The 71355-nt window shown below is 50.3% G+C and overlaps 3 protein-coding genes across 3 annotated transcripts in view; 2 read left to right on the top strand and 1 right to left on the bottom strand.

The window, feature by feature from the left end:
• Positions 1 to 12408: 12408 nt before the first annotated feature.
• FAT2 (FAT atypical cadherin 2) lies at positions 12409 to 57443 on the top strand (the record flags this gene model as incomplete). The annotated part of the gene is made up of 23 exons (XM_082490101.1): positions 12409 to 15673; positions 16116 to 16430; positions 23494 to 23555; positions 24413 to 24724; positions 25368 to 25578; positions 28069 to 28208; positions 29980 to 30255; positions 30676 to 30886; positions 31886 to 35938; positions 38182 to 38378; positions 39010 to 39163; positions 39929 to 40162; positions 40966 to 41355; positions 42717 to 42931; positions 43549 to 43686; positions 44334 to 44477; positions 45165 to 45362; positions 46469 to 47276; positions 47653 to 47798; positions 51223 to 51664; positions 54168 to 54321; positions 55518 to 56110; positions 56911 to 57443. The coding sequence occupies 23 exons, from the start codon at positions 12409 to 12411 to the stop codon at positions 57441 to 57443; spliced, it is 13191 nt and encodes a 4396-aa protein (XP_082346227.1).
• Positions 57444 to 59989: 2546 nt separating this feature from the next.
• Positions 59990 to 62335, top strand: LOC309677420 (melatonin receptor type 1A-like; the record flags this gene model as incomplete). Its single annotated transcript, XM_082490217.1, is given in 4 exon segments — positions 59990 to 60170; positions 61557 to 61826; positions 61829 to 62043; positions 62045 to 62335. Coding segments are annotated over 4 exon segments (957 nt in total).
• Positions 62336 to 69670: 7335 nt separating this feature from the next.
• The window catches only part of LOC309677421 (proton-coupled amino acid transporter 1-like), a gene marked incomplete at both ends in the record, with an annotated part of 17423 nt that continues 15738 nt past the window's right edge, over positions 69671 to 71355 (bottom strand). Inside the window, one exon of the mRNA XM_082490218.1 lies at positions 69671 to 69939. Within this exon, the coding sequence (XP_082346344.1) occupies positions 69671 to 69939 (269 nt within the window). The remainder of the gene's footprint in view (positions 69940 to 71355) is intronic.

Raw genomic sequence — 71355 nt, forward strand, 5'->3', positions numbered from 1 at the left:
CACGCCGGTGTGGGGAGTTGAAATGACTCAGGGAGCAGTCTGTACAGCACGGATGGAGGAAGGCATGGAGGATGCAGAGATTTAGTTATGAAACTGCTTTTGCATGCCAGTAACTTTTGTTGGAAACTACTTTATCCTAAAGATAGGGATTTTGGGATGCAAGGAGAGAGCCTTTCATCTTTTCCTCCCTTCTGGCAGCCCTAGCATGGGGGGTTATGGAAGGAGCCGGGAAAAGCTTCAGCCACCTTTGCACAGAGTTTGCATCTGGTCTCAGCTGGGAAAATTTATCACGCTGCAGCCAGTGCAAGCAGGTGGGCTGCGGGCAGCAAAGGCGAAAGCCACGCTGCTGAGCAAAGCGGGCGAGGAGGGACGGAAGGGAGAAGCGCTCCCCGTGTCTGCACGGGGCAGGATTCCTGCTGGGAGCATGCTTGTGCTGGAGTAAATGGATGTGCCGCTGCGGGAGCAGCCATGGCGCCCGGCTGTGGGCTCAGTTGTTGGCCATAGACAACCTCGCTAAGCGGGGCGAGGCGGCACCGCTCCAAGCTCTGTCTCCGTGTTCTCCATTAAGCCACTTCCACTGTCAGCTCGAACTCGGCTAAGCCTCGGGGATCCCTGCGTGTGGACACGACGCTGGCATTTCCCCAGCTCTTTCTCCCTGTACAGCCAGGCGAGAGCCCCGTGCCTGCCCTGGTCCCCCTCTGCCACGGGCAGAGCTGGGGACCTCAAGCGAGAGCCGTCGTCCATGCTTCTCATGGGAGCACGTATACCAGCGTGTGCGCACCGATGCAACTTTGTTCCCAATCAGGTGTCTGACAGCAAACTAAGGTGATATCCCAGAGCAAATCCAGACCCAGTCCAGGGTGTGCAGGAAATTTTTCCCCCACGTACATGCGCGGCACTGAAAAATGAAGTGAAAATACAGGGAGGGAGAACTGGGCACTTGGAGCAAACCGGGCCCTTCCAAACAGCAGTTATCAGCTAATCAGCCTCCCCGGGGGAATTAAAGGCAGACTTGGTGGAGCGCAGCTCTCCAGAGGGGCAAAGATCAGCTGTCACACGACAGGGGTTGCGTCGGACAAAACTCTTAAAAAAAAAAAAAAAATATATATATATATATATATATATAAAATGCTGGCACTCGCTTAGGTTTGCTGCTGCGAAGGGCTGAGAGTTCCCAGGACGCGTGGAAAACTTTGGGCTGCGTGGTGGCTGGAGCGGGGCAGGCAGGGCTGCGCCCGACAGGCTCCCGCTTCGCCCAGGCTGTCCTGGATGCGGGCACGGAACCTGCTGCATCCTCTGCCCCGGCCCTCAGGGCGGCAAAGAGCAGGCACGGGACGCATAGGGAGCTGCCCGGGTTCTCCAGGCTGTCCGCTTGAGAGACCTGGGAGATTATCGGAGCCTCAGGACGGAAAGCAAACAGCCTGTATCAGGCTCCTGAGGAAGGCTGGGCTGTCTCGGTATTCGGGGAGGCAAAAATCGCCGGGCTTGGTATTGTGCACCCTTATCGTCTCCTAATACGCAGCGCCCCTCACCTTATCGGGAACAGTTCAGGGACATCCGCCTCTCCGATGTGTGGTTGGGGTTCCCGAGGGACTGAGCAGGCAAGAGGTTTCTAACCCAGCCGGGGGCTTCAGTCTCTCTGCTTCTCCCCATCCGCTTGGGGGGCTCTAGTGTGCTCCGTAGCACTGCCAAAGTGTGCCCAACTGCCCTGCCCGCGGCGGGGAGAGCGCAGCGGGGTCTGCTCCTCGCCTGAGCCTTTCCCTCAGCTACAGCTCACACCACGAACGTATTCCAAATCCTAATGCTCTCAGAAAGCAGTGCGTCTCCCAGCCCTCCAAACAAACAAGCATCATTCGTGTACGAAGGGAGAGTTCAAAGGAGGCGTAACACCTGGAATCAAACATCTGTTAGAAACTAATGCCTTTTGCATCCTACGCTCCTGCCAACTGCTCCAAGGCAAGTCCTAGAGGATCGTTCCAGCTACCTCCGTGCTACAGAAATGCCATTCCCTGCTCCGCGCACCTCGCTTTGTTTTTTTGCCACGTGTGGAATATATGAGTGCAGCTGCATCTCGAGCAGCAGTGGGCTTTCTTCTGTACCATGCACAAGCAGGAGAGGATTAAATACCCTCAGCCCTTCTTTTTTTTTTTTTTTTTTTTTTTTTTTTTTTAAACTGGGTTGGTAACACTGATGCTCCATTGTCTATTAACAAGCTGATTTGCTGAGCAAGCAATTTTTCTCTCAGCCGCACTTTTTCCTTGGTAGCAGGGCAGGTACTGGTCTATTAGCAAAGAAACTTTCTTTCCTAATTCTTGGAAGAAGGAGCTCCAGGGAGGGGCAGGCTGCAAGGGCTGTTAGGAAGGTTTGTAGCTCAGAAATGAACAAGCAGCAGGTTTGAAACAAACCAAAGGAAGTTTTGTTGTTTTTTTTTTTTTTTTCCTCCACACAGAGGGCATAATTAAATTCTGGAACACATTGCCACAGGATATTGCAGAGGCCAAAAGTGTGCTTGGCTTACAAACAAGGTTTCGATCCGTTTGGGACGGATAGCTCCGGTGGAGGTTATTAAACGCAACAACCCAAGAACAACTGTGTATTTGCACTAATGCTGGAAAGCGGGAGAAGGAGCAGGTTACATGTGCCTTGTTTCTTATGCTCCTCCACCAAGCGATCAAAATTGGCCATTTTCAGAGAGACATCACAGAGAGATGGCCAAGCGTGGCTATCTTGACGCTCTTATGTTGTGGGACTATTTTGGACTGACCAGGTTGTACCTCGGGTAGGTGCTGTGACTCAGAGAGCCCGGGATAGGCTGGTTATGCCATGAATAGATACTCCATATGGCTCGGGTTGACAGGGACATTGTGTGCCCAGCCTGGTATCTGGTTGTCACAGGGGCCACAAGCAGCGTTGGCGCACAGCTGCCTGTCCCGCAGAGGCGTTGCCCTGGCCAGAGCTTTCACAAATGTTTTTCCAGCAGACAGACCCGAGCGGGAGGTAGCGGCTCGTACTGGGAGCGTAACCAGAGCCGACAAGGACACGCTGTGGCAATGAGACCAGCCCGGGCAAACATACCCGTCTCAGGGGTTAATCTTTTCTCCGGTGAAACCCTGAGCTCCCCAGGCCAGGGGCTGGCTTTGCATCAGCTTGCACGGCACCGGTGATACGGCAGAGGAGGTGGACTGCTGTAGGCAGGTTTCCCAAGGGCAGGCAGGTCTGGGAGCTGAAGGTTTGCTATCAGCTTGCAGGTATTGCTTTGCCTTCAATAAATGTCTGCTGCGGGGAACTTCTGTGCTACTGGCATCCCAGCTGGCCATCCTTTTACAAGGGAGGATCACGCCCCGATCATTTCATTCATTCTCTGTCTTCTGTGTCCTTACGCCGCCTCTGAACACGAGAGAGGGATGGGAAGGAGCCGCACAAGGCAGACAGATGGCAACAGAGTGAAAGAGGCTACAGGCAGAGCAGAAAGCTGCTCACAGTGCTCACCTTCAGGCACCAGAAGGCAAAGACCAGCAGGGTGCTGGCCAGAGGAATGAGGAGGTCTTCATATCAGTGCAGGGACAGGTCTGCGGATGAATGAGAATTGCCTGGTAGGACAGAAAAAGCTGAGGGAGGCAGCACGGTGGCCAGGGCTGTGCTGTGGGGCAGAGAGAAGTTGAGCGGTCCATGTCCTGCTGAGCACCAGGGCCCCTCACCTGCATCCAGCAGGGCACATGGTCCCTCACCCAGCTCGTCATGCCAAGATGCTCTTGGACTCCTTCCCAAGAAATTTTACTGATCATGGGATAACATGTGTGCTCCCCACAGGGAAGCACAGAAAGGCCATCAGAGGACTACCAGCCTCTCAGGTGATGTAGCCTGTGATCTCATTGCAGGTTGAATTAAGGTGTGGATGAGGACTCATAGGGTCAAACAGCTTAAGGTTAGAGCCTGTTAGAGCCCCCTCAAACACTGGGCAGAGTTCCTCCTCTCTCCAGACCGGGGTGGGAGCTGAGCCTACAGCTCTGGTAGGTCAGATGGGAGTTGTGTGCTGGGATCCCCGAAAGGATCTTACAGGCTTTGCAGCACCTAAATAAACAGCTGTTTTGCGAGCAGCAGAATTCATGAAGCTTGGTTGCCTGGGGCGCGCTCTCTTGTGTGGATTCTCTGATGTCTAATAATCGGGTTGGGCTCACATTAGAGCCTTTTCTTCCAGCTGGGAGTCCTAATTTGGCTTTCTCTACTCTCTCCTGTTGCTTTTCACAAGCTTGTGCAAACCTAACACCTTCCAAGTTTTTACCTATCTGATTAAATTTGGCTGAAACTGGCCAGTGGATCCAAAAGGTAGCAGGGAGGAGTGACAATGTCATCCCACACACCATCTTCCCTCAGTGGTCTGCAGACAGGGGGATGATTATCAGTGCAAGGTAATTTGCATCCCAAGCATGAGGATAGTGTGAAAGGCCCAGTATGAGTTTTGGTAGGAGAAAGCAATCAAGAGAGAGCCCAGGATCCCTTGTGGGCTGTCACAGCCTGTGCCGATGGTCACGACACGCCTGCTGGGCCAGCCAGTTTGCAGTGACCGAGGTATGTGGCCCTTGGCACAACCAGCCTCCATGGGAGCTGAATCCCAGAGAGAGAGAGAGAGAGAGAGAGAGAGAGAGAGATGCACGGTCCCAGCAGCAGCAGAGTTGGGGCACGCTCACACGAGTCCCTGGCACGCTGCAGCTGGCTCTTGTACCAACATGTTTGGGCTGCTGCACCATGGTGCCCAGCCCCTGGGCCCCTCGCACCCTGCCTGGTGAGCAGCTCCCACTGGGACCCCTTCCCACCAGCAGTGCCCGTCTCCAGCCCCCAGGACTCTCTCTTCACAGGTAACAGGTACCTCCTTCCCATCAGAGCCACCAGTGGAATCTGCTGTTTCCTCCCTGTCTCCTGGCTGTCCTAGCTGCCATCCTTGGCCAAGGAGATAGTCACCACCCCCTACCACCTCCCTGCTTATCTGTGCAATGGCAGGTTATGTTATGGACCATGTGTGGGATTATTGGGGGGGACAGGAAGCAATCAGTGAGGAGGGAAAAGCAGCTGATCTTTTCAGGGGAAAGCAAAGGAAGGGGATTAGGAATAATGCACAAGGATGCTTCGCCCTGCCCTTGGCACAAGCAAGTCAACCTCCCTGATGTCACGCTTTCCCTGGGACAGGAGCCAGCAGCAAGGCAGTTGGCACTGCAAAGTTTCCTCGACCCCCACCAAGGGCTCCACAGCTCTGGAGCTGCATGATTAACTCTTGCTGTAGAATGATGTTGCAATGCCAAGACAGATAAAGATCACTGACCCTTACAACTCTATGGGGAGTTCAAGCCTGTTCAAGTTCTCCTGTGCCTAACAGATGAGCTCCTAGAGGCTTACAACAATGACAGAGAAACCTCAGCTATGTGACATACCGGAGCCAGGCTTAGATGTTGGCAGCAGCACAAGATCAGGCTCTCCCTGGGTTCCTCACAGAGCAATGGACACAAATGTGCATCACAGGTGGAAGGATGACAAGAGAAAGCCTTTGGCTTCAACTGCAAGGTTTGGAGGCAAAGACACATAGCGCCTGCTTGTTCCCATGGAGGGGCAAACCAGGGCAGCAGGTAGAGCAGCAGGGCACAGTCAAAGCCACAACGAAGGGGCAATGGGCAAGATGTCTAGGGGGGAAGAGGGTGAGCTGCTGGCTGGAGGAAGCCACAGTAAGATGGCATAGAGGAAGGTGCCTTTAGAGCCAGTCTGGGTCTGAGCATCCAACTTCTGAAAAACGCACAGTGACAAAGATGGCAAAAGCATTCACCTGTATAGGGGGAGGAGATGGACAGAGTAACTAGGCACTTCCCAGCCACCCTTCCCATGTGGAAGACCATCCCACTCTCTCCTCTCCTGCACATCTAACGCATGTCTTGCACATCTGCCTTCACTGCTCCAGAGACAGCATCCCACCACACTCCTGCCGTCAGCCCTGAACAGTGATCCTAGCAGGACCCCTCACAGGTCCACTGGCTGTGGCAAACGAGACCCAGGGAAGGAAATGTCTCAGAATGAAGTATTTTTTACCAACCCCTGCATCAATGCAGTCTGACTAGAGAAAAAGGGTGTCCCAGCACCGTGCCAGGTCTACCAACCTGGGGTCCAGCTTGTCCCACACAAGTCAATGGCTCACAAGCTTCCTCCAAACTCCCTCAAGAGAGTCTATTCCTCCAACACCCGTTAGAGACTGCTGGTCCAGGCTCCCCAGGGTACCCAAACTGCCCACGGTTAAAGCACCTGCCTGACTCAGCTGGCTGATGATGGGAGGAGCATCTCCATGGTGTTCATAGGACCGTATCAGATCTGCTCAGGGACCTGTATGTGACCCCCTGGCACACTGAGCAGCCCAAGAGTCACTGCTCCATACATGACACTCATTAATCCCATGGCTTTCCATCGGTCTGCAGTTAAGAATCCCCTGGTACAGCCCACCCAGTCAGCACGCAACTGCTTTACCACCAGGAGCAGAGTTGAACCATGAAACCGTTACGGTGCAGGATGCGGGCACTGCCCAAGGGCCACTCACTGCGCAACAGGAGCAGCATTTTACAGGTCACTCTGAGCAAGGGCAGACCTCGGTTGTAAAAGGCACACGCACCAGGTTTTAAATGATCAGCCGCCTTGCTCCGGGCTGTCTAGCAATCTGGAAACTATTTCCAAAGGTCTGTCCAAGCCATTCAGAGATTGGAAAGTCGAGATGGGGAAGGAACAGCCCAACTGCGCCCTGGTGGAATCTGCAAGTCCAGCAAAAAGCTGTACCCACACTAACACAGCCCCCAAGCAGGGTGGTGCAAAACATAGTTCTGCAAACATCAGCCCTAAGAAAACCATCCACAGGCACTGGAAAACCCCGAGATACATTAAGGAAGGAAACACCGTAACTTCAGGCGCACTTTTCATTAGTTTTCTGGCTTTGTGTAGTACCTCCAGGACGTATTTCTTCTGCTTTGCCGAAAAAACAAGCAGAGACTGCACAACCGAATGCAGGAGCAGGATCTCCAAAGACAGCGCCAGCCGCTAGCCCGGATTCAGCATCCCATTCAGAAAAACGCTGACTAGGTCACAGGAATGGCTCCATGCCATGGCTTGGGAAGGGATGGGTTGGTTTGTTTTTCAAAGTCCAAGAAAAGTGTTCAAGAAATACTCGTCTCCCAGCAGAATTCAAACCGTGCAGGCCTGGCTTTGTGAGCGACCGGCAGGAAACTCGCCAAAACTGAGCAAGGCACCAAATGGAAAAGGATCTGATTCCCATCAGCATTGCTGTGGCAGAGGAGAGGGCAAACATTAACCCAGCAGCCCAGCCCCCGCGCAGGGTGTACACGGGTTATTTCAGCGCCGGGAATCAAAACACCTCACAGACATGGCTCAACACCTGTACAAGTAGCGTTCTTTTTAATCTGTGACTTTCCAATGTGAAAAACCCAGGAAGGACTGCTTTCCAGTTGACCCTATTTAGCAAGCGCCTGTAAGGATATTGCCCCAGCTGTAGCTGAACCCCTTCTGCTCAGCTACCACCCAAGCCAGGAGAAGACAGATTCCCAACTCCAATTCACTTTCCTAAAGCCTTGTACCCACCATCATATATGATTTTCCTCCTTTGCTCTCTGTCTCTATTCCCCAATGACCACTGAAATTCAGACCCACCATTAAACCACCCCATCATTGATTATTCATCTCCTTCTCTCCCCCTCCAGCTCCTAGTGCTTGTAGACTCCAACAAAGATGTTGAGGTGCTTGGGGATGGTTTTGATGGGTTCCTGTCCCAGGGGAGGGACTGTTTCTTGTAGTGAAGGGAGAAAAAAAAAAAAAAAAAAAAAAGAGGGAGAGGTGGGGAAGGTGTGAGAGAGAAAAGAGAGAAAGATGAAGAAAAAGAGTTTGGAATGCGTGCTGGCAAAAGAGCAATAAGGGAAGAATTGTCCTTATTTCCCCATGAAAATGATGATTTTTCTCTAGTCCTATGATCTCAAACCTCTGGGCCAAGCTCCCCCCACAGCTAGCAAGGGGAACGCTGCCCTTGCTGCACTCAGCACTCACTTCGTTTTTTGTTTGGGGTTTTTATTGCTTTTAAATACTCCTCTCGAAGGGAATCAAAAGGTGGGGCTGGGGCCACACCTGCTTCCTGGCAGGCTGCAACACTTTTCTGCAACATGGCTGAAAAACACAGCAGCCCCCATATCGCAGGAGACCCCCAGGAGGACCCTCCAGATGGCCTCCCCCGGGCCATGCCCCAGCCAGCCGGAGTAGCCGTGCCCTGCACCGATCCCCCCCAAATCACCCATCTCCACGGCCCCCCCCCCCACACGCTTTGAACCTCAGTGCTGTGTTTGTTCCTTCATTTCAAACCAACAGATTTGGGCATGTCTTTGACAGAGGATCACAATTTGGATGTTAAATTTAGACGCGCGCTTAGGCTCTGATTAGAGATACACCGAGTGTTTACTCGCTCTGCGGGGAGTTTGCATCTACAGGGCTGAGGGCACAGCCCCTTGAGGCTCTCTGATCCTCACCTGGTGATTAGGAGAGGAGGCTGAATCACCACATAATGATGCCCTGGTATTTCCCTCTGTCAGGAGCGTGCCTTACCTTCCTCACTCCATCCCACCGATGGGCTTTCTCCAACGTATCTGCCGCTCCATGTGCAACCAGCTCCAGGAGGGCATCTGTGCACAGGGAAGCCACGAGAGAGAGAAGCAGAGAGCTTTCAAGAGCAGAAATAACTGATCCCATGAGATGAGGAACCAGAGGCAGGTGAGGGTGTTTAAGTGCTTAATGCTTGCAGCTGATCCCTGAAGTAGATATGGCCCTTGCCACTGGTCCCATGTATCATGCGCTAATTACTGTCAGTACGAGGACATAGGGTAGCACAGCTCAGAAAAACAGGAAAAATATTTCTGCTAATCTACAGGAAAAATCTGTTGCAGGCGCAGTTGATTTCACCCAGTTGCAACATGGAGATCCTTCAACTCCATTGCAAGGACCCTTGAGCTTGGCAGCACTGCCCCTCCTTGACAGCCACCTACATCTGGGATTTTAAGGGCTAGCACGTCGATTTTATGCCGTTTTCACGTTATACACAGCTTTCCTACTCACAGTACAAAAGCCACAGAAACCCACCTCACTTCTGCTAGTTCGTTACTGGCACCTTCCAGGGACAGTTCCAACGGGGCTTTCCCTGGAGCTGAGCCAAGGCAGTAGTTGACCAGATTTTCTCTCTGTTCAGAGCGCTGTGCCCTGGTTTCTGTTGAGCTTCACCACGGCCCTTGGAAATGTCCCAGTCCCACTTGTGGATAGTTTCGCATTGTGAATGTGGTGTAAAGGATCCCAGAAGCAGGTGACAGAGCAGGGGCTGCACAGCCGTCTCCTGGGAGATCTATTACTCTTCAAATTACATTAAAACCATGCTGGAGAAAAAGAAACCAGACATCCAGTGCATCATTGTTCTGCTACTTAAGAGGAAACTCCAGGCTACAAATAGTAGGTGATGGTTTCCAGTGAAGTTGCGAGCTCTCCTGGGAGCCCCAGGACACTCAATTGGAATAGGCCAACTCTTGAAGGACACTAGTGTCACCAACCCTCTCTATCTCATTCTTTTACCAAAGGATAAAATAAGAGAGGACAAACGTGGGTTTGTGTGGAACTGCTCAAACAGTGGTAGGATTTCCCAGCAATATCGGTACGGAAATTGTCCAAGTAGGTGCACATGCAGTGATAAAGATGATGAAATAGCATGTCTCAAGAGCACAGGCAGTTGCTGTCTGGGGACACGATGGACTCTTTGTGCTAACATTGGGGCTCTGGGCATGAGTCCTGCCACAAAGAGTAACTATTAGACCTCAAAAGATGACAGTGGTGCCTCCTAGAAAGTTCTCCCTAAATTCTGGCTGTGCCTTTCAAAGTTTCAGATCATTTCCAGAGGAAATGAGGCTTCTGCCTCATGCCCCATGTGCGTAGTTACTCTCCATCCCTCATAATAACTGCTGAAGCCATTGATTGCTTTCAGCCCAGCTTGTAATTGAGAGAAAAGCTCTCAGAAATATGAGGTCATGACAGGTTTTACAAAATAATTAGCTGGACAGAGGTATACAACCCTGCTAATGCCCCCACAGAGGAAAAAACAGCAATGTTAGCAAAGACCTTCTTAGATGCCAGGAAATCTACAGGCAAGAATGAGGTTAAGGACATTCCAGGAAAGATTCAGAAGAAAGTTTGCATCTTGTTAAACGCCAGAAAACCCACTCCTTGCTCAAGGTTGTCCTCCCATGTTGAATTGCTGGTGCCCAAGAAGGCATGTGCTCTGGCTCCAGCTTTTCTTGTGGTTGTGGAGTTCATAACGTCTCTGCCTTGTGGGTTCTCTGATGTCTTATAAGAGACGAGTTCACATTGCCATTTCAGTACAATTCAATTAAAAAGTCAATTAGCCCAGATACAAAGCGATTGGCTTCATTAACTCTGCTGTTCATGGAACAGCACTGTTTTTTGTTGCTGTTTTATTCTGCTGTCTTATTCTACTCTGAATTATATGTGACTTTTCCTGCTCCACAGTCCTAGTAGACACGCGCACGCAGCATGCATACCTCTTCTTTCCAGGTTCAGCAGTTGAAAATGTTGGAAGGGAGCAGCTCTAGGCAAGTCCCTACATGCTGCAAAACTCCTGAGCGTTGTTAAGTAACAAGCAGAGCTTTTAAGAACATGGTTTTCAACTTCTCAGAAAGAACCACATGTCTTTCTGGATCACCTAACCCCGTCTTCCAAGATGTTCTTTCATTTGCTGTGCATTTGGGACTATGTTGCATTTCCTAGAAGTGAAACGATGTCATAAAAAAAGAGTCTGAATTTTGTCAAATGCAAATTGTGTTGACTTCTCTACAAATTCTGGTAGTTTCACTTCTGCTTCAGACCATTTGTTTCAAAAAGGAATGACCACAGCAGGGAGACTGCTGGATGGTTGGCATCTATTGACCATGGAAAAGGGGATTTGAATGACATTTACAGCTTTGTCTTTATCAGTAATTAGATATCTCAGTGAGAGACTATGACACATTGTTAGTCAGACTCTGATAATTTGTTCCTAACATTCGACTTGACTTATAAATTGAACTAGTTCTGGCTTTTAAAGAGATGAGTCTTGAAAAAGTGTCCGGAAAAACAAGTCTTCCCTGTTTAAATCAGGAATGTGCCAAATGACTGGCAGGTACTTGATATATAATTTAAATTTAAAAGAGGAAGAAACAGTTCTAGATAAAGATCTCCTGGGATATTTAGGGGAAATATATGCACCTATATTTAGCTTATCCCTGGTTTCAACCCTTAAATGCACACACAGCAGCACGCACTTAGCTTTTGAAAAGAACAGGCCTTGATCCTTTAACAAGCTCCGCAAAGCTCACTAATAAAGTTACATCCTTGTTAATCACGTATGTGCTCCCCAGTTCCTTCTTCGATACACCTTGTTCACGGAGACAAATCATGGAGCCTACAGATGTTTGGGAGTCATTAGAGAAGGAAGTTGATGGCGGGTGGTCATGGATGGCAGATCCTCCACAGGAATCCTGACCCTGGGGCTTTGCCTTGAGAAGGGAGGAACCAGAGAGATTACTCAGCAGCTGATGGTGCCATGGTCAAAGTGCCTTGCTAGAAATCTGCTCTGTAAAGGCACACAGAGGAGGCAGCCAGGGTCAGACCTGCGAATTGGAACTGTGCAGTAACTGAGATATAACTTGACTAGGACCTGAGCTAAAGCTATCGAAGAGGCCACACTGTAGAGCTGGCCATTCAGAAGGAATTTGCACAATTTAGCAGGGCATCTCCGCTGGGGAAGGAGAACAGGTTGCTGTAGCAGGGGGAGAGGAAAGGGAAGACAAGCCATGGGGAGAGACACCAAATCACAGTTTGTATATTGACTCTTGAAAATACTTTGCAAGAACTTGTGTGGAGAGAGAAGTTAAGATGGAGAAGGGAGCATGGAGAAACAAAACAGAAGTGAAGTTTGGATTGGGGTAGAGGCTTCAAATGTGCTGTTTGACTAGGGAGAAGGCAGAATGAAGGGAGGGAAAGAGAGTTTGCAGAATAGGAAGACAGCCTGATCAGAGCATTTTGCATGGCTTTTCACATTTTGCTCTCTATAAGGGCAAAAACTGAAGGAAAGTAAATGGATCCCCAGGACGGGGATGTGGGAGGAGAGGTTTCTCACTGGGACAGAGGAAAGAAGAGCTGAGCTAACAATTGCACCAGCAAAGTCGGGGTAGACAGAGCAGGGAGGTAAGGCTGAGCCCATGGGGACTTTTTCCTCTAACGCACTGGCCTTAATAAAAATTACCAGTGTTTTTCCTTTGATGCCTACAGGACCCAAGGAGACACCACACCATGGAAGTCACTATCAGGAGGCAGTTCCTGAGTTTTGCTGTTTTCCTGATGCACTGTGTGGTCCGCAAGGCGAGCTGCGAGAAAGGCAACACTTCCCCTCTGCACTTCACCCACTTCTTCTACAATGCCACCATCTATGAGAATTCAGCCCCTAAGACCTACGTAGAGAGCTATGTCAAAATGGGTATTTACAAGACAGACCCTGAGTGGGACATCAGATACAGAATAGCCTCTGGAGACAACAGTGGTCTCTTTAAAACAGAGGAACACGTGATTGGGGATTTCTGTTTCTTGAGAATAAGAACCAGGAGTAGCAACACTGCACTTTTAAACCGGGAGGTCAAAGACAGTTATATGTTAATAATCAAGGCCACAGAGAGCACCTTTGCCTACGAAGCCTGGGCCAAAGTCTTGATCCACATTCTGGACAGAAATGACTTGAAACCTCTCTTTTCACCCCCCTCCTACAAAGTGTCCATCAGAGAAGACACTCCTCTGAAAACGGTGGTCAGCACGCTCAGCGCCACTGACGCTGATGCTGGCCAGAACGCCGAGTTCTACTATGCCCTCAACACCAAGTCCAACCTATTCACCGTCCACCCCACCACAGGAGCAGTTATGACCACAGGCAGGCTGAACAGCACCCATCGAGGCAGGCACCACCTGCAGGTTTTGGCTGTGGACAGAATGAGAAAGATCACGGAGGGGAATGGCTTTGGGAACTTGGCTAGCCTCATGATCCAAGTGGAGCCATCTGCCAGGAAACCTCCCTCTATCTCCTCGGTCAAGGTGACATCACCTGACTCAGCTGAAGAATTTGTCTATGCAACTCTGTCTGTAGAAAGTGGTGACTCAGAAGCTGGGATAGATTCAGTTGACTTTGTGGATGGAGATCCGGGAAGACATTTCAAAGCCATCAAATCCTACTTTGGGAGCACTGAGTTCATGATTGTGTCAACCAAAGAGATCAACTGGCTACTTTACCCATTTGGTTTCAACCTCAGCCTGCAAGCCAAGGACAAAAGCAAGCCACCATTGTTCTCTCCTATTAAAGTTATCCATATTCCTCCCTCCAAGTACGTCTCTGCCAGGTTTGAGAAAGAAGTGTACCGGATCCAGCTCAGTGAATTTTCCCCAGCTGGAAGCCAAGTTGTTATGGTGAAGATCACACCAGCCTTCCCAAATCTTAAATATATTTTGAGACCTACTTCTGACAGCACAAGCTTTAAAATCAATCCTCACACTGGACTGATAACTACAGTCAGAGCAATGGACTTCCATGAGCAGTCTCGTTTTGAACTTGAAGTTGCAACCGTTAACAGTCACGCATCCACAACTGTTGTGATTGACATCACTGACTGCAACAATCACGCTCCAAGTTTTACTCAGTCTTCGTACCGCGGGGCCTTTGATGAAAATGTTCCTCCTGGTACCAGTGTCTTAACAGTAAGGGCTACAGATGAAGATGAAGGAGACAATGGCTTTGTCACCTACACCATAGCCAACCAGAAATCGGTTCCCTTTGTCATTGACCCCTATTCTGGCACCATTTCCACCTCCAAGTCAATGGACTATGAGTTGATGCAGAGATGGTATCATCTGCGAGTGTGGGCATCTGACTGGGGCTCACCCTTCCGCCATGAAACAGAGGTGTACGTCTCCCTTATGCTGAGCAATGTCAATGACAATGCTCCTGTGTTTGAGAAGGCAAGCTGCAGTGGCACCATCCCACGGGACTTTCCTGTTGGGAACCCTGTGGCCACGGTCTCTGCAATTGACAGTGATGAGCTGCAGCATATCAAATACGAAATCAAGTCTGGCAATGAGTTACGGCATTTTGAACTGAATCCCATCTCTGGAGTAATATCCCTTAGAATATCTCTGCGAGATCTTCCTTCTGAACCACCACTTTTCTACTCTTTGAAAATAACTGCAACTGATGGAGAGAACTATGCTTTGCCAACATCTGTAAATATCACTGTGGTCAGCCAAGGTCTCCCCGTCAAAATGCAGTGTGAGGAAACAGGAGTCTTGAAACAACTGACAGAAACTATCATACACTCCATTGAGTCTCAGTCTCAAGGCCATGGGCAGGATGATGAAACATCTCTGAACTTGCACCTTATAAACCATAACGCTCCAAAGTTTGATGACAGCTTTCCACGATCTATTGATATCATAGAGACTGTTCCCGTCAACTCAACTATTGCTGACCTTTCAGCTATTGATCCTGATACTGGTTTTAATGGAAAACTGGTCTATGTGATCTCAGATGGAAATGATGACAGTTGCTTTACCATTGACCTGGAACTGGGTCTCCTTCAAGTCCTTTCTCCTCTAGATCATGAACGAACCAGCTTCTACATTCTTAACATTACTGTGTACGACCTTGGCACACCACAAAAATCATCTTGGAAACTCTTGGCTGTGAATGTGTTGGATACCAATGATAATACTCCTAAATTCCCACAAGGTGCCTACTGGGTGGCAATACCAGAACATGTAGCAACAGGGACAACAATAGCTCAACTGAAAGCAGAAGATGCTGATACAGATGACAATGGGAGAGTAAAATATTCTCTCCTAACCCCCACTGATAAGTTTTCCATTAACAGTGTCACTGGAGAAGTGACAGTTACAGGTGCTCTGGATAGAGAATTGTGGCCTTGTTATGTCCTAAAAATAGAAGCTAGAGACCAGCCCAAAACAGGCTACCAGCTGTTCTCCGTCACGGATCTCATTGTGACTCTGGAGGATGTAAATGACAACACCCCGCAATGCCTCCCAGCCCTTAACAGTGTGAAGGTCCCAGAGGACCTGCCTGTGGGAACCATTCTCCTGTTTCTGGAGGCTTTTGACCCAGATGTTGGCTCTGGGGGTGAGGTGAGGTACAGCCTCATTAATGATGAGGAGATGATGTTTCATGTGGATAAGCTGACTGGGGCACTCCGGTTGGAGAAGGAGCTGGACTATGAGAAGAAGGACTCTTACAATCTAACCGTGCAGGTCAGTGACGGTGGGAAGCCCTTCTCTCGCTCTTCCCTTTGCCACCTGGAAGTGAACATCCTTGATGTCAACGAGAACTTGCATCCACCACGCTTTGCCTCCTTTGTCTTCAAAGGCTGGGTGCAGGAGAACAGCCCTGAGGGCACATCAGTGATGATGGTCACAGCAAAAGATATCGATAAGGGGAAAGATGGAGAGGTTCAATATTTCCTCCGAGAGGGCACTGGCCTGTCCATCTTCCGCATTGAAAAGGACACAGGTAATGACAGCTTAGTTTAACGGTGTACCTTAAAGGCTTAAACTATCTGCTGCGTTTGGCCTGACTTTTTGACCCAATAGGGCATTTCTATATTCTCTCTCTTTACAAAGTTCCATGCATTCAAATCTTCCTTGCTTGCGCAGGGATGTACAATGTGCATCCCTTTATCTGGGGAGGAGCAAGCAAGGTTTTTTTCCTTAAAGTAATGGAAAATCAATGTCTGTCCTCCCCCAAAATACTGAAGTCTTCCCTTTCCCTAGTGTACTAGTATGAGCAAGCCCTCACCTTCCACACAATCTCACAACCATACAAGGTTGGCGCCACAGTTTGTACCTGCAGTCAAGACCAGGAAGCAGACTAGGGACACAGACTGGTCTGGCATTAAGGCAAAGAGGTCTGAGTTCCTTAAATCCCTCACAAGCACTTTCTGTCATTTTTCTAGGCACCATCCAGACCATAGGACCACTTGACCGAGAAGGAACGTCTCACTACTGGCTGACAGTTCTAGCTCTTGACTTGGGAACAATTCCTCTGTCTTCTGTCACTGAAATTTATATTGAAGTCACCGACACCAATGACAACCCACCTCAGATGTCCAGACCTGTCTTCTACGCCTCTGTGATGGAGAATTCCCCACCAAACACGTCTGTCCTCCAGCTCGATGCTTTAGATCCAGACTCTAGCTCTGAGGGAAAACTGACTTTTCACATCCTAACTGGAAATCCTCAAGGACTCTTCACCATTAACCTCATTACAGGTAAGACTGACCCAACTCAGCATCTGTTTTTGAGGCTTCCAAGTGCCCAGAGGATGTTACACATTCAGTATAAACAGCCCACACAGCTGCTTTTGTCACACCTTCCTTCTGCAGCAAAAGTCCTAGTCTCCAAACACACTGCGTGGGGAGGCTAAGGCTTGAAACCCTCAACCCGAGGGCTGCTGTTTGCATCCAGATGGCTCTTAGAATGACAGAAATGTGCTACTTTCAAAACCCTAAAGAGAACCAAGCAGTTGCTTTTAATCTTGTCTCTTATAAACAACTGCCCTGTTGCACAGCCCGAGCCAGGAAACACCCTGCTGGAAGTGACTATCTGTTCCTGAGACAGACCAAGGCAGGATTAATAAAAATGAATCCCACTGCATTTGAAGGCTCCACCCGTTCTCCGGTGCTATTAATGTAGTAAGCGTAGTAAGCCTCTTCTGCCATCTTCCTAGACTGTATCTTTCATCTGAGGATTAATTACCAGATCTTTCAGAGCCATCAAAAACCCGCTGATGTTTTGTGTAAACAGCTTCCTCAAACTATCCCAGCAGAGCTGACATTGGGCCAGTCTGGCAAGGAAAGCTGTGCCGAGCCCTTCACTCCATCAGCTCCTGGGAGAAGAGGGAAGGGAGGGCACAGAGCCTGAGTATGGGAGAGGATTAATTGTGTGACTTTGATCTCCCGCGGATGATAAAAGCAGTTCACCTACTGCAGCGGGCTAGAAGCCTGCTCTCAGATGAGAATGGAGCTGGATGTACTGAAAAAGGCTAGTGCAGCTCTCAATTACTTGTTACCTGTGGTGTAATGGCACTCTGGCAGTCCTCTACAGCTGGCTAGGAGGGGGATGTTTGGAAAGACATTGTTACGCTGCAACACTGAAATCCTTCTGGTTGCAAGAGATTCATAGGGTGTCTCTATGTGGCACCATCTAGATACACATGGAGACGTCAGCTGTGACCACTGCTAGCTCCGGTTGTAGCTATCTCCACCGTCAGAAGCTTTTTAGACAGGTCAGGGCATTGCTCTGCATCCAACTTTCCCACGTAGTCCAAACAACTACGCACTAATCAGCCCCATGGACAGCTCGGACAAATGCTGGGTTCCATGGAGAGGTGCCTTTAGAGGCGCTATTTTAGAAGACCACTGCCTTTTTGATGGGATGTGGACCAGAAACAGCTATCAGGACACCAGGCTAGCTCCCCTCATCTGCTGGGCATCAGCCTGCACCCACCCACCCCGCAGGAAATTCAGCCTTCTCTGTGCCGCAGGCAGCAGGCAAAACTTTCAGCCCAGCGTGAGCACAGCCCTACAAAGCCGTGCTCCAAGGCTGCCACGTTTTATGGTAAAACAAGCGACACTGGCAAAATCTGAACGTTTGCTAATGAGACACCTCACCTCTAAACCAACCCTTTAATTCCCATCTTAGACAAAAAAAAGCTCTCTCGGGTATGAGTCATCTCCTATCCATCACTATCTACAGTCAGGTAATTTGCATGTGAAGAGTGATAAGTTTGTCAGGCCTGTAAAAAACCCATGAGCTGATCTTATCTCTTGGACAGTTGCTGGAGGTCTCTTCTTTAAACCCTGAGCTTGGAGGTTGTTTAAGGACCTGCTTCCAAGCCTGATGAGGATTCAGTTATCCGTTGTTTTACTTGCATGTCACCCAAACGAACAAATAATTACATGCAAACATTGGCACAAACTAGGCAGTTTATATCCTCGTGCTTACAGTATCTAAAAGAAGTCATCTGCTGCTACTGCCAGAAAGAATATCACAGCTTGTCTAAATTTCAGTGCTGTAGGCAGCTTATTGGAAACCCTGTGATATTTTCATTCTGCAGACAAAGGCATGCTAGTTGCTCTGCTAAGTAGAAGAAAAATATAATCTTTGGTCTCAGCCTGGTAGTGTGGCGTTGGAAGATGAACTGCTGGTCTTTCAGTTCCTGGTCATTCACATCACTGCAGGGTTGTATTCAAAAAAAGGGTTATCCCAGTGCTGTCCCAATCAAATGACTTACGTTTGAACAGGAGACAAGAGGAAGCACTGCAAATATCTGAGCAGTACAGTGCTTCTAGACCACTGATGTTTATTCTGGATTTTTGGCTAGGACATGTCTTTTGTTTTTCAAGTGCAATAAATGCATCTCTTCTTTTACTACCTAGAGGAAATGATCACAAAAAGACCCAGAAACATTTCAATTCTTGAAATGCAGGAGATATGTGATCCCGATCGCCAATACTCCTTCCGTGGTCAATCCCAAATCCTATGACGGCAAAAGAGTTTGAGTAGGCAGAGCTGCTTATCTGTGATGACGCTGAATCTCTGTCACATTATTCAATGATAAACACTGAAGTTTCAAGAGGAAACCACAGAAACTGCTGCTCTTAGTCACACGATCTGTGCAAAGGACGGGATAATCTGCGTGTGTCAGGAGTTCCTCCAGCACGGCTCAGAAGGGAGACTCCTACATGTGGAGAAGATTGTGATCGAGCCCTTTCCTCTTCTATTCCATGCTGTCATCAAAGGACAAATAAGTTACATTGGCACTGAAATAAGCCAGAGCACGAGAGGGCCAGAGGTCAGTCTGGGTCTCTCTTAGGCAGAGGGCTCCAGGTAGGAGCCCCTTGGCAGAGGGGGAGGAGGAGGAGGAATCTTGTTTGCATCCCATGCGCTAACAGGAATTAAGGTCCTGATTTACGGTTACAACAGGCGGGTCTACGTCCAGAATAACCCTGCAGAACAGCCCCGGATAATTATTCAGGGTTCAGCGCCACACTATTGCAAGTAACCGATTTCTGATCCTGGAGCGGGCTTGCTGCATATTTGATCCAGTATCTCAACATGAGGGCAGTTGGCCAGTGGAGACCTACCCAGCAAGGCCCCTTGACTTCTCCTGAGGCCTTGCCAGGAGGCCGTGATAACGGTCCCTCAGCAGGGCTTGGCTGGTCCAGCATCCCTGAACTACTGCAGAAGGGCTCTAAACTCTTCCAGCTCTCAGTTCCCCAAAGAGGGTGGAGAAAAAAAGAGGGAAAATAAATGAAAGGCTAATAAGAAGCGGGAGTAAAACTGCGCAGTGAGATGAAAGCTTTCTGCCATCGGCGATGGAAGCTGTCCAGCCCAGCCTGGCAGCTGGTGCAGAGCCGTGTTTGTGGGAGACAGAGAGATAGATAGATACATGGAGAGATCGAGAGATAGTAGGATTTGGGGTATTCTTTTGCTGGAAAGGTTTTCAGCTTGTTTTATGCAGGGTTTGAAGTCCCTGATGTGAAGCGGGTTCCAGTCCAGACAGGACCGGGAAGAATTGGGAGGCTGTGGCAGGAAAAATCAGGATGAAGCCATGCATCCCACTGAAAGGCTGTTTGGAGAATCCTTTTACCTTGGACTATTCATCTCCAGCTCTTATCTAGTGCTTGTTCTTCTGGTGCTTCTCATGCTGTGTCGGTGTCCATGGGCTTCCCCAGGATGCCTGTGGTTCCCTGCATTTCTTTGCACGGAAGGACATCCAGACACAGCCTGCTCTTTAAATCTGAGGGACGGTTGCACTGCTGCTCCCCGAGCCAACGTACCACCAGCTGAGCACGGAGTAGTGCAAAGCAGGGTCAGAACAAGAGGGGAGGTGGTAGGAGGAGAAGAAAAGAGAAGGTGGAATGGAAACAACAGTGGGACAACAGAAAGAGGACCTCAGGAGAACAACCTCTTCCCTTCTCAGGCTCTTTTGAAAGCCCCAGTGCCTGCAAACCCGATTCTGGCTATTTTCACTATCTTAGATTTTCCTCCCTACAGCAAGGGCAGGGGGCCAGCAACCTCCGCCCCAGCCCTGCTCTTGCCAGCAGAAGTTATTATTATTTTTTGTTCCCTGACAACAATGCGCTGTTAATTTTGCTGCTCCTGTTCCAACACGACCAGCTTTCCTCTCTCCCCTTTCCAGGCAGCAGGCAGGAGTTACACAGAGTCCTTTCCCGTTGCTGTGTGTAGGTAGGCTGCGAGAGCAGAGCTTGTGCCTGTCTGTGTGCAAGCAACACAAGGGGTCATTTCTGGACCTTCAGGTGAATGCAGAGCTTGGCTAATTGGCTGAGTGCAATTAGGACCTTTGACAGTTTTGTTCAGTCGCTGTAGGACTCAGCAGAAAACTTGAGGGCCACGTACAAGTACACAAATAAAAGGCGGCCACTCGATCGCATGTCCGGTGGGATGGGCTGGCTGGTGTTTTCCAGAGGGACAGGCACTGCACTGGTAACTCACACATGTGCACGTGCACGCACAAAATACTCTCATTAAAAACTAAATGTGCTCTTCCCAGGTCCTTACAGGGGGCAGCAGAAAGAACGGAGGAACTGTTTCCCCAGGCCACAAAAGCTGACAGCAGTTCCCCTTTGATAGCACTTTCCACTTCCATTTCAGCCCTCTGGCTTCACAGGGTGTATAACCAAGTAGCAACAAATAAAAATACGCATTAATTCCAGCTGGCTTCTCTCGAGCACCACGTCCGATCCCTGTCTCCCCTTCTCTGGGTGCTCAGCTGCCGAGGGAACACTGCTGGCAGTTCGTGCATCTTGGCAGCCGTGCAGCACCACGGCTCCGTATGGGAACGAGAGTGATTTAACCGTTAACCACAAGAACTTTCTGATCTGAAGGCAGAGTAGCAACTGGCTCTGGAGAGGGGTGCTGGGAGCTGCGATACAGCACAGGGGAAAGGACAGAGGGAGTTTTCCTGGGGTCAGGAGGAGAAGCCAACCCTTTGACTTGTGACTCAACAGATACGAAGCTAAACCCCAAAATACCATTTGTTAAGACTCCCGGTTGGGATGCAGCACAGGTCTGTGATAGAGAGCGGAGTCAGCTCTTACTCCCCGGGAGATCTGAGTATCTTCAGTGGTACAGACATTCAAGATAGTCATTAAGTTCCAGTTCACGTGCCTTCACTACAGTCCTTCTCCAGCTCTAGAAAGCTCAGTTGTGATCCTGATTCTTTCATTTTTATCGTTAGGTCATGAAAGAATTTCAGGGTGTGGCCAGGCAAATTCAAATAATCACTTCAGAGTGGTTTAAGTTACCTTCCATCAGCTGGCATGCAGGAACCAAAGGCAAACAAGGTATTAGTCTGCTGCAACTGAATTTTGCAATCCAATAGAGTAGAACTATCCCCAGTGTGCACACAGGTATCGGGTGGCTCCACTGTCAATATCTACCTGTGTCCCCTATGGGCTTCTTAGGCCAAAACTGTGAACCATCCCCTGAGGTAGCTGGAGTTTTAGCCTTTCCTCCCTTTGTCCTATCCAGCTCATTGGCAACGTGGACAGAGGCATCAGAGATCTCAGTGAACCACTGCTGCCATTGTTTCTTTAGGCCCCCATTAAGAGAGCATTTCCATTCATATCAAGAGTTTTACCGCTATCGGAGCCCTACAGCCTCCCACAAGCTTAGGAGGGATTCAAAAGCTCCTCAGCCAGTGTGCTCTCAGGCCACTGCTGAGTCCTCTTCACCTGCCGAGATGTCAAAAGGAAGGTGAGGGAGAAAGAAAAACAAAAATCCATGACACACAAGCAAACGGAGTCTTTCAAATCATCGTGTCATAACGCATCAAGGCGCGTTGATTTATGATTGTAAAAGCATCAAATAAATGTTTAGTGCAGCGGCTGGTGCCAAATACAAATAATCCCAGAGAACAAGTGGAAACGGTTAACAACAGTCTTGTTCCAAGCAGCTGCTCCACACTCCCTCCTTCAGCTGCCCGGTCTTTCCTGCAGCCATTTCGAATTTTCTCCTGCCTACCATGCTCAGACAGCAATACACCAAAGAAGTAAGACACAACTGAAAACGATACTATTAATTAAGACTTTTTGACTTTGGACCAGAAATGAGAGTTGAGATGGGTTCACGCAACTCTGATTTACGAGTCTTTCAGGATGCGCAAACGCACGTGCTCACACCACTGCAAACGCACACTGCTTCCCGCGCGAAGCATTTCCCAGAGTAGCGTGATCCTGTACCGCCGCTTGTGAGAGTCGGGAAAATTCACCCGCTTTCTGTTTGTGTGAGGAAGCGGGACTTCCCTTCACAAGGAATGAACACCACAATAACACTGACCGCTGGGAGCAGCAGATGTGGGGAACAGACAAAAACACTCACAGGCGTCAGACCTGATGACTGTCAGAAAATCATGCGTTATGTATACAATTTCCATCATCTGTAAAGCAGTTGTGAAAATGGTCGAGAGCTGCTTTTACCCAAAGGCCAAGAGTCAAGGCACTCGATAAGGACTATTATCAAACCAGACGTGGAAACACAAGCCTCAGCTCCATCGTTTCCACACTTGCATTTACTCAGCCTAGTCATTGGCAGGCCAAAAAGAGCAAATTACGGTGACTTTTTTCAACCTCTAGTTTATGACAGCCACAATTCCTCCCTCCTGCATCCAATCTATTCCCTGCGGTTAAACTAGTGTGTATTTTTCAGAAATCCCTCAAATCTTGCCATTGTTAGAGGATTCACCCTGTCTCTCAGCAAGGCTTAAATAATATACCAACATTATTATTGACTGTGTACCTTATTTTTAGCCTGAATGCATTTGTTCTAGCGCAGGAGAGAGGGTATTTCCCAAGAGAGAAGACAAAACTTTTGTCAGAACACTGTAAATTACAAAAGAGCAAGGTTCAACACAGGGAAAATAGGAGTCGAGACTTGTTAAGAGGCCAAACCTGTGCCAGCGCCTGCAGAATGTTTCTTACTTAGAGGCATAAGATAAGTTTTGTTTTCACAGTCCTGCAGCCTTTCTCACCAAATTGCCTCGACAACCCTCAACCAGGCATCTGGTAGGTGTCCCCCCTCCTCTGTGGTGTCGGTAATCAGAGGAGCGAGAGCAGCACCTCTGCACAGCGATTCACACTGGAAGTAGACAATTTGCCCTCTGGGGGTATCTGTCTTTCTCCTCTGGTCACAAAGGGGACCTGAAAGAGGAGGGGCGGGCAGGCTGGCGTGGGGCACGCCGGGATTTGATCTGCTCTGGCCTTCCTCGGACGTTGAGTCTCGGAGCTCAAAGGGTTTCTTTCTTGGCAGGTCTGATTTCTACGACTTCACGGCAGCTGGATCGAGAATACAAGGCTGAACATATCCTAGAGGTGGGTAATGATGATTGTAATTAGCTTTATTTACCTACAAGTGTATTAAGTCCTCAAAGAGCTTTCCTTGCAAGTTGGAGCACAGAGAAAGAATCTCATCCCATCAGCTCCCAACTGCTGGGAAACTTAATTAAATAGCGTATGTTGCCCTAAGAGACAGCTGCAGCAGTACTGCGGGGTTTATTATTTCCTTACTGAAGACTGGAGCTAAAGGCCTGTTCTGGAATCTGTGGGAATGCGGGAAGAGGACTGAAATTGTCCTCTAGCAGGATGGATAATCAGTTATGGGGGAAAGAGCAAGCCAGAGAAATCCACCCTCTTTTATCTCATCGTATCAGACATTGCTGTGTAGCTTTGTGTTACCTGCCCCCATCCTTAGCTGCTCCAAGCTATGTGTATTTACGTTAGAGGGATCTTAAAGTGTTGCAGTCTATCAGTCGGGGAGATTGAGGATAACACATTTCTCTCTGCAATGCAACCTGCTGGGAGCACGCACAGGCACAGCGAAGTGAGCATGGGGGATAACTTGCTAAGCCGTTGCAATATAAAAGTTTCCAGTTCTGTGACCCCTAATGACCAACAGCCTGACCCAGCAGTGGGATCTGACCCACTGCCCTGAGCAACTGCGAGCAGGAGCCCTGCAGGGGCATCTCCCTGGGCATGCACAAGCCCTGCGCAGTGCCAGCTACAGCCACCAGATTTTACCCTACAGAGAGGAGCAATGTCTCTGACGGTGTTGAGCTACAAATAAAGATCCACACAAAAACTCTAGTTTAGTCATTGCCCACCGGGACAGCTGCTCGTATCCTGGGTCACCACAAGCAGCTCTGTCACCTACTCCCTTTGCTTGCTGGCAGGTGGCTGTTTCCGACAATGGAGAGCCAGCCCTGAAGTCCACCAGCAGAGTCGTCATACAAGTCCTGGATGCCAATGACAGTCCTCCCAGTTTCCCCCACAAGCTCTTCATGGTGCAGCTCCCCGAGAGAGATGCCTCGGAGATGCCACTGCCTGTCTACAGGCTGATTGCTTCAGACCGTGACCAGGGTCAGAACAGCCAGATCACCTACACCATTGAGGAGGAGGAGGAAGGGATATTCACCATCAACCCCACAACCGGCATGGTGTTCTCCAGGAAAGCTTTTCCTGCCTCTGAATACAACATACTCACGGTGAGAGGAGAGGGAAACAGAGAGCATCAATGGGAAGAGATGGGTGGAGGAGGAAAGAGAGGAAAGGCTGCAGAAAGAGAAAAGATAAAGAAGGAAAGAGACGGAGAAAATGAAGCAGTGGGAGGAGAGCTTGAATGAGACAGACCTGGATTACAGGGAGAGAAACTGGGGAGGGGGATGATGGGAAATGCAGAAGGTAAGAAGCTATTAAAAATGTAAGAGAAATTTAAAATTAACTGTTGAACCCACTCTTAGAGATTAATACAGTGATCCACGATCCCATATGGATGTGGACCCAAACCTGAACAGCCGTTGGGTTTCAATGGTAGTCTGATCAGGCCATGGGACATGGACACAGATTTAAAGCTCACCCATGCTATGTGGGTCCTTGCGAAAAGGCTTGTGATCCAGGGCTCTGCTGTGGATTGAGCTTGGCAGGTTGCTTGATAGCCAAGAGGAATTTGGGTTGCGTGGCTCTACCTTGAAAGCAGACACAACATGGACCACTGGGTCAAGATTTGTTTGGTGGGATTTTGGGCACACTGAGACCTGAAACTCCTGGGGGGTGGGAGAAGCAGCTTCCCATGGGGTTCCTGTGGGCTAAACCAGCCTTCTCCTTGACTGCACGTGCATTTCCCGGCAGGTCAAGGCAACAGACGGCGGCAGCCCACCACTTTCCTCCCACGTGCGGCTTCACATCAGCTGGGTCGCCCGGCCCGGCCCTTCCTCAGAGCCACTAGCTTTTGATGAACCCCATTTTAACTTTGCCGTGATGGAAACAGATCCCGTAAACCATATGGTGGGAGTGATCAGCATCGAAATGGGCCCCAGCCAAGTGTGGTTTAATATCACAGGTGAGACACAGAAATTAAACCAGGGCAGCGGTGTCTGGGAGCGCTTGCCCCAGCTCCCTTGGCTGTCAGCACTCGCATGCCTGAGCTAATGAAGTTGTTTGCTTTAGGTGTAGGTGAGCTACAGGGAAAGCTTTCTCACAGACACCAAAAGGCTTAAACAGCAATAGACAAAGCTGCCCATCCAAGGGCTCCGGTGCCAAGTGCAATTATCTAACACACTTTTTTAATGACATTCTGGGACTTGACAGTGTTTGAGCTGTTCTCCGATGTCGTGTGAAAGGCAGGGCATGCTAGGCCCAGCTCCTCCTGCCAATCGAGTGACACTGTTGGTTGTGGTAAAGCAGCCTGCGAAGATCCGGGTGTCTGGCTGGGTCTTGCAGACACCCCCATTGCTCCCTCCCTGCTGAGCCCACGGTCCCGACGGGGAGCCGAGAGGGAAGGATTCCCCAAAGAGCTGGTCTGACCTGACTGGTGGGGCTCTCCCTTCCACCTCACGGCATCCTGGGGATGACTTAGACATGAAACGTGAAGAAGCTGTAGGGCCTCCTCTAAGACACACGATGCCAGGGCAGAGGGGACGTGGGCTGTCACCCCAGGGGACTCATCAGGCAGCACGTGTGCAGAACTGGTCCTACGAACAAGGGCAAATTGTGCACATGTAATTTGGGGTTTTGAAGTGGTGCCCCAATCTGTCTTGCACAGCCTTTCCCTGACACTGCCTGCAGGGCTTGCCCTCGTCAGACAAAGCCTTAATTGGGTGAGTGAATAGTTTTTCCCGTTACTATGTTAGGGCAGGGATAATGGTGTATAAATACAATTAAGCAACAAGAGATACAACACTACAGGGAGCTGACAATATCAGCGCAAGGCTTATGTGGCATTAGTTGAGTCTGCCTGGGTTTGCAGCATCAATGGTATATTCCTCTGAATGATATCCCATTGTTTCCCTGCTGAGTGCTTGCCTGTATGCTTGACCTCATCTTTACCGGTTTTGAATGTACCAAGTGCTACTCAGGGCTCTTTGGGTTTCTCTACTGGTGGAAGAGAACAGGATTTCATTTTCCCTGCTAGGGGAACAAAGCATCACGGTAGCTTGCAACCAAGCGTGTGATGCAGAGATCCAGGAGACTTCAGCTCCTCATTCTAAAACTCGCCTTTCCCCATCCACAAAGGCTCTGTCACTGGGGTCGATGGTGTCTACGAAAACTCTGACAAAGCAGCATCTTTCTTCATCTCTTTCCTTTCCTGGGTTTCCTCTTTCCCTTTGGCACCATGCAAAGGGAGCCCTTCTCTCATTTCTTAGGGAAAAGCATCCGTCGTCGGTCTGTCTTTCCCTCTGTCTCTGCTTCTTTCTGTCTCCTTCTCAGCAGAAAAGCGGTGGTCCAGATGGCTGGCAACCACTGCATTTCTCCCGCAATGAAAGATGTGTCATTTAACAACCAGCCAAGATTTTCCCAGCTGGTGAGAGAATAAAGCAGAATCCAGAGCATGCAGTAGCTGGGAAGGGAGAAGCTGAGAACTGGGACAAATCACATGAAAAGTGCTTCTACTCGTCCATGTCTCAGAACAGCGTAGCAGTGTTTCACGTGCAATAGAGAACTGAGAGGCCACCAGCCAGTGAGGCATGAGAAAGGAGCTGCCACGCCAGGGCTGAACGGCAATAGCGTGAGGGACAGCCTTCTGCTGCTGAGCTGCTCAGGCCTGCGGTTCCCTGCGCTATGCAGCCATCTGGGTTGGAGGCAACAGGCTCTCTCACCCTGGAAGCACCGTCTGCCTCCCCAACTGTTCAGCTATTGGGCTTCTTCGAGTAGCTCACAGGCTCCCAACTGTGGCAATGAAGACCGTCTCTGATACGCCCACAGTGTGACCTTGAATTGGAAGCCAGCAAGAGCGTTGTTCAGCCCTGCAGGTCCCTGATCCATGCTAAGCCTGTGGTACTGCGTAGCTGGAGACCTTGTGCAAATAAATCAATGTTCAAATGTGCCTTTTGCAAATGTAGCCAGGGCATCATATGCATACGTGCATCCTTTCCCCTTCTCTCCTCCTCCGCGCTTTCTCTAATTCCCTTCACCTTACCTTTCATGCTCCTTTGTCACCATCTGTGCCTACCTCTTTGTCCAGCTTCTCCATGTCCTCCCTGTCACCTACATCCATCTAGCACACCTTGTATTGAGTTTCCAGATTTGGGGGAAACCTCACCTATGGCACCCCAATCTAGCTGTGGCCAAAGAGGTACACCTAGAGTGAATGCCTACGCATCCCCATTCGAGGTATATTGCCTGGCACACCACATATCTGTGTGACTGGGCATGAGCTTGCTGTGTGGTTTGTGTATGGTGTCTGGAGGGGAAACCCTCATCCTCCAAATCTCCAGGCCACTCCTGGAATTCCTTCCCCTGCAGAGGCTGCCAGCACCTGCAGCTGGCTCAAGACAAAAGTCTAACTGTAACTGCCCCCCCATTTCCTTTTCTCATCTCTCCCTTATCCCAGGTGGCGACGATGACATGGATTTTGACATTGAAAAGAGCACAGGCAGCATGGTCATTGCTAGACCGCTCGATGCAAGGAAGAAGTCAAGCTATAACCTGACAGTAGAAGTCACTGATGGGTCCGCTACCATAAAAACCCAGGTAATGCTTTTTTCTTTAGTAGAGGCCCCTCTAGAGTGAGTATATGCCAAAGGCAATCTTCTGACCCCACTGAGCTCTGGATCAGGTGCCAGGCACGAGAATCTCCTCGCACTGTGATCTTACATTGCACAGTGGCCCATGTCTTTCCTAAGTACGAAGCTAAGTTGTTTTTTTTTCTGTTGCTGGAAAGACAAATGGTCTAGAAAAGCCTGGGCCTTCCATGTTGATCACAGCCAGCGCACATGGACACATCCACACCACGAGCCAAGCTGGGGCGGCAGTTCACGCTCTCAGACCTCAGCTTGCTCTCTCTCAGCTGCTCAGGTTGAACTACAATGTGGCAGGGACAACATGCTAAGATATAAGGGAAATACGTATGCGGTTAGATCAGGCTTGGGTCTCTGGTACCGTGTCAAGGAGTATTCTTGGGACTTGCTAGTCTGTGTAAAGCCAACACAAATCTGCAAGAGGTGAGGTGAGGCCCTGCCCTGTGCTGCTCCAAGAGCATGAAACATTGATAACATATCAGTGCTGAGGTCCATGGGTCTGAGTGGGGCAACTGCAGAAATGTCGCGTTCTCTGGGTTGCCACATGAAAAGCAAGCGCTGGTGAAAGGAGACATGCTGCTCTCGGGCATGTCCCCGAGCCCCAGTTAAAATGGCTGCTGAGATTGGCCCATCTTTACCTACCCTCAGGAGGGCTATTCAGGGCTTGATCTGTCACCATCTGTTTTCTCCACACATAAGAAGCAGCCAAAAATCCAACCCTCTCTGCACAGGAAGAGCTAGAACGTGAGTCACCCATCAGTGACGCTTACCGTGGGAAATTTACAGTGGAGGTTTGCAGGGGATGATGAGTGAAGAACACTACCATTCCTGTGAAATGCAATGCTAACGGATGGCTATCTGTCTCAACTATCTTCAAGTATTGTTCCAAATAAACAAACAAAGCCCCACCTTGCCTGGTGTGCATTCCCTGCCATCTTGCATCTCATCCCTACGTTTATTTTGGCACTCAAGGCTGCTAGCAGATGTCAAAAAACCTGCTTGTGCAAAACACCTATGGCATGTTCAGGATTGCTAAAGGAAGCAAATTATTACACTTGGTTGGGACTTCCTAAGATGCAGTCAACACATCAGTAGGGGGGTCAGGGCTAGGAGACCAAACAGAAGAAACTGGGTGACCTTGCGGGCAAGATTCAGGCAGGCCATTCACAGGGGGTTGCTGTTAAGTGCGGAGGGAAAGATTGAGCTAAGAAGCGTAGACCATAAACTTTGCCTCTCCAACCTTCTCTGCACATGTGCTCCTCTTGAGATAGGCCAGCCCCTCCCTTCCTTTACCAAACATCCCCTCTCTTCCAGCTTTCTGTGTGTAATTAATGAGTGCTGGTTGTGGAGGCACCAGCCAGCAAAGCTGGCACCACGGCTGAGCGACTGCCCCACTTCACAGCAGGCTGTGACAGTTCCCCCATGTGCCAAGTGCAGGCACGTTCAGTCGGAATGGCTTGCCAGATTGGAGAGAGTAAAAAAAAAAGAGGAAGCAAACTGAAAATGACTAAGGGAAGGCACAGCAGGAGTTCCCTGGGGAGAAGGACAAAAGGGCTCCCAGTCACTGTGGATGGCAAAGCCCCAGGAGTTGGAGAGCTGTGATTGTTACAGAGCTCAGAGCGTTGCTACACCCAAGAGTGGTTGGTAGCTGAGATTTTACATGGTTGCCTAAGTCAGGTTGCTCCCACGTTTCTGCTGCCCTCCCTGTGCTGTCTTCCCCACAGGCCTTTATCCATGTGATTGATATCAACCAGCATCGCCCCCAGTTCCTGGAGAGCCATTACGAGGTGAGGATTCCTGAGGATACCCCCTCAGGGAGGGAAATCCTGCAAGTCAGTGCAATAGACAAGGACAAAGGCAAGGGGCTCATCTACACCATCCATGGCAGCGTGGACCCCAAAAGCACAAGACTCTTCCAGTTGGAGCCAAGCAGCGGGGTCCTCACAACAGCAGAAGGCTTCAGTTCCCAGCCCATGCCACAACACACCCTAACAGTGATGGTGAGTCCTGGCCTAACCCTGCTGGGTCCATCAGCTTCTCTGGGATATATGGGTTGTTGGAGAAATCCAGACTGGTTCTAGTCTTTGAGGGAGGATTTGTCTAAAACAGGGGAGAGGAAAGCAAGATGTGAACCTTTACTATATAACCGTCCTGGATAAATCTAGGTAACAAGCTGCTTTCCTCTAACGGGCCACTGGATTCTTATACAAGAAAGCACAGCGAGTAGTTGTTTATGTTTGGTTTGAAGTCCAAGGCTGAGCTTTGGTGCTGAAATTCACAGGCTCATTCCCACCCGAGGGGTTGGTACCACTGAAACAGACCACCCTCTGTAAGGGTCCTGATGAGCTACTGGAAGCCTGGTGCGGGAAAGGCTGCCTACTCCTTCATGTGACCACACCTGCTCTTCCTCTGTCGTTCAGGTACGGGACCAGGAGGTCCCCATCAAAAGGAACTTTGTTCGGGTCATCATTCACGTGGAGAACTGCAACCTTCACCCTCCACAGTTCAGCAGCATCCATTACGAAGCAGAAGTGCTGGACTCAGCAGTGGTGAGCACAGAGGTTATACAAGTCAGAGCCCTTGATCAGGACCAAGGAGCCAACGCTGAAATCCACTATTCCCTTCAGACAGGTAAGAGCCATGCAACAAGACAGTTTTGGCTATGAACGTGCCTTCATTTCCATGCTGTAGCTAGTGGCCAAACAATGGACCAGTTTTCTCTAGCTGTTCCAAAGAGCAGTAAAGGCTGCACATTGCTAAAATGTGATATTTTTTTTTTTCCTATCCAGAGAAAATCTAGACCAAGCAGGTAATTTCCATATTATGGAAATTTCCATATTATTGAAAAAAATCCTTCCCTAGGAAGACAGTTCAATGTTGAGTCACTGGTCTAAGAAAAACTGGACAAGTTAGATCAACTTAAATCTGCTCTTCCCACCTATGGGAACTGTGGGAGGGATCCCTGTCCAGTTGTCAGGCAAAAATCCTCCAATTCCACAGCAGTCATCACTTCCACCAGTTCTACCAAGAAATGCATTCTTGAGGAAAGGTGAACACCCTCTCAGCATTGGATGATGGTCTTCTTGGGTCACAAAAGCTCAGTGGGCAAGCATTCTATCAGTCACTTTAAAGGGTAAAACTTAAATATTTATGGATGTGCCGCATTGCCTATTTAGCAGGTAAGTCCTTTGCAGGGGACAAGCCACCCTTTACTCCATCTTTCTCACTGCAATTTAGATCAAGGACTGAGGAATTTAATTGCTCCTGAAGTATTGGTAATTATAAGCATGACAGGGCTTGAAGCAGCTAGCACAGTTTGTGCTACCATGTTCTGCACACGAGGCAAAAGCTTCAAGCACATGCTCTGCCACCACTAAATATGCTCAAATTAGAAGGGCATTTATCCCTAATTTACATTTTGATTTATTTAAAAGTTAGCTTGTAGATCTCAATGGGTTCATTGTTCTTAGAATGAAAATTATTTAGAAATTAATGAAGATTGTTGTCTCCCAATGAAAGAAACAGATGTTATTTAGGTCTGAAATCAGGAGCATCTATGGAAGAGAGGTTCACAAAACCAAAACCAATAGAGTGTCTGCATTCTTCACTTTGTAATTTCTCTTCTTGCAGGTAATGGGGAAGGTTTCTTCAGCATCGACCCGTATTCTGGAATTATTACAGTTGCCCAGAAACTGGACCGATCCAGGCAGGAGCGATTTACTCTTATTGTAAAGGCAGAAGATCAGGGGTTCCCCCAGCTTAAAGATTCTGCTACAGTACACGTCCGCATTAGACCCTCTGATCGAACCCCTCCAAAATTTCCAGAGGCCGAATACATCACAGAGATCAGTGAATCCACTGCTGTTGGCTCTCCTCTGATTCAGGTTTCAGCCACAAGCTTGTCACCAGTCAGCTATGAAATAAAAGATGGGAATGGAGATGGAGTCTTTTCCATGAACTATCAGTCAGGCCTTATTTCCACTCAGAAGAGCTTAGATTTTGAGCAGGTATCTTTTTACCAGTTGAAAGTCCGTGGCACCAACATGGCTGGAGCATTTATGGACACAATGGTACTTATCTATGTCATAGATGAGAATGACAATGTGCCCATCTTCGTTAAGCCTTCCTTTGTGGGTTGGATCATGGAGAATGCTCCATCACAAAGCATGGTCCTGGATGAAAGCAATGCTCCCCTCGTGACCCATGCAACAGATGCTGATCAAGACTCCAATGCTCTGCTGGTCTATGAGATTTTGGAACCAGAAGCACTGAAATATTTTACAGTAGATCCCAGCACAGGGACGCTTACCAGTCGTGCTGATATAGACTATGAGCTCACCCCAGTTTTCCACTTCAGTGTACATGTGCATGACAGTGGAAGTCCCAGCTTCTTTGCATCCAAGCCAGCCAAGGTCACAATCCATGTTAAGGATGTGAATGATTCACCTCCAGTCTTTCTCAAAGACACTTATGAGCTTTCGGTCTTGCTGCCTGCCCACCCAGGGATGGAGCTTCTGTCAGTGCAGGCAAAAGATGCAGATTCGGAGGTGACCTACAGCATCGTGGAAGGGAACCTTGATAACGCTTTCTATATTCAACCACTCACAGGTCTCATCTCCATTCTTAATGCTACTGGCCTGGGAAGCTATCGTGAACTTACGGTCAGGGCTGGTGATGGCTTATACAAGAGTACTGCTCTGGTTAAGCTAAATTTAACTCAAGCACAAGGTACTAGCTTAAAATTTGATCAAGACGTGTACACAGCAACTGTGATGGAGAACTCTACAGATGAGAAGACTCTCACTATTCTTGGGGTCAAGGGCTATCAGCTAAATGAACCACTTTTCTATTCGCTTTTGAATGGAAAGGAAAGATTCAAAATGATCCAGGCATCTGGAGTACTCCAGACCAAGGGTGTGAGATTTGACCGTGAAACACAAGACATGCACGAGGTAGCTGTGGAAGTGAAGGACAACAGGAAACCACCAAGGGTGTCCCAAGCCACAGTCAAGGTTTATGTAGAGGATGTCAATGACAATCCACCGCAGTTTGAGAACGTGCCATATTACACCTCAGTGCAGGATGGCACAGAGCCAGGTGACGTACTCTTTCAAGTGTCAGCAACAGACAAAGACATAGGGGACAACGGAGCCATTACCTACTTGTTTGCAGAGGACTACAAATACTTTTGGATTGACCCCTACCTAGGAGACATCTCACTTAAGAAGCCTCTTGATTATCAAGCTCTAAATAAATACAACCTCCGAGTCATTGCTAAGGACAAAGGCGAGCCTCCCCTCCATGCTGAAGAGGAGGTTGTGATCAGTGTGAGGAACAAATCCAACCCTCTGTTCCAAAATTTATACTACCGAGTGAAGGTGCCAGAAAACATCCCCCTCTACACATCTATCCTCCACATACAGGCTCGCAGCCCTGAAGGCTTGCGCCTCATCTACAACATTGTGGAAGAAGACTCCCTGAAACTGTTCAGCACCGACTTCAAAACTGGTGTCCTTACTGTTACAGGTCAGCTGGACTACGAGGTAGAGACAAAACACACATTTACCGTTAGAGCCACGGACACAGCACTAGGATCCTTTTCAGAAGCCAGAGTAGAGGTGGAGGTAGAGGACATCAATGACAACCCCCCCGTATTTTCTCAGATGATCTACACGGCATCTGTCTCAGAGAGTTTGCCAGCACAGACCCCTGTTGTCCAGCTCTCTGCCTCTGATAAGGATTCAGGCAGAAACAAAGTGGTCTCCTATCAGATCTTGGATGATGGTTCAGATTCTACCAAGTTCTTTAATATTGATGCCAGCACAGGGCAAATAACAACGGCTCAAGCACTTGATTATGAAAAAAATCAACAGTTTCGCATGAAAGTAAGAGCTGCAGATCACGGGATGCCTCCGCTTAGCAGCGATGCCCTGGTAATCATAGATGTGACAGACATCAATGACAATCCCCCTGAGTTCAGCCAGCTTCAGTATGAAGCCAAGGTAAGCGAAATGGCTACGTGCGGGCACATCGTGATAAAAGTCCAAGCCCTGGACCCTGATAGCGGAGACACCACCCGACTGGAATACGTGATACTCTCAGGCAATGACAACAGGCATTTCACTATCAACAGCACTTCCGGAATAATATCCATGTTCAACCGCTGCAAAAAGGACTTGGAGTCATCTTACAATCTCAGAGTTTCTGCTTCAGATGGAGTTTTCAAGAGCACTGTGCCTGTGTATATCAATACCACAAATGCCAATAAATACAGCCCCTCTTTTCGGCAGAACGTGTACGAGGCAGAGCTGGCAGAAAATGCTGAGATAGGTACCAAAGTGATTGAACTGCTGGCTATTGACCCCGATGGTGGTCCATACGGCACCATAGACTACACCATCATAAATAAACTCGCCCATGAAAAGTTCTCCATAGACAATAAAGGCCGTATTGCCACACTGCAAAAACTGGACAGGGAAAATTCAACAGAAAGAGTCATTGCCATTAAAGTCATGGCCAAGGACGGGGGTGGGAAGGTGGCGTTCTGCACTGTCAAAATAATCCTTACAGATGAGAATGATAACCCACCTCAGTTCAAAGCCTCTGAATACACACTGTCCATCCAGTCCAATGTAAGCAAAGGCTCCCCCGTCATCCAGGTACTGGCTTATGATGCTGATGAAGGTGCAAATGCAGATGTCATTTACTCTGTTGACTCTGTGGAAGACGTGGCAGAAGACCTTGTTGAGATCAATGCTGCCACTGGGATTGTTAAGGTCAAGGAGAGCCTTGTTGGTTTAGAAAACAGAGCCTTTAACTTCAAGGTGAAAGCTGAAGATGGCAGACCCCCTCACTGGAACTCCCTTGTCCCAGTGAATCTTCAGATTGTCCCCAGGGAGGTGACATTGCCAAGGTTTTCTGAGCCCCTTTATACATTCTCTGCATCTGAAGATCTTCCAGAGGGATCAGAAATAGGGTCAGTCAAAGCTTTTGCAGAGGATCCCATCATATACAGCCTGGTGAAGGGAACCACTACAGAAAGTAACAAGGATGAGGTGTTCACACTGGATGAACAAACGGGGGCTTTGAAAATCAAAAAGGCGGTGGATCATGAGACCACCAAGTGGTACCAGGTTGATGTTATGGCTCACTGCTCACATCAGGAGACTGAGCTGGTCTCCCTGGTCTCTGTGAACATCCAAGTGCAGGACGTCAATGACAACAGACCTGTTTTTGAGGCAGATCCCTACAAAGCTTTTGTCATGGAGAACATGCCATCAGGAACCACGGTCATTCAAGTGACAGCTAATGACCAGGACACGGGAAGTGACGGACAGGTGACCTACAGTCTGGAAGCAGAATCTGGCAACCTCCGAGGACTCTTCACCATTGATGGTGAGAGTGGGTGGATCACCACACTAAAAGAGCTGGACTGCGAAGCTCAGGAGACCTATCGGTTTTATGTGGTGGCCACTGACCATGGCAGGAAAGTCCAGCTCTCTTCCCAAACCCTGGTGGAAGTCACTGTCTCTGACGAAAATGATAATGCTCCACAGTTCACCTCAGATTTCTATAAAGGATCGGTAATTGAGAACGCGGAGCCAGGTCAGGTTGTTGTCACGCTGAGTACCATTGATGCAGACATCTCTGAGCAGAACCGGCGGGTCACATGCTACATAACTGGTGAGTTTTTCCTGACTTTAAATTTTCAGTGAGCGAGAACAGAGTATGATCTCAAAGTGAGGATTTGATACCTTGTTTTATAGAATATCAGTGCAGAATAGTGTTATACTGACAGTCCTATCAGAAGCAGGAGGTGAAGCCTGAGCTCTGTCATGAGCAAGACTCTTCAGTTAAATGAATCTGGGGTATTCAAAACTCTTTAGTAACTAACTGCAATGGGTGGAATTATCGTTATAATAACTATCCCACCACTGAATTGTTCTATTTATTTGGAAATAAATACATAAATATAATATATATAAGTAATTACATAGTACTGTAGATACATTTATTTACACTTTCTTAACACAGGAAAATTAAGACAGCATAATTGTAATGTCTAATGGAAGGACAGAAGCAGAGGTACAGCAGGAAGGAAGCATTTTCTCACATAGATACTGTGATCTGTATTTAAGTTCTTTGACCCAGCTTTTTCTCCTGCAAACAGCGCGGTCAGTTTACACATCACACATACATGCAGCCTGCCTCTATTTTTTAATAACTATATATATGGACATAGGATGCATATAACTTTCTGGTATTACATGTGTTTCCTATGAAGCTTAACAAGCAAGCAGACCTCACAAGGCTGCAGCTGACGGCTCTGCAGACTGGTGGGTAGAGACTGTCACGTGAATGTTAGTGAGGGTTTTGGCTAACAAGAAATACTAAAGATGACTCTTGCATCCCTGAAACATCGTCTGTGCCAACTAAAATTAACCACTGATGTAAAACAATAAAAAAGTTATACTGGAATGTTTGTTGTGCCTCTGCACATGTAGAGGACTGGTTTTACGGTACTTTTTGACCCCAAAGGGTCTTTCTCAGACCTGGAACAGACATTGCAAGTTAAAATGTTTGCTCAAACTCAAATGAGGACGCTTCGGGGTCAAAACATTTAGCCAGATCATGCTGCACCCTGTTATCTATAATTGTAACCATCCAAAACAGGGGATGAATGCTGGTACTTGCAATTGGTTTATGGCACGTCTAGGTATTTGCAAGCCTATGGGAGGCAAGATTAAATCCGTGTACGTATTCCCATTTCTGCCATCTTAAAGTAGTAGTAACTTCCAACTACTTTAAACCCGAGAGAATGCACGCTTATGTTAGCATTGAATACCATAGGTTCTCTTTGATTTGTACCTACAAGCACCAGTCAGGCTCTACCTGTAAACATATAAACACAACCATGGCACAGCAGTGCAGCAAAAGAAAGGAGGAGGTAAAACCAGAGCCTAGCTCCCTGTTGTTCACATGCACAATGATTTCAAACACCCGGGAACCAAATCTGAGCGGGGGCTGGAGTCTCCCAGCATCAGAAGAAAGGCTAGAAGAGGTCTCATTGTGCCTTTTGATTCACAACCTCATCACCACAGAGCAAATGAAAACAGGGAGAGCGTGAATTTAATTTAGCCGGCTGTGCGAGGCCCTTCAGGGTCTAACACAAACAAGCCCTGCAGCCAGCTCTCTTCATTGCCTCCCATTACCTAACGTGCTCCCTCCTTCTGCCCAGTGGCAGGGGTTCAGCAGAGGACACCAGCTCCTTGCCAGAAGAGAGGGATTCTCCAGGGGCAGCATCCACCCCATTTAAAAATCTACTCTGTGTAACATCAGCAGGAGCAGCATGAATCTGGTGGACCGGAGAGCCCGCCTAGTCTGGATTTACTTGTCTCTCATCACATGACTCTTACAGCGTCAAAGTAGCCCCAGAAAGCACAGCTATATATTAAATACATCTATAGGTTAAAAGGAAATACAACTATACATGGTATGGTAACAATAGGATCCAACCAATGTCTGCAGGGTATTTGCAACTCTCAGATCCATTTAGGAACATGCACCAAGAAAGACTGACGTGCTTCAGGAAGGTGAGACAATGTGGTTTTGAGGCAATGAATATGCATGTCTGCAGAACATTACCGAGGCGTTTTTGCAATCAGGAGTCGTTTCCTCCTCCCAGTGTAACACGCTGCCTGCATAAGACCGTGAATGAGAGAAAGCGGGAGGGTATTTCTCAGCTGTGCAGCGAGACAGACCAAACGCTCCTCCCCTGCGACACCACTGCCCCTCTGTGTCACCACTGCAAGTCCTTCAGGTCTCCCAAGACAGGCAGTGGACAGAGCTACATGCCCTTCCCTTAGCATTTCTGATTTTCAGCACCCAGTAAATGCCGTTATTCCTTGCCTCCTGCCCCCTTCTAGAAGGAGACGTACTAGGACAGTTCACAGTTAACCAAATCGAGGGAGAATGGACTATTTCTTCCAAGAAGCCTCTGGACAGAGAAGATACAGAGAAATATCTCCTCAAGGTTATGGCCTCCGACGGGAAATTTCAGGCTACCACCGAAGTAGAAATTTTTGTTCTGGATATCAATGACAACAGCCCTGAGTGCGGCCAGGTAAGATGTCTGTTCTGGGACATCAGGGGCACAAGGGGAGCATCTGGGAAGAAGAGAGCACAATAGCAAGGGAGAAAGAACAGAAAGAGCATGTTAAGAGGGTTTGGCTTGTCATAATTCTTCTCACACGATCCTGGTGCTTTGATTATGCTTAGCAATTTTAATTAAGCTGCATGTCAAGCAAGAACATTAAATCTAGCCTCCAAGCATGTTTGCCAGCAGTAAGTGAGCGCCTAAGCATTATGAAGGATAACTTTTGGAGATAAACAATGCCAGGAAGCCTCCTGGGTAGGGGTATGTAAATTACCGAGTTTTATATCCTGCTAAGCTGAGAGATTCCCATCAGGAGGTTTGTTATTGTAGAGAGGTGATTGCTGGTATGGATGTTACCCATGGTGAGAAAGAACAGAAGTGGTTGCTTCCCAAAGGAGATTCAAAGGCTTGTGTGAAATGAGCTCACTGGTCCCAGTCCACACCCCAGCAGCCGGCAACATGAAGCACATTACGTTCCCCTATAAACCACACGGTTTGTCCTTCTCTACAAAGGCTCTGCTTGGCCATTCCTCCCCATATGAGGTGAAGGTATCTCAGAGATGGCTCAGATGCCAATGACACCTTCTGTCCTTGCCAGATATTCTACACTGGGAGAGTCTCTGAAGACGCTCTGCCGGGTCTTTTTATTTTGAAAATATCAGCAACCGACCCTGACGTCGGCAGCAACGCCCAGATAACGTACAGCCTCCATGGCCCTGGCGCAGAGGAGTTCCGGCTGGGCCCACATACAGGTGAGAGCTGGGCGATGGGATGCTTTTATCCTCTTCTTCACCCACTCCCAAGAAATGCCAGCTCCCAGCATGGCTCAACGCTTATCTCCTCTTGAGCAAACAAAAGGACTGTTCATTCCAGCTCTCCCAAGCTAGGGGGGAATGGCAAACAGGCAGGTTTATTGCAGTACGGTATGGAGGAGAGTGAGCGCTGCATCTTCCTGCTGGCTTTCCTTACAAGTGTTGGTATTAGCATCGTTAAAGTGAATGACACTATTGCTAACAGCCAGGGCTCAAGGAGGAGAGATCAGCAAGTATTTGGCTAGAGCCAAAGACACAAGTTCTAAATGCTAAAGAATGTCTTATCAGGCCTTGGGCAGTATATTTGCCCAAACAGACAGGATGATCATCCTGGAGATCACTTAGGGGTTCATTACATTACAGAAAGCTTAATGCAGCGGGGTTTATAAAAGTATTTAGAAGTACAATGTGTTTATGAGTGCTTTTTCCCCCTGACGGCATCCCTTGCATGAAGTTCAGCCCGACTTGCAGGACTCCCTGTGCCAAGCCCTGCCAGGGCACTGGCTGGCAGTGATCCGAGAATGGCCCCGAGCAATGTGGTGTGAACACATCACCACTATTAGCTGGATTACAAATGGTGTTCAAACCCGCTCCGTTGTCTCCCACGGTTCACCCAGGAAGGCAGCATGCTTGAACCTCTCTGTGCTCTCCTAAGCTGCAGCTGCAGTTGCAGGAGACAAGACCATCTCTTGCTCTTTCCAACAGGGGAACTGACCACATCGGCACCCCTCGACCGTGAACAGAAACCTGTGTACCATCTTGTTGCCAAAGCAACTGATGGCGGAGGCCGCTCCTGCCAGGCAGATATAACACTGACCGTAGAGGACACAAACGACAACGCACCAAGATTCTTCCCCAGTCACTGCGCCGTGGCTGTTTTTGACAACACCACAACAAAGACACCTATCGCAGTGGTTGCTGCCAGAGACCTTGATGAAGGTGAGTCAGAATGGGATTTACTTTTTAGTAGAATTCATCTTTCATCCCAAATAGAAACCTTTGAAACCTAGGCAAGGGCTACAGGGAGCAATGGGCATAGATGATTGAATCTTGGCAAAGATGTGCCTAGATCTCATCGCTGACATGTTCTTGACTAGCAAGCTGGCATCAGCATTTTTGTGACCCTGTAGGAACTGCAATATCTGTAGAAACACGCAAAGACAGAGTTTGAGAACATGTTCAGTAACTAACCGCGATGTACAATGCAAACTGACACACAGTTTGTCTGGGATCCAAACTGGACAGAAACTTTACCAAAGCTGGAAATCAAGAATAAGCACAATAAGGAAAAGGAGTTTTAGATCTGGATGGGGTAGATTATATGGATGGAGAGGTCTTTCTGAAGACACGAAGATTCTCAGGAACATAGGTAAGGCTCCTAAGAAAGGAGCTTTCTATAAACCTCTCCAGCAGAGACTGCATTTACAATGACAGAGAAGCAAGATCATATTTCTGTGCTTTGGAAGCAGATATAAAAGGAAATTACATTTAAAAACAAGGGCATTAGAAATGGGAATCACCAATATATACAGCCAGGAGATGATGATGGTGAGGGTGGCTAGGTGCCGGAACCTACAGAAGGGCAGGGGCCCACTTGATGTTCATACAGCCTCCATTTTCCCTAGGAATTTAAGGTCATTAAGTACACATAGTCCTAACGGATTAAAAAAAAAAAATAAATATCATAAAACCAGCAGCACTCCTACCCGTGAATTAATGCAGCCTGTTCCTTATCCTTCCAGGTCTCAACGCTGAGGTGGTCTATTCTCTGTCTGACTCTGCCAACGGGCACTTTTCAATTGAGGAAACCACAGGGGTGATCCGTCTGGAAAAGCCTCTGAAGGATTCGCAGCATTCAGCATTTGAGCTGACAGTCTGCGCTACGGACCGGGGCACCCCGGAGCCCCTCTCCGCTCTTGGCACTGTCACTGTCTCCGTTGTGGATCTAAATGAATATCTGCCTGTTTTTCTGGCCCCTGAATACGTGGCCATGGTAAAAGAAGACGTGGCTGTGGGTACAGAGGTCCTCAACTTGTCAGCCTTGACAAGAGACAATGCAGAAAACACAGAGATCAAGTATGAAATTGTGAATGGCAACGACCACGGGAAATTTCAGCTCAACTCAAACACAGGTAAGGTGATCTCATGCCCAAGCAGGTCCATATTGACCCAACATCAAAGGCTGTCCTTGTATGTGTCTTCTTTGGTTCGTCACTATTTGGCTTGCACTTCTGCTCCCCTGTCTTCAGCCAGCACAAGGGTAGGGAATACAGTCTTCTCTTCCACCCTAAATTTTGGCAGCCAAGTCACTTAAGGAGTGATCCAAATCTTACTGAAATTAACGGAAAGATTCCTATTATACATCTGGGACCTGAGACAGGTCCATGGGAATGAGGAATACATGGAGAACAGGATGGGGAATTTTTTCCACTTCAAAATGCAGGAGAAGGTGATTTCATTTGAAAAGTCTCTCCATCCTGATCCCACAAGGAACCTGCAGCCCAGAGTAACAGGCAGCTTTAGTAGGTAGAACTCAATGAATGTGGATAATACCAATCTGTTAGCCATGAGCAGGAGTTGAGCCAGGTTTACTAGCCAAATAAAGCACTGCTCTGTTTCCACAGTGATCTGATAAGAGTCGTTATCAGAAGACCAACGTTAACACCCTGAAACAAGCCCTTGGCTGTGTCATCAATGGCCTTCTGCCCTTGGCTGTAACATCCTCATCCATGGCACCATCCTCAGCTTCTCTGTCCCCAAAACTCTTGCTAAATTTTCTCACAACAATCTTCTTATTAGCTTGTACATCTTAAAAGATACAGAACAGTGTCATTTCCAGGGAATAATTTTGTGACAATTTCAGTGCTGAACCCAGGAAAGCGTTGAAGTACACAGCCACATTCTGTCCCCCACCCCCTTTTTTTTTTTATGCCTTCACTTTATATCTTCAGCCCAAGTGACAAGTCACTTGTTTTTTGAGATTAACAGCCTCCTCCTTCTCTCTATTTTGCATCCCAAGCCTTACTTACAAACCACACCTTTTTCTCCCGTACAACTCTGCATCCATAAAAAAAAAAATAATCTACATCTCACACTTTTTCATCCTGCCTATGGCACAGTTCAGTGATGTTCTACTACTGCCTTGGTCACAGCTTTCAATAGCACTGTTGGACTCTCCTCCTATTTTGTCCCAGATCTCCTCCAAACAAGATTCCAGGAAACCTTCCAGAATGAAAATTTGTTTCACTTCTTCAAACACTTGATACCAGAATGAGGCAGGTTATAGCAGAATCAGTTCACTGATAGTTTGGTTTATGTGATGCCATGACCTCCAGTTCCCTGATTTAACCAGAGAAGGTCAAAGTTAGGTCAACAGCACCTTTTCAGCTGTCAGTTTGACAATCATCTCTGTATATCTCCACCATTCCAAGAAACCTCATATGCCATTCATTCAAAGTATCGCCTGTCCTTTTCTGTCCATCTGCCAATGCAGGTGCCTTATATATAAATGGGAGCTTGGACTTTGAAGCGAGTCACGAGTATTACTTATCCATCGAGGGCACAAGGAAGGGCTCAGCTTCTCTCAGCGATGTGACCATGGTGGTGATCAACATAACCGACATCAATGACCACGCACCAGAGTTCATCCAAGACCCTTACTTTGCTGATATCCGGGAGGACGCTGCAGTTGGAGAAATCATCCTCACGGTATGATTATGAACCAGGCCAGCTGTCCTTACCTATTCTTTTAATTTTGCTATGCATTATTTACTCTTCTTTTGCATTTTACTTTTCCTTGGACACAGCCGTCTCAGTGGGTTCGTGACATTCAATATCTAAGATTTAGGTATGACTTTAAAAGAGGGTGAATGCCAGAATTCCTATAGATAGGGAGAATACTTTGCCTTATAAGACATCTTTAAGTGAAAGCTTGAAATACCTAAGGGGAGCTCAAGAGCTTTGAGGACCTCCCAAGAGAGCTAAAATGCAGAAGGCCAATACCTTTGCGACCTGGGGAAGGCAGAGGCTTCACTGGGCAGAATAGCAGAGCCCAAGGTATTTCCATGTGGAGTTCCCTGCCCAGCCTGTTACCATCACAGAGGTGGTAAAGTCAGGAAAGGGACAAGGAGAAGGCCATCGTTGTAGCTGTGTTTTGTCTTGAAAAAAACTAATGAATGACACTTTGGTAAACCACCTTCCTCCCTCCTCCTCATTTGAGGCAAGCCCAAACCCATACCCTTTAATGGCAAGGATGTCTTGCCCCCATTCCTCCATGGCAAGGCCTTTTTGGGCCAGGGGTCCTAGCATATTTTTTCTCTTAACAGGTGTCAGCTGATGACTTGGATGGAGCAATGAACAATCAAATCACATATTCAATCGTGGAAGGGAACCCAATGGGACATTTTGCCATTCAGTCCAAAAGCGGGCAAATCAGCATCGCCAAACATCTGGACAGGGAGGAGGTGAGTTCAAGAAAATGGGAACAGGAAGGCAGATGTGCCTAAAAACACTGAGGGAGCACAGTATATTCAGCTAGCTCCTGTTTCTACTCAATACTGTAAGCAGACGGCAAGTCTTTCATTCATCTGTTTTCTAGACTCATAGATACTGCTGTAGCAGGGCTGGGCTTTAGGGAAGGCAACATAGCCTTCAGTGGTCACAACTCTGGGCTTCAGTCTGCTCCACTGGTGCTTCAAGCTGGCTGGGTGAGTCAGCCCCAAACTGGAAACCAACATGGTTGGTTTCTGCTTCTCTGCATCAGAGCATTATAGAAAACAGGTATGGGGAGGAGATCGAAAGGTCATCTGGACTATCTCTCATTCATAAAACAGTAGCAGCTCAAGCCACTATTGACAGATGTTTGCCGAGATCAGTCTCATCCATCTTGGCAAAGTTGTTTCCCTTCTCTGCAACTATTGTGAGGCTGATTTTCTTTAGCAATGTGCTTTGAGATTCATGGATGGAGAGCCTTAGCCAAGAGCAAAGCTATTGTTATGGCACAATACATAGCCTCAAGCATTTCAACAAGCTGCAGCAGAGTAAAACATAAATGTGAAAAAGCCACAATTCCCCTATTTCTCCAAGTAATCTTCCACTACAAATCCTCCAGATCCCCAGTTATTCCCTGACAGTTCGAGCCACAGACAACGGCCATCCTGCTCAGTTCAGTGACGTCGCTGTGCATGTCCACGTGTCTGATGTCAATGACAACCCTCCTCGGTTCTTCCAGCTCAACTACAGCGTGGTGGTGCAGGTAAGCCAGGAGGCAGTTTGTTCTCCCAGTCTGTCCAAGGTACTCGTGCATGGGCTACTCTTGGAGCAGACGGGCGAGACAGTGATGAAGCACGCTGTTGCTTTGTGCTCATTGCCACAAATAACGGGTAGCATCTGCAGGGGCAGATATTCTGCCAACAGATGCCATTTTCTCCTTCCAGTAGCTTCAGGCACCTCCTGTCCTTTCAGTACGGAGAGCACGGAGCTTTTCACACAAGCCTGACCTGCAGCCCCTTTCTCCCGTGCAATCATCCATGTCTATACCACAACATAAAGAGCAGATCCAAGCACATGGCCAAGCATCATCATGTCTGCTGGATGCAGCCCAGTCGCCGCTTAAACTCAAAACACCCATAACACACTCAGAAAGAAATGTAGACAAAACATGCTTTCATCTACTCTTGTGCTGGCATGACTCAAGAGGAAAGCAAGGGCATCAGCTCAACTGTCTACGCTTAGCTGCCACATGCATAATGCCATGAAAGGGAGTCCCTTGCCACCACTGGGTCTCTGCCATGCTGGCGTGAGTCTGCGTGTACTAGAGATGTACATGGGGTGTGGGATTTCTTTCCCTGTTCCTGATCCAGCAGCTCTAGGGGCCCTGTGGGTTCCCCTGGGCCTTTTCTCTTTGTTTGCCTTTCTCCACTAGCATCTTTCCCCATTTCAGGAGAATGCTCCCGTGGGTACAAGTGTCCTGGAGCTGATTATGAGCGACAGAGACTCCCCAGAAAATGGACCGCCATATTCATTCCAGATCACCCAGGGCAACGACGGGAAGGCTTTTGATGTCACCCAAAATGGTCTACTGGTGACATCGTCCATCCTGAACAGAAGAATGAAAGAACAGTACCTATTACAAGTCCAGGTAGAGCCTGCCTTACTGTCCTGGTATCTGAATTCCCCAGCCAGATTAAGTAGCAACAAAATGAGATTAGGGTGGCACAGCTGGATGGAAACATCTCTGGCTTTGGAAAAATCCGATCCCGGCACAAATTGTGCATTTTAGAGCCAGCTCCAGAGCTCATTTCTCCACACAGTCTGCCCACAAGAAGCTGGAGGCCAGCTTCTGCATTGATAAAATCAGATAATGCGATCATGAGAAATACTCTGTCAGCAGTTTCCTTAGACAGATGCTTTTCCCAGCATCATTCTAGTGACTTCCAGTTTAAAGTGAGACCTGGATCTGGTCCTACAAACTTTCTCCAATTATCCTTGTCATTTAAGAAGTGGTTTAAGTTCCTCTTCAAAGAGGATTTCTGTTGTTGCAGAGTCAATTAATGATTTTTCAATGTTATCAGTAAGGATAGTCCATTACAAACAAAGAGATAAGAACATGTGAAGTACATACTTCTTCAGTAATGGTAGTTGTTCTAAAAGCTAGGTACTATTATATTATAAACCTCAACCACTAACTGCCTAAGATTAAGGAGAAACTTATCCTATAATCTGATTATTCACATTTTTCTATTTTGAGGTTCCTTGACTCATGCTAGACAGACATTGTCAGAGATGGGACATGGGCTGAAACTGTCCAGAAGATGAGCCAGTGTGCTGATGTGTGTAACTGCTTTATGTCTTTGTATACTCAGTTACACATGTAACCCCAAAGATTGGCAACATCTCTAAAGATGATTAATCCTCAGGAAATCAGAACCACTCAGGTGTGCCTCAGCTGCTGATGAGCACGCACAGAAATGAGTGCGACCCCACCTCTAACAGAAGGTCTCAATCATTCTCCATGCTGGAAGGCATGCTGCCATTTCCCTGGGGCCATCTCCAGGCAGGGGTCCAATACTGCTGCCAAGTTTTCCCATTCCTTCTTCATTCCCAACCCACTGCTTGACAGCCTCCACCCGTTGCTACCTGCAAGGGACTCTCCTTCACAAGATGGGCTGATAAGCCCATCCAAACAGGTGAGGTGACAGTAAGTCAGCATGTGGCTATAACAGATCTTTCCGTTTTCCTTGACAGGTCTCCGACAGTGGTATTCCCCCCCTGTCCTCATCTGCATTTATAAATGTACAAGTGACTGAGCAGAGCCAGTATGCCCCCTCAGCCCTTCCCCTGGAAATATTCATCACCACCAACGAGGAAGCCTTCCGAGGTGGTGTTCTGGGCAAGATCCATGCCACGGACCGAGACCCCCATGACACACTGGTGTACACTTTGGTGGCAGAATTCCCCCAGGATGGGCTCTTCTCCATTGGCACTGCAGATGGGAAGATCATTGCTGGGCACAAGCTTCCCCACGGCCACTATCTTCTGAATGTGACAGTCAGCGACGGTACATTCACAGCCACCACCAGCGTCAACGTCCACGTATGGTGCTTCACGCAGGAGGCCTTGGACAAGGCAGTGGTGCTACACTTCCGCCACCTCTCCCCTGAGGAGTTTGTGGGGGACCATTGGCGCAACTTGCAGAGATTTCTGGGAAACATCCTTGTCACCCGGCGCCAAAACATCCACATGGCCAGCTTACAGCCTGCAGCTACCTCTGATGGAGTGGACCTGCTCTTGGCTGTTGGAGAGCCACACGGCTCCTTGTATGAGCCTCGGGTCCTTGCAAATAAGATCACTGTGTCAGCTGGGGAGATGGACCAACTCGTCGGTCTCCGGATGAAGAAAGCAATTCATGTGCCATGTCATGGGTCAGATTGCGCCCACCGTGTCTGCAAGGAAACCATTCAGCTGGATCCGGGCATGATGTCTACGTACAGCACTGCCCGACTCAGTGTCCTCACCCCACGGCACAGCTTAGAGCAAATCTGTTCTTGCAATGGTGAGCAATCCTTCCTGGTAGCATCCAACCCTATAAACCCGGGCATATTGTGTTTTCCCTCGGTACACTGTAAAGCACCTGGACTTCCCTTGGAATTACGTTGTCCGGTGACCAACAACCCTGCCTGCAATTTCAAAGCCAAATCTAGACTCTTAGAGCTTGAAAGTTTCACAGAGTCTTCCCCCCCCCCCGCCCCCCCCCCCCCCCCCCCCGATTAATCTCCTGTAGCATTTAATAGCAGCAGTACATGTGTTGCCACAGATGGGACTGTTCCTGGACAGTTATGGTGTCAGGCTGGGAAAAGAGGCAAGGCTTGATACAGCCCATAGTCTCAAAGTAGGCCAAAGATGAGACCTTTCACTCTTTCTCCTTCCAGGAACGGCTGTGAGGTTTGGGGGCCACAGCTACATTTGGTACCAGCACTCACAGAGCGGCTCCTGGCACATGCACTTTCGCCTGAAGACTCACCAGCTGCACGCTGTCGTGTTCTACGCTAATGGGACTGACCATGCCACTTTGGAGGTAAGCATTGCAATGCACGGGGATTTCTTTCCAGCGTAAAAAAAACCCAAAACAATCTTACTCTTTCAGGGAAGGGAATCACAGAAAGAAGGTGCAATAAGTACCCTTAGTAATTCATCTCGCTAAAATATAAGACTTGGGAAGACCAAGTGAGAGCCAAGCACAGTTTGGCAATCGCTGCAACTAGTGAATAATTTTTTACATTTACGAATGCATGTGCTAGTCTCTGGTGTGAAGGCAGCCTACATACATACCACAGATCTACATCATCTTCTTTTCTTACGGATTGCTTCTCCAACCCTCTCTTATATCACATCTCTCAGGGCAAAGACTTCACCAGGTAGGATTTTGCCCAAACCGGTTTGCTTCCACTGTAGCAAAGGGCAAACTTCCCCCCAGACCTTAGGAGTGGAGCCAGACTCCCACTGAACACACAAACCATTTGCCAGACCACATTATGGCTCATTCCAGCACAGAGAAGGCAGCTGCACTGGGCTAGAGGGCTGGGGTAATGGGGCAGAGGGGAGGAAGGCACAGGTGAGATCTGAGATTGGGAATATCACCAGCCTTTACTTCCAACGGAGCATATGCCAGTCAGGTCATGCATCTAACCAAATGGATCTCAAATTAAAGGTCCTTCACAGTAACGGACAGAACAGACAAAATGGGAGTCTTAAATGCCATTTCTCAACACCTTAGTCTTTTTGGCCACTTTCTTCAGGTGGTTTCACCGTTTAAGACACCTGCAGAGCCAGGAACATTTCAGTTTGATCGCTCTCCTCCCTCTGGTTGGATCTACCCAGCATTCAAAGATCATCTCCCTCTTCCACTTTGGCAACAGAAGGAAAGCAGCAGATGACCAAAGAATAGGGGTTTTGTATACTCCTCATCAATTAAATTTAGACTAATTGGAGACCAAGATCATAGGACATACTTACAAGCTTACAGAGATTTATCCCCGAGACTAATCCCATTGAGATCCACACACTGTAACCTACCTGGAAGTGTTCATCCTGTCCCTGAATTCCCTCATCCTTTCTTACGGTTTCACAACCCCATCTTCCTATTTTGAAATACTTTTCTTTCCACTGCTATAAAAGATCCACACAGACAGGGAGCTCCACAGCAGCCTACACCCAGGGACCTGCCCAAAGTACGTATTGTGAGCTCCGGCTGCTACAGCCATTGCTCCTTAAGAGCAAGAGCAGAGAAACATCATCCATGTCCTGTATACAACTCTAAGAGTGACTTTAAGCTGCATTGTAAAGGGCTGATGAGAAAAACTTCACTTCTCAAGAAGGGTTTCCAGCTTTCTGTCCCGTCTCTGGGAAGGACGGTCACCAAGCAGTTCAGCAGAAGGAGTCCAGCATTCAGGATGGTGCTCAGAAAGGATGAGATGGCAAGAAGCTCTACTGAGCCAGGGCTAACGCACAGACTCAAGGGAGAAAAGACTCTATCGATGGAATTCAGTGTGCCCATGATCTCCTGTACCCAGATATGTCCACAAGCTTTTCAATAGGAAACATTCACAAATCCTCCACCATAAAGTTGTCTGTGAATCATTTCTTCCCTGATTCACTTTATTAACAATATCTTAGGGATCAAACCTTTTCTTAGACCACCTGGCCTGAAAAACCTGAAGGAACCTCTCTAGATTTTAAGCTTTCTTAGACCACCTGGCCTGAAAAACCTGAAGAAACCACTCTAGATTTTAAGCTTTCTGGACTGCAGTACTCTAGTTATGTGCCCAAACATTGAAAAAAATCATAATTGATGGTTTGTAGATTTGGTGAAGAGGATGAGTTCTTCCAAGGGCATGCACATCATCACCCTTCCAATTACTAAGCTCTCCTGATGTTCAGAAATAGGGTGCAGCGAGAGGATGGCAAACCAGGCAAGCTGGGAAAGACTTGGCAGTCTGTGAGTTCTTGCTCCAGGGAATCGAGTTCTCAGCTGTCTCCCAGCCCCAGAAATTGATAAGCCCAATCTACAGACCCATCTGAAGCGAAATCACATTCCTCCAGATAAAGTGAAGTGACAAAGTTCTCTGGTGCGCTTGCCAATTGTGCAAGGGGATTTACACACATGTTGCCCCGAGGCCCTTCCATGGCGTGTGCCAGCTGCATCTACTTCTTCCTTCCTTCAGCAGTTGCTCTCTCCTCCCACAGGGATTTATTTATAGCATTAACTTCTCTGAGAGTTAACTGTTGTCCTGCTCTGCTTTTGGCCCCTCCAGAGTAGCCCCATCATATCATATGTAGGTTCCTCTAGAGTTCAATGTAACACTCATAATCACTGCTCTTCTTCCAGTCTTTTCCAAGCATCACCACTCTTTGCTGTTTCCGATGTCCCCATGGAGATCTTTTTTGCCTGGGGTGAATTGCTTGATGTTATAGCAAGCTCTGCAGGTTTTCCACAAATGTTTTGTTCCATCCACCTTTTTTTCCTTCTCCATAGGCTCTTGGCTTCTATGAGAGAGAAGTTTTATCAACAAAGCACTGGGGAGAAAAAGTGAAAGAGGGGGTTACCCCGACTTCACCCTGAAACCACACAGCTAACCTTTCATTTCTCCTTCCTCCATATGAGATTTAAAGATGAATCTTGGGCCACAGATAGGATTTTCTGATGTTCCAGTTTAATGCAGAAGACACTGGTGAGGTTTGCTTTTTGAAGCTCAATAACTTGTCTCCCTGCCATCAGCTGGAGATCAAGGATTGGATTGCAACACCCATCAGCAGCTTCGGCCTGGCTTTCCAGCACACTGGTTAGGAGCTGGGGACAACAGTAACTCCTTTCTCTGCCTCCCAGCTCCTCCTTGCCTCCTCCAAAGCTGCCAGTGCTCCTCCCCACCGAGGTTCTTTCACCACCCTCATCCATGCCAAAGGGGGAACTGCTCCAGCACCTTCCCCACCACTAACAAGACAGTGAGAGCAGAATAAAGGCCACGTGGCCCTGAACAAGAGTCCATCTGTGACCGGTGATGGAGTTATGGATAGTCAGAATACCAGGGCTCTGATTAGGCTCAGGAAGGAGAGAGAAGGGGTGAGGAGCTGCAGGAGTATGATCACAAGGATCTGCACCCTGTTATGTGGAAAGATGAGCTTACCTCCCTACACGCTGGTCAAAGGTCACAGGGAAGGACCACGGGTGAAGTTGTGCAAGAGATGATAGTGTTTTGCAAGATAAAGGAGGTTGCAGTCACTTAAACAGGTTTTAATCGCTTCATGCCAAGCTTCATGTGGGTGAAAGAGGCTGCATTTGCCTAGCTGGTAATTCTTGGAGTCTGAAAGTTGGGATTCATCTTGACTCTTAATGTTTAGGCAGGGAGACAGGGAAGCAAGCAGCAAGAGAAGTGTTGAAAGCCTCCATGAACAGCAGCTACCTATATTACAGCTAACCGTGACTTCTGGGATGTGTTTTGCAGATGGTTAATGGAGTGCCTCAACTTGGGTACAGCTGCCCAGGGAACTACACCGGGAACCTCTCCTCCTCACGTTTTGTGAGCGACGGTGAGTGGCACTCAGTCTTCCTGGAGGTGAAGAACACCTCTGTCCGCCTGCTCATCGACGGACTGGGAAACACGTCTCTCCAGCTGCCAGCAACTTGTAGCATCTCCCAGGGCAGACGAGACCTGCTTTTCGGGGGCCTCCGGCAGCCACTCCAGTCCCAGAGAATCACACGGGGGTTCAGAGGGTGCCTGGACGTGGTTGCAATCAACGGCAGAGAAGTGGTTCTCCTGCCCGGAAAAGGGCAATCAAAGGAAGTCGTGGAGGAGGTGGGGATAAAGCAGTGTTGCTCCCCAACCGGCGCCTGCAGCAGCAACCCATGCCTCAACAATGGGATGTGCTCCGAAACTCACGGAGGAGGTACGTGAATATCTCAGAGCAATAAGCAGTGACAGGTGGGAAAGATGCAGCCTCTTCATTCATCCCTATGATGGATGCAAGGGGGATGCTCCAGAGCAAAATCAGAGGTCCCCTGTCCCGGGGGACCTCAAGTGATAGCTGACTCAGTGCAGCAGCAGCTGGGGGGTACGAGATCATCATCCCAGCTCTCACCAGCGGACAGTGGCCCAGAGGGCAGGGGGCTGTTTCTAAGGAGTACTCATGACCAAGGAGAGCGCAGCATTTTGGCAAAAACTCAAATGCAAAGAGAAATTCCACCCACCCCTCTGCATCCTCTTTGCTTAAGGAGCCATTAGCAAGGCTAGAATCGGGCAAGATGGGATCATGCAGCGATAGTATCTGGGCAGAAACAAGCCAAGATCTTAGTCTATTCCCACTGCAGTCAGTGACTCCCCGGGGCTATGGGAAGGGATATGGGAAAACCGTAAACTCAAATCCAAGAGTCTCAGGCTAATACGGGGGGTGTGTGCTCGCAGAGATTTGGTACCAGGCTTTGCCAAAGACAGTCTCAACACTGCCCCGTTCCTCCCATCCCAGAGACAGGGATAGTTTGCAGTGGCCTCCAGAGGAGGAACCGCTCCCTGCAACGTCCACCCTTGTGTCACTGCCCTACACTCAAGTCCCAGCTTCTGGAACAGGGGGGCTGCTCACCATAACACCCCGTCTATCGAGACAGATACCATCTACGCTTTGGCCCTTCCTTGGGGCACAGCAGTACTTTCTGGGCTGCTGCGTGGAGCAGGAGATGCTCCCGCAGCTCTGCGCTCTTTGGTGTCATTGCCAAAGCCCACACCCTGCATGGTGAGCAAGCAGGGACGGAGGAGGGAGTACACCTCCTCCTGCCCTGCCTGCAGCCTCTGGGAACGCGATTCCCAGCCCTGTCGACTCAGCAGCCGCCTGGTTCAGGTGAACTTATTTGACACGAGGTGCATCTGTACCGAACAGTTAGCCTGGCTGGCACTCATGCCTCAGCCGTACCCCTGAGACCCTCTGCACAGAAAACCCCTCTGGTTGGGCTGGAAGGGGCTCGAAACCCAAGAGGAGAAAACTCCTTACTAGTCTAAGCAAAAGCATCACCTGCTTGCTTTGCAAAGAGGGCACAAGGGGGGGGAGGGGGAATCAGTCCCTTATTAATAATCATCCAGCACCCTTCCCATAGTTTCCTTCCAAGGTGATCAATTTCCCTGCAAATAGCCCGACTGCCCAGGAAAAAGCCTGTGGGACATGGTCCCATACAGGAACACAGAGGACACCGCTGTGGTGAAGGGGTTGCTCAAGGGACGTGTAGTTTGTGAGGTTGTCCTGGGCGTTTGGCTTCCTTGAGCGTTGCGGGCTCAGTCCTGGAGACCACGGGCACGCAGTGCGGGTGTATGCAAAGCTCTGCCCAGGGATCTCAGGCGTGGGATTACATGCACAGGCAAAGGCACGTCTGTGCAAGCGAGCCCGGGTAAGCCACGTGGCCACGTGAGAACGCATCTGTGCGGAAAGGGCCAAAGCCAGACCAGCCACCACATCAACCACAGCGCTCAGGACCACAGGTGCAAACGCGTGTGAACCCCTGCATCCAGGAACACGCGTGTTGGGGCACACACAGCCCTGCAAGCAGCGTCCGGCACCTGCGGCACGAGAATCAGCACGTCCTTGTTGTACAACCATTAACACACATGTGGAAACAGGTCTGCATCTGTTCACTCTGCTCTAAAGCAGGGATGTTTAGCTTGTGGATGAGTAGCAAAGAATTTTCAAGCGTGCTGCAAGGTGGAAACCCTGAACTTCCCACACGGCACCGCCAGCCGAGTGACTAGCAGGAGCTCAGCACAGCCAGGGACATTCCCACGCTTAGGGCTACACTAAACAGCAGCCAAAAACGCAAAGAGCAGCAGCCCCCCTCCGAGTCCCCAGGTATGCTGGATTTCTCTCTGGCTGCGACCAGACACCTCCTGTAGGCAAGAGAAACCCGACGTGTTGAGACAGGCGCTTCATACCGCGAGAACTCGCAGGAGCAAAGACTTCAGAGAACAATAAGTTACAGAGGGTTGCATTTAGCAGAGTCAGAAACTGTGAATCAGCCAGCCAGGCTCCCCTTCCTTCAACCTGAATTTGTCGCCCAACTTCTCCATGCAATAAAGCTGTGCCCTGAACGCATCCCGGGCAGGAGAGGGTTTGTGTCAGCAGGGGACAGGCTTGATGTGTTGCTTAAATAGCTCTGTAGTGCCACTGCATCGCCCCAGAGTGGCCAGCCAGCCTCCAGCAACTGCTCCAGGTCCTGTCATGTACCCACCAGCTCTCCGTGGGTGGCTTGGGAGCCCCACAGCACCTCCAGCAGCAGCAGGTACCTATGCTGAGGGAGCCGGATTGAGCCCTGTGTGAGTGCCATCAGTGCCAGGCCCTGCTCCTCCCTGTTCTTGCTAGTTCTTTCTTCCATGAGGATACAGTCTCTGTACAGCACTCTCATCCTCTCCAGGTTACACCTGCATCTGCCCTGGGCTGTTTTCTGGTGAGCGCTGTGAGCTGGGGGACAGTCCCTGCGAGTCCAAGCCCTGCCTGCATGGGGGAACCTGCACCCTCTCCGCCACCGGCTACTCCTGCCACTGCCCTGACTGGTACCTGGGTGACAGGTAAGGTCTGGGAAGGCTTCGGGCTGGGTGATCCCCCACGGTGGGCTGAAGACATGATCTCTACCCAACAAGCATTGCAGACTTCTGGACCTCCCCAAGTCCAGACACTCTGGCGTTAATTGCAAATTGAACCCAGGCCCAGGGGCTGCTCTGCTGCTCAGCATCACCCGTCACAGCCACGCAGCCCCTCCGAGCCCCCTGCCCTGCCCCCAGCCCGGCCTCATGAGAGATGCCCACCACAGGCTCAAACAGCATCATGTCCCTTTCATCCTTCGGCCTTAGGCATTTAGCCAAGATGAACACTGGTCCTTCGAATCAATGCAAAGGCAGAAATTATTCATGCCGCCCTTGGAATAAAAGTATGCAGCTGAGCATTAGGTGGCAGTGTAATATCGGAAATCACAAGTCGTCCAGCCCGAGCCTGTGGGTACGTATTGCACGCACCAGCTCACACATCCTAAAATACTGACTAAGAAACAAGAGGAGCCCAAACCTCACAGCCTTTACTCAGCCTCAGCCTTTACAATAAAAAAAAAAAAGGAAGAAAAGCCAAACATTCCATATTCCCCCTAGCATGGAGAGATCATTACTGTTGGGAGGTAAGGTCCCCTGAACTGTTGGAGAACATTTAGATTGTGTGGGGCAGAGCAGACAGAGAATCAGAAATTCAGTCTCAGTTCTGCAGATGCTCCATGAAATGCCAAAAAAGCCTCTCCAACAACAATGCCCATTCGCCACTTCTCAAACTAGATGTTCCCCAAATGTTTGCTGCAAACTGCAAATATCCACAGATCGCCTGGAGACCCCACAGATCCTGGGATGTATGAGACTTCCTAAGAGGTTAGCGCATCTCAGAGTAACCCTGGGCTTCCTAATTTAACAGGATGGGAGCATCTCCCTGCGGAGTGTTCGCCCCAGAAGCTCCAAATCCTCCTCTGAGGCAGGAAGTACCCTTTTTTAATTTGTTGCATATGACTTTAAAATAGAACCATTCTGTAAAACAAGGTCTCCTGAAAAGTGTCATTTTATGCTCAAGGATCATGGAGAGGCAGGTAGCACGAGTCTAGCCAGGGAGGGAGAGCAGACCAGGATGGAGCATCCTCGGCTGGTGTAAGTCAGAGCCCTGACTGGGATGACGCAGTTTTAGCTGCATCCCTGGGCTGACGGCGGTTGTCTCCATCCTTTCCTCCCCACAGGTGCGAGAAGCTGGCCGAGGAGTGCCAAGACAACCCGTGCCGAAATGCCGGGCGCTGCGTGAGCAACCAGGGCTCCGTCCACTGCATCTGCCCATCAGATTACCAGGGGGACTACTGCACACAGCCCATCATCACCCCTGCCATCGTGCCCACACAGTGGGCGGTGGGCCCCGAGGAGATCGCGGAGATCGTAGCTGGCGTGCTGGGGGTGGCCATCCTGGCCGCGGCCTTCGTGCTCATCCGCAAGCGCTACCGCCATCGGGCCAAAGCACACAAGCCTGTGGCCCGGGAGGACCCTGACCTGCTCTCCAAGAGTGAGTTCTCCAAGAGCGTGGGTGTGGGCACCCAAGCCGTGCCACCCATTGAGCTCAACATCCTCAGCGATGCAGCACACAACAACCTGGACCGGGCCACGCCGGAGCAGCGCAAACCCACCAGCACCCCTGAGTTCGTCACCTTCAACTCAGCCAATGCCCCGAAGCACCGGGGCACCATCGTGTGCAGCGTGGCACCCAACCTGCCCCCCGCTGCACCCCCCTCCAACTCTGACAATGAGTCCTTCATCAAGTGCACCTGGGCCAGGGAGGAGATGGGTCAGTAGCCACAGCTTTTTCTTGCTCTTACACATCCCTCTTCCCCCTGTCAAATGGATAGAAGGTGTGCAAACTTGAGAGACCAACAGCATTGGTTAAAGCCAAGCAAAATATGGGCAAATGCTGCCCAAGACCTGTTATGCATCCTTTACTGGCTCCCTGTTCAGCTGCACATCCCAGTTTTCAGCTTTAACCTGCTCAGTCTCATACACAATCAGCAGGGAAATCATTAATGCATAGCCTGGGTCAAAAGACCCTATAAAAGAGAATAACGAAGCTAAGGGGAAAAAATTAAGAACCTAAAAGTCAGTATGAGCTTTAGCGGAGGCATTTGCATCAATGGTCTTAGGCAGAGGGATCAGCCCCTCAGGGAAACACCTTGCATGGCTCTGGACAACAAGGTTACTGCTTTCTCTCCATCCAGGAGTCCATCCCCAAACAATGCTGTTAGAAGAGAGTTCACAAGACTAATTACAGGGAAAGGGAGAGATCCAGTGGATCACTTGGTCTGCCCCCGTCCTTCTTCCATCTGAATGGCGTGACGAAGCGTGTCTTTTGGGTACTAGAGTAGTGGGTGTCTGAAGGCTGGTGGGAACACTGCCTCAACACAGCCAGGGGTTCCCTCAGGTCCCCTCAATTCCCAAGGCAGCTACTACAGCTCCCGTGTCCCCACATCTCCTCTCTTCCCTGGTCTGACACATCTCCTGTAGGCTTAGAGCCTACAGAAGGAATTAGCAGGAGGGCAAGAGAGGAAAAACAACAGCTTGAACTGCAGCTAACGCAACTCTGTTTTATTCCAGTCTACCCAGCAGAAACAACCTACTGGCCCCCCCGGTACCTGTCATCGGATGTCCAGGAATATTCCCACTACGAGATCATTCAAGGCCCCCCTGCGTCCTCCTCCCACCCTCCTCTTCCCCCACCGCCCCCTCCGCCAGCAGACACGGAGCCGGTTGCTCTTTATGGGGGCTTTCCCTTCCCGCTGGACCAGAGCAATAAGCGGGCTCCCATCCCGCCCCGCTACAGCAACCAGAACCTGGAGGACTTCTTGCCGCTTGGCCCCGTGGACGTGGGAGCCTCCCAGTGCCAGAACGAATATACAGCCATCAGCTACTACCCAGCCCAGCTGGTGCAGGGCGAGGGCATCCCGTACCAGCCCGACCCCGGCTACAAGCGGGTGAGCATGCGCTTGAGCGTGGCCCAGCCCTCCTACGCGGACTGCGAGGTGGGCCACCAGCCCAACATCCGAGCACAGCCCCTTCCACCCCCCAACTATGAGGGCTCCGACATGGTGGAGAGCGACTACGGGAGCTGCGAGGAGGTGATGTTTTAACAGGGGGGGATGCTCATCCTCGAGATGAGAAGAGAAGCGCACCTCCACGCAGAACAGTGTTCAGGGAGCTGGCACATGCCACCAAAGGGAGGCTTATGTGTGTACCCCCAAAACTTGCAGCATCTCCCCCTGCACAGCTGGGTTATTATTTGGCTGGATCTTTCCTCCCCCGCTGCCCTCCATGGTGCTCCTGCTGCAAACAGAGGGGAAATGCTCCAGCCACTGCCAGGACACGGAGGATGCTCCTGGGATGCCAATGACTAACCTGCCTCCTTGCCAAGGGGACTTCCTCCAACACCATGCAGGACCGCAGCGAGCCACCTCCTCCCACCCCAGGCACCCTGGCCACAGGGATGATGATGAGGAGGGGGAGGAAGGCAAGCCCTGTAGGCATGGCAGCAGTCCTGGTGGAGAAGGTGTGAAAGGCCTAGCGATGCACAGCCTGGGATTGCCCCAGGTGGGATAGCAGAGGCTCCCTGCCCCCAGCTCTGGCTCCGAAGGCTTGCATCAAGCCAACAGATTGCCCAGTGGAATGGATCAGCTGGTGCAAACCCTCTTCCATGTCTGCTCCCTGATGCAGGGAGAGATGAGGGAATGCAGCTGGTCCCATCAGCACATCCCTCACTTGGCCAACAGAAGTCCAAGAAAAAGGAAAAAAAAAAAAAAGTTCATTTCTATAGAAAAACCAAGCAGCAAGCTTTGTCGCACCAGGAACCACCCACAGACTCAAACCAGTGCAGCCAGCAGCAAAGCAGGACCCCTGCACAGTCGGGCTGTGCTCGCAGGAGAGTAAGGGAGACCCTGCCCCAAGGATGTGAGCACAGACGTGTCCCCGTGGCTGCTGTGGTCCCACACTGAATGAAGCGGTACACAGTCCTGTCACACAGCCGGGGCTCCCCGGTGTATCCCAGAAAGACTGGCCAGCACCGCGGGGCGTCTCCTACCCGAGACGGGGCACTGAGGCTATCGAGCGTGGGTTTGCCTGTATGTCCTTGTGCTTGGAAATGTATTGTTTCTTCGTGAGAGGTTTTCTTTGGTTGGTTGTTTGATGTAACTTTTTTGTTGTTGATTTTTTGAAAGTATTAAAAGAGTTTGGATTTTTTTACTATTATGATTTTACTTGATAACCCAAGGATTCCCTTGTAAATAGGACATCACTGCCTAATCCCAGCCAAGGGCAGCCCAGGGAATAACAGCTTATTTTGGACACCAGCACTCCCAGCCTCCTGAGCCTTTACAGAAGTACCAAGACAGCAAGTTCCACGCAACTTTCAGGATCCTATAAGGGCCAGAGGAAGGAAGCAGACCCACAGTAGCCCACCTCACTTTGGGCACGAGCCTTCTATTAGCTCAGGAGCAAAGGGGTTGAAAAGACCCAAGCCCTGCACTGATTCCCATCCCCAACCACACACCCTTGGGAAAACAGAAATTCATCTCATTTCTGAAAGTAAAGCCACAGCCCTTAAAGAGATGACCATCACCTGGTTAATCTGGAAAACACACCTGACTCAAACATATCTGCAGAGAGGTCCCCAAAATGCCCAGCACAGGCTCTGTGGGACACAGCAGCCAGCCCCAGCACCTGTGGACCCTGCCTGCAGCCCCACTCCCCTGCCTGAGCATCCCCTGGGCACCAGGGCTGCTTGCCATTCCTCCGGCACCCACCACCCCCACCCCCCGAAGCACTCCCTGTTTTACCTCTCAAAGCTCTCGTGCACTTTGACAATGTTTTTTTCCACCAAAAATCCCAGGCTCATCACCGCTGTCACTCCCACACACACGCCGGGCTGCCTCCACTGGCAGGGCAACCAGAGAGCACGATCTAGCTCCGAGTTTCCCCAGCGACAGCTGATGACATCACTAAAGCTGGGCAATGCTTTGAGTGGCAGTGATGTCATTAGCTATCACCACGGAGATGGCAAAGGGAGGAACCGGGGGAGCAGTGCCTCCAAGGACCAACGTGCTGCCGGGGCCAAGTGAGCCCAACGGTGATGGGTGAGGGGGAACCATCCCAGCCTGGGGCAGTGCCTCAGCATCCCCTGCCCGGAGATCAGCCTGCTCGGGGGAAAGGCAGGACCCCAGCTGCCGGAGCACCCCCTGGCTCTGCAACCCACACCCCCCGTGGCGATCCCTCAGGGTCAGCCCCACGCCAAGGCAGACAGGCACTTTGCAAGGCCTGATGCCACAGGTGATGGGCATTGGTTTAGCAGATGCTCCCAGAGCAAATGAACCCCCCCAGCCCAAAGTGGATGACTGCGGCAGAGCTTGCCCTAGCCAGGCATTGCTCTGGGACCCCAGCAGCTGGGATACAGGCAGGGACCCTCCCTGCCTGCGCCCCGCAGTACCCCAAAAAAACTCCCGGGAGGTGCACAGGGTGCCCTGGTGTAAAGGGGAGCTGCTGGGGCAGGGAGGAGAGGAGGAAGCAGGCAAGACCTGAGAGCTGCAAACTTTAGGGGTGGGCTTAGAGGGATGTTTCCTTCCTGCTCCTCCTCCTCCGGGAGAGGCAGCCCGGAGCTGGTGGCTGCCCTGCAGACCCCCAGCCCGGCATGGAGGGGAGCGCGGAATGGGGGAACCTCTCGGCTGGCTGGTGGGGGGACACACCACCCTACCCCGCCTGGGTGCTCACCCTGCTCACCCTCACGCTTATTGTCACCATCACGGGTGACATCCTGGGCAATGGCTTGGCCATCGCCTCCAGCCTCAAGAACAAGAGGCTGCGGAAGGCAGGTGAGCAGCGCAGCTCCCCACGCTGGCAGGGAGGGATGGAGAAAGGGATGGAGGGAGGGATGCCCCAGGGCTGGGTACCCAGCACATCAGCCTTGCAGATGCCGCAGCCAGGCAGAGATGCACGATCTGCTGCTGGTTGCATCCAGCCAAGCCCAAACTCGAACTCAGCTCTTAGGATATGCACCTGTAAAATCAGCCATAACCTTTGGACTCCCACTGCTGCCCCACCATCATCATCATCACTTTTGGTCCTTTCCTAGCAGCAAATTGCAAAGCACAGCCCCTGCATTTCACTCACCTGTAACTCCCAAGAAGTTATTGGAGTGGGAGTGGGGGGGAAGCAGCCGCAAGCATTGCTTGCCTTTCCCAGCTCCGCGTCTCCCACTACTCAGTGCTGGTGTTTCTGCCCTAAAGTTGCCCCAAGTCAGGATTGCCAGTTCTTCAATTCAAGCCCAAATCTGTCCCGTGGCTCTCGTACTCACCCGAGGATAACCCAGCATTGCCGATCAGCTGCAGCTCGTTGGATTCAATTCTATTGCAGCCCCAGTTCAGAGGTGGCAAATCCTGGCTCCTTTTTACATGCCTTCAACCATCAACCACCCCCTTATATACTGCACCCCACATCCTCCTGCCTCTCCTTTCTTCTGTGACTCAATAATGACACTGTCACACACACTGCATGCATTCACACCCCAGGCACAAGTCACACCAGGTACTCCCACGTACTGCACAAAGAGCAAACCTTCACTGTGCCATACCTGGGGGCAAGTAAAATTTGGGTCATCTTTCAGCTTTTGGCCTTTAGGTGAGTGCAATGCCACCAACAGTCCAGAGAGCTTGCTTTTTGTCATTTGCTTAAAAAAGGAAAAGAAAATATATAGATACACACACACAGATTTATATTTACACACATACATACATACATTTCTACATGAAGTAGAAAGTAATTCTGGGGTTAACCCAAGAAGTGATGGATCTGTGGTAGAAAGATGTTGAAACTTCACACCTGGGACATGAGCATCTTCCTTGCTTTTTAATAAAAAGCAAGTCCACTCTTCTCTTCAGAGACACCTACTGTGAAAGTGTCAGGTGAAATTACATTGCACTAGATTTAGCAGGCAGAGCCCAGCAATGCCACTTCTCATCCCTCTCCCTCGCTGGTAGCCAAACTCTGCTTTGCATCAGCTGCAACGCAGGGCAGCACCCTTCTGCTATGATTCCTACTGCAAATTTAGGGTCAGAACTAGGTACGTGGCAAGATGAGGGAAAGACCCTCACCCTGAGTACCGTTACAATTCACTGTAACACTGGAGTAGTTCCGCATGGCTAGAGAGAGCTGCGTTACAACCATTAGTTACAACTTCTTCCCTCTCTCTTCACCTGCGGGCAATGCCATTGCGGTGAGCTTGGCCATTGCCGATTTGCTGGTGGCTTTCTATCCGTACCCGCTTGTCCTGATGGCTATTTTCCACAATGGCTGGGTGATGGGCTACCCCCACTGCCAGATCAGTGGCTTCCTGATGGGTATGAGCGTCATCGGCTCGATCTTCAGTATCACTGGCATTGCTACCAACCGCTACTGCTACATCTGCCACAGCCTGAAGTACGATAGGCTTTTCTCCAGTACCAACACCCTGTGCCACGTGGGACTGGTCTGGACACTCTGCTGGCCATCATACCAAACCCCTTTGTGGAGACCCTGCAATACGACCCCTGCGTGTACTCCTGCACCTTTGCCCAGTCTGTCAGTGCCCTGTACACCACTGTTTTGGTGATGGTCCACTTCTTACCCATCACTATCGTCAGCTACTGCTACCTGAAGATCTGGGTGCTTGTCATCCAGGTACAGCACAGGGTGAAGCCTGACATCCACCCCAAAAATGAAGCCCCATGATTCCCGAAACCTCTTAACCATGTTTGTGGTCTTTATGCTCTTTGCTGTCTGTCGGGCACCATTAAACTTCATTGGCTTTGCAGTGGCAGTGAAGCCATCCTTGGGTTCCTCAGTCCCAGAATGGCTCTTCACCTCCAGCTATTTCATGGCATGCTTTAACAGCTGCCTGAATGAGGTGATTTATGGGGCCATGAACCAGAACTTCAGGAAGGAGTACAAGAGGATCATGCTGACTGTGTTCCAGCTGGCGCACAGGACTGACGGAGACTGAACCCAGAGGACTAAGCCTGGAGGGAAGGATGACCCCGTCTAAGTGCATGCAGATAGACACACCAATCCTTTGCCTCCCTGTCAGGGATGTACAAATAGAGCATAGCAAGAGCTAAGGGAGGAGAGCAAAAAATGCATCTCCACCAAGACATGGTTCGCACCAGGAACAGCTGGTGCCACCATGCTTCACAGCGCTCTGTTGGAGGGGGACGTCGAGCACAGCAGAGCAAGCAATCTGCAGAAGATAACTGTTCGGCAAATCATCTGAGCCCTTTAGGATTTTCTTTCCACCTTCATTTCTCTTGTTATTCACCAAGTCTTTAAGACCTTAAGAGAATTTACGAACACTTACACACCTCAGAAGAGACTAGACCCTGTGAACTTTGGGTGAAGCATTAGGAGCACGTGCTCCTGAAGAGATCACAGAGCTGCCTTTCTCTCTGCTTTACCCTCAGCTCTGCCAAGACCTGAGAAAGGAGTGTCCAAGTCTCCCTCAACCCTCGGGTTACATGGTGATGAGGGTCTGTGTTGGTACACTGGATCCCTGGACAGCAGAAAGGGGAGGTATGGAACAATGATAGCAGATGGCTGGCCAGCAATAGGCTTCCCTTGTATTTACAACAAGGGCATGACATAAACGTGTCGGACTGCTCTCCTCTCAGCCCTCATATGCTCCAGACCGCTTGTTCCCACCTCCCCCCCTCCCCAGCCATCAGAGTCGTGCATGCACCTGTGACCAAATCAGAAGGTAAGTAAGTTTTACACAACCTTTTGAATGTATTCTATGGCCAGGAATCACAAGAGAGCCTCAGCCACAGCTGGCCTTCAACGAGATCCAAGTGTCATTTTGGAAAAGCTCCCTTCTAATCCTGTACTATTTGTTCTTCTGCAGCAGAAGCATGACCAGGAGGAAACGGAAGGTTGTAAGCACACAGTCCTGTGTGCAGAGATGGACCAAGGTATTTTGACCCCTGGATAACCTGCCCCAGCCCTCTTTGCTGTCCTTTCCCATCGCTATTGCAGCCTGCTCCTCCCGCAGCACAACACCAGGCCTCACGTTCAGCTGGTGGCAGCAGATAGGAGGGCGAGACACCTCTTCCAAGGTCCTCAGAGAATCATGCAGGACAGAGCACCTTCTTACCTTTCCCTTGCCACATTTTGCCCAGAGATGCATATATGTTGGCTGCACACAAGCTTCCAGCAGTTACGCCATGGCCCAGATGGCAATGGAGAAATACCAGTAAAACACTCAGTTATTCAACAACCCCGTTGGGAAGACACCAGCACGCGATGCTAGAGTGAGGGAATAGCACGTTAGTGCGTACCAGCGCATCCTGCGGGTCCATAAGTGTATTACACAGCGGTTGAAAGGAAATACCGGCAGTACAAGTGGGCACACCCCCCAGCACTAACACACAGGCGTAGGAGGGGACATCATGCAATTTCTTGCTCACAACAAGGACCAGAGCATCATTGGGAAGCCCCGAACCACTGTTTGGGTACAGTAGGGGGGTGCACACAGAGTTTTGCTTCAGACTCCCCTGACCTCTTCCCGGCCAATGGGGAAGCCAGGTCCTCCTCCCATGGAAGCTAAATACCTACAGCCGACGGGGTGGGACAGCCTTCATGGTAAATTCATGCAGCCTGTTTACCTGTTCCTCATTTGTTGCTCCCAAGAGCAAAGACCTGTGAAATCTCCAGTTTGCTCATTCTCCCCAGACCAAATTAAAACAAAAGTCATTTCTTGAAATGCTCTCGTTGCATTTCTGCAGCGCTAGGAACACACCAGGGGTGTGCCTGGGAGGTTTGGAAGGACCTGTCCCTACAGCAGCACTCCCAGGCACCAGTGAAGGGGGACTGCAGAGTCTTAAATACCCACCACATCCCCCAACATCATCAATATTGCACTGCCCACCAACCCCACCCCAGAAACCACTCTCCCAGTGCTTGCTGACCCAAGCCTCAACTTTTTGGCTTTCTCTCAACTGCTGGGTGCCTTAGTGCTGGACTGGGGGAGGGCACACAAGAAAGAGCACAAACACAGGGAGGCTTGGGATGCCGGAATAGAGATGCTTGGCTCAGACAGCACACCTGGCACCAAAATTGGGGAAGGGGGATTCCATTTGGGACACAACAGGGACAGTCTCACTGAACAGCCCAGGTACAAACTGGAACCAGCCCCACAGCCAGCTGGCCCACAAGTTGAGTTACCCCAAGGTTTGCAAGGGAATACACTCTCCAGTCCCTGCCTGTGTTCGGATTGATATTTCAGCTATTTGGTTTTACTTCATAAAACCCTCTCAACATCATCATCCTAAAAGAGCACAATCCCCACACATTAATTTGGACACAGCATTTCTAAGCTCAGACATCAGTGAGTTGTGTAGAGAAATGCAGGAGAGATCTTGGGGGAAATGCAAGAGTATAAAGAACATTTTTGGAATTCCAAAAGTTGCTTCAGGCTGGAAAAGGTCGGAGGAGAGACCTCCCAAGGTCCTGCTGACCTCAGTTACCCTACAACCCTAAAGCACTTTGCAGACGGAGCACAGCAACATCTCTGCCAGGCCGGGGAACGGGGCTGCCTCTGGGCCGGGGCAGCAGGAGGAGGGACACCCACCTGTACGGCACACAGCGCGCTGCCCCAGACCCCCAGTCCGACCACACAAAGTTTATGCTGCCCTGGCACCACAGGCTGCAAACCCTGCCACCAGGTCCATATCCCAAGCCAGGGACTCACCCCGCTCCCCAAAACACCCCAGGGATGCCACATCATCCTACCTGCTGGCTCGAGGGGGGCTCATCGCGCAGAGAGGCTGAGAAGAGAATGGCACAGCAACCTCCCTCCTGCCTGAACCACCGGGAACAGGACAAGCATCACCTGGCAGAGCCAGCCGTTCCACCCCAGTCCCCCCACCCCACCACAGCTGGGCTGAATCCCAAATTAAAGCCAGGGGAGGGAGCACTCAGCTGCACTTGTGCAGGTCCCCAACCCGCTGCCAGGAAGGGCTCATGAGCTTTGTGGTTCCCTGTGGCTATTTTAAATAAAACTTTAAACGCAGACGTGTCCCCGCAGAAGGCTCAGCCCAATGCGTGCTGCTGGGACGTTGTGAAGAGCAGGTTGCCACCCCCGGGCTCGCTGCGGGAGCAACATTTTCTTACGGCCAAAGGCAAAGATGGAGTCCACCTGCTCTGCCCCCGTTTCCTGCTCATAAACCCCAGTTTCTGCCTTCACACTCTGGCATTTTCAGCAGAGTGGGACGGCACAAGCCCTGGCATGGGCAGTATTGCAGCAGGGACCCACCACCACTGCCAGCTTGGGGTCTGGACAGGTTTCCAAGGGGTCTGGGCAGGCTGTCACTCCGCCGGCATACCACCCTTGCTCCAAGAGCACCAGTTTCTCAGCAACACGCACTGCTTTTTGCCATACGGCGAACCCAAATTACTCTTCCCAGCATCAGAAGCAGCGCAAATAACAGTGATGGTATTTTCCTTTCCACTTCTAACTCCCTGGGGTGGCCTTGACTGGCAGCCGCAGGGCAGGGGCGGGCACGGGCAGCGGAGGCGATGCTTTGCTAAGGGACACCCGGGAAGGGGCAGCTTCAGCAATGCCATTTCACAGAATGGGTGCAGCCCTGGAGTGCTCAACCCTTGGAAGAAAGGACAACCGTGGATCTGGCCATGGCGACGCTCCATGGTCAGGAATACCCCGACCACCAGGAGATGCTCAGCCACTCCTCCCACCCTGGGGTTCAGGCGGCCTCAGGTCCCCCTCCAGGGACCACGCTCCCTATCAGCCTGTGTAGTTCGAGACTTTTCTGCCGCAGCTTCAAGAGATGACCTTTTTTTAGCACTGATTTCCCAAACAGCCCCACTAATGACACACCGCAATGGCATGAATTATTCAGCAGCGTGAGGATAAGCCACGCAGCAGCGATGGGATGCTGGCGTGGCGCCCGGCCGTCTCCCGGCGTGGGTTGGCTTTTGCTCCTTTGATCTCTCAGGCAGATCGGCAGCAGCTCGGCATCCACCGCGCTGCCGCCGTCAGCACATGCCGGGTTCTTTTTTTTCAGCTGCAGCCCCACTTTCGGCATAAACCAGGCTGATGGGTCCCAAGACCCAGCCAAGAAGCCAAGGCGCAGCTTCGGTGGTGAGGCAGAGAGGAGAGCCAAGCCCAGTGAGGCCACAAAGGATCTGCCCACAACTGACTTGCGCAAATGCTTTCAGAAGAAAAATTACAATTTTCAGAGCAGCAAAGCTGAAAGACTTTTATTTGAAACCCTCAGCAGAGGGGGGAGTCTCGTATGCTGCTCTGGGGGTGGAAAAAGCAGCGGGTCTGACCCTGGCTGCCTGCTGCTCTCCCACGGATGCCCCCTCCTCCCCAAGCCCTTGTATTTGGGTGATATTTGCAAAAAGAAAAAGAAAAAAAAAAAAAAAAAAAAAAAGAGATGAGTCCCAAGAGTTGTAGCATGGTCACTGGCATTAACGCCACACCACTGCCACATCCAGCCCGGCACAGCGGGGTACCCCCTTAGAGACCCCCAGACCTGCTCCATGCCTGCCCAGACCACGCCAGGTAGTTTTACACCAGCCCCATGGAAAAGAAACCCCATCTCATCCCTCAGAGCCTTTTCACATAAAAAATAGATCATATTTATTGATTAAAGTAAGATACGTGATTCAGGTGCAGCATCAGCTCTTCCACTGGGCAGCGACACACGCTGTACGCTGACACTATCCATAGGCACAAGACATGTACATTACCCATTTCTAAATTTACACAGACGATTTCCTTGATTACAGAGCAGCCTACGATATACACGTGTCAAGTTTTTGTGTCCATCGGGTCCTGCGTCAGGTCCTCCTGGCGCGGCAGAGCCCCTCACGCGGCGTGCCCCGTCCCCGAGCACCCCCTGCTCACCCAAATACGTGAAGAACTGCAAAAAAGGTTTAATGCCGCTGTGATATCCCAGTCTCCCGGGAAATGAGGTCTTCACCGCTGATTGCAAAGTGAACTGGATGCTACGTGCCCTGCCAGCAAACCCACTGATGCCCAGTGCTGGGCTGGGGCCAGGCCCTGTCACGCAGCTGTCCCCCGAAACGCGGCCACCCTTCCTGTGGGGCACCGACAGAGCCGGGGGTAAGCACCAGACACCCCCTGCCCCTCACAGCACGCCCTCCTCTGCCAAGGGTGACATTTCTGCACCCAAAGCCCCAAGGGCCACGCTGGGGTCAGTACACAGCGATGGATGTGAATATTTGGGAATATTGCACTTTTCCTGTCCGCGGCATGCCCTGGAGCCCCCTCCCAGCCCACTCCTCTTCCCAGACCTGGGTATTTGCTCTCTATGGTGTCCTCCAGATAGAGGATTTGACTTAAAAGCTTTGCTCTGCCCCTAACCAAGCGATGCCGGAGCATGCCGAAACCTTCACCAGCACAGACTGGGAGGAGCTGAGGCGAGTCCCGAGAGATGCGGTGAGCAGGCGAGGGGCTGGAAAGGAGCAGCAACGTGGCACGAGCTCACCCCACACCTGGCCACGGGTCCACGTACCAGCACGGGGCACCCAAAGCACAGCCAGCAAAGGGGACACAGTACAAGACGCTGAAACACCACACACGGAGGCAGTGGGCGGCAGGGACACCGCTCTGCACAGCCTTCTCCTCCCAGAAGCAGGTCAGACACCAAAAATAACCCTAAGCCTCACTCATCCTCCGTCAGAGATGAGAACACAGCCCGCCAGCGCTGTATTCACGCTCCTTTCCCACCACCGCCAGCAGCCTTTGCCCACCCCCAGGGAGACACGGCTGCGGTGGGATGTGGGGATAACGGCTCTCCAAAGGAAGCCACTGTGCTGCTGGCATTTGGGAGATGCTGCATTAGCAGGGAGAGGTTTGGCCCAGACAGGGGGTTCCAGAGGGGTGGCTTTCACACCACAGGGAAAAGACGTCCCATGGAGGGCGCATTTGCTCTCGTCTTAAAAAAAAAAAAAAAAAAGAAACAATTAATCCAGCAGAAGGGTAAGGAAACTCTCCAGGGAGGAAGCTGGGCTCACCGAGAGGAAGGAAAGCAGCAGCGTGGTGGGGACCATCCACCCCAGGCAGGCACCAGCCACAACGCAAGAAGCAACAGGAGCACAGGGAGAAGCAGCAGAGAGCTGCCTCCTACTAGAGGATGCAGAGCTGGGGTGGAGGATGCCACGGGGGAGGGAGTGTGACCAGGAGACAAAGGTTAAAAAAAAAAAAAAAAAAGAAAAAATACAAATTATGGGGTTTTTTGTGTGTGATTTGACATTCAGTAACGGCCTGCAGACACAGACGCAGCCGGAGCGTGCCCAGCCAGCTCGGGCACTGTAAACAAGGCGATGTATTTTTGCGGCGTGTGGGCAGCGTGCGGTGACCCTCGGGGACACCCCATCCCAGGCAGGGAGAGGCTCCCAGCCAAAGGACCCTCGCTACGGCAGAGCCCGTTTGCTCTCCGCACGCCTTGGCTCCTAACGCTTCCGAAAACCACGGCGTTAGGTGTGTGCGCGTGCTAGATGGGGAAAAAAAGAGTGTCACTACTGAAAGCGTGGGCCAGGGTTCAGCAAACCCTCCCGGGGCAGGGAGGTGCCGTGCCCGGTGCCCGGCTCCAGGCCCTGCTCAGCCCCTGAAGCGGCTGGAAACAGAGCCGGAGCACGGCAGGAGCCAATGCCCATGTCCGGGGATCCCACCGCAGGAGAACTGGGCGGGGGGGGGCCCCGGGATGCTCCGCACCTCGGGCTCTGCCCTCCCTCCCCGCAGGGCCGGGGTAAGGAGGCAGCTCCACGCTCTCCAACCTGAGCTGAGGTTTCTCTGTTGCTGTAAAAATAAAGTGCTGAGGTGGAAAAAAAACAAAAAACAAAAACCAACACAAAACACAACAAAAACTGGCACAAAAAAAAGAGCAGTCCCTGTTCCCCGCCCTGGCTGAAGGGACGGGGGAAATACGGAAAGGCTGGGATTTAAAAAAATAAAATAAAACCAAAATCTACATCCCCAGGATTCCTCACCTCTCAAAGCGACTATTTACACAGGTGCCGAGGGGGCTGCTTTGCTGTATCACCCGCCCCAAAAGCCCCCAGGGAAGGCACTGCCCCAGCCCCGGGCTGCATCCCACCTCCCCAGCCGGAGCCCAGCGCGGGACCTTGCTGCAGCTGGAGATGGGTGGCCACGAGCCGGGGCAGCCCCGTCCTCTCGCAGACCAAACACACCACGTCTCCCCAAAAGGAGAAGGGGGACAGTCCCCAGGGGACCAGCAGCGCCCGGTGCCCGTGTGCCCGCAGCACGGCGTCCGGAGGGGCTGGCGGGGCAGGGGGACCGTCACTGCACCATGATACTGGTGGCGTTCACAATGGCGGGAGTGGGTGCTACCAGCTCCACCAGCGCCTCGTACGTCCCCACCACGAAACCCACGAAGCCGAAGAGGCTGATGGCGATGTCCTTGGCGATGACGAGGGGGTGCAGGCCTTCTGTATAGTAGGTGGCGATCTCCAGCAGTGGGGGGAAGATGAGAGCCAGGGCGCTGCTGCTGATGGAGCCCACCAGCGAGATGACGAGGTCCAGGCGGGGGATGAGGATGGCCAGCACGCCTGGAGGAGGAGCGGACACAACGTTAGTGCTGCCATCTCCCAGGCAGCAGAGACCACCCCCTCCCTTGAGTCAAAGCAAGCGAAAACCCGCCGCAGGGATGCCATCTGCTCGAATCATACCTCTACCCTTCTCCCTGACACAAGAGCTTTGAAGACGTGGCTGCATCTTTTCCAGCAACTCCTCCCCAACAAGCAATTAAGCCGTTGCATTGAGTTTACGAAGTGCAGCACGCAGGCCAAACACTTTTTGTCACCCCGGGCACCATCGCAGCGAGCTCCGGGGCTGCGCAGGACCGGTGCCCCAGCAAAGAGATGCCGCTGGCAGAAAAGCGGCTGCGGGACCTCCCTGACCCCCTCGTGAGAGCCAGCGCTCCTGCTCCCCACACCTGGGGAGCTGTAAAGCCTCTGAAACCCCATAAAAGCAGGAGGCAGGAGGAAAAAGCCATCTCCCCCCGCCCCGAATAAATCCATGTGGTTTGCAATGTGTTTAGAGCTGCTCCAGCAGCAGAGCGCCTACGGCACAGCCCGGGGGAGAACATTTGTTAAGTAAAAACTGCAGCCAAGGAAAATCCCCCTGGGAGACTTCTGACAGCTCGCACTTAGCGGCTGCGAACTGCAGCGTATTCCTGCTCCCCCTCCTCCTCCTCCTGCTCGGGGCCAGGGGAGGATGGAGGGATGGTGCCTTCTCCTTCCAACCAGCCTGCAGCCGCCACTGCCTCTCGGGCTTCTCTTGGGGCACCGCAGTGTTGGAGTTTGGGGAGCAGATTTAAAATAAAGCGTCATCGAGGTCCCGTTTTGCAACCGGGAGCGGTGCCCCTCGGCTCCCCATCCGCAGCGACTTCAGCACTTGAGAGCATCGCTGCTGGTTTTTGGTCAGACAGCCTGAGGAAAAGGCAACCAGAGCTTTGTACGACAGAAGAGCATCCTCTGCAAGCAAAGCAGCCTTCAGCACTTAATCAAAGTGACCAAGAGAAATAAATTTGGTTTATTGCTTTGAAAGCTGTGCTTAGAAATAGGAAACACCTAAAACCGTGGCAGCTACGGCCTCGGTGGAGAAGGGATGTCTCAGGGCTCCTCACCAGAGGGATTTGTTCACTCCCTGGCAATCACCTACAGGCAGGAGATGCTGCTGGAGCCTCCCTGAGCCAAAGATCACCCGCAGCACCGCAGGAGATGGAAGGCTTGGGAGACAGCGGGCAAAGACACAAACAAGAGATGTTCCTGCACATGGCCACCGCTCTAACCCTGCTGTCATTTGGATAAGCCTAGAGACGAGCCATCCCTCCACCACGGGGAACAGCAGCAAAGGTGCCAGCTGAGCTGACCTGGGGGAAATTTATGCGGGTGCTCTGCCCTGCTCAGAGCCAAAGGAGTGCTCTGTCAGGTCTCTGCTGCAGCGCCGCTCCAGCAGCCTGT

The sequence above is a fragment of the Vanellus vanellus genome, assembly GCF_965231255.1.
Source record: "Vanellus vanellus genome assembly, chromosome: 13".
NCBI classification, from domain to species: Eukaryota; Metazoa; Chordata; class Aves; order Charadriiformes; family Charadriidae; genus Vanellus; species Vanellus vanellus.